The 72,089-nt window shown below is 31.8% G+C and overlaps 1 protein-coding gene across 1 annotated transcript; it reads left to right on the top strand.

Annotated features, from left to right (window-relative positions):
* Window positions 1–58,983: 58,983 nt before the first annotated feature.
* LOC130673823 (uncharacterized) lies at window positions 58,984–60,222 on the top strand. Its single transcript, XM_057479033.1, has one exon. The coding sequence runs from the start codon at window positions 58,984–58,986 to the stop codon at window positions 60,220–60,222; it is 1,239 nt and encodes a 412-aa protein (XP_057335016.1).
* Window positions 60,223–72,089: the final 11,867 nt, after the last annotated feature.

Raw genomic sequence — 72,089 nt, 5'->3', positions numbered from 1 at the left:
TTGCTTATTTATTGGCGTGGACAAGAAAAAGTGAAAAAACAAAAATTTAAAAGTGGAAGACTAGTAAAATTTTCTGCCGACGTTTTTTTCGACGCTTACAACAAAACGACGACGTTTTTTTCTTGCCCTCGATAATTCGATCTTTCATTTTTTTTGAATTAATTAAGTTCCCAATTTTGAAAATCCCGCGTATCTCAAAAGAAGATTACAAATTTATTGGCGAAAATAAGACAAAAAAGAAAACAAAAATTTTACATATGATAGGCTAGTACAATTTTCAGCCGAAGTTTTTTTCGACGCTTACAACAAAACGATGATGTTTTCTTCTTGCCCTCGATAATTCGATCTTTCATTTTTTTTTTGAATTAATGAAGTTCCCGATATTGAAAATCCCGCGTATTTCAAAAGAAGATTACAAATTTATTGGCAAGAATAAGACAAAGATAAAAAACTGAAATTTTACATATGATAGGCTAGTACAATTTTCAGCAGACGTTTTTTTCGATGCTTACAACAAAACGATGACGTTTTTTTTTGCCATCGATAATTTGATGTTCCAATTTTTTTGCATAAATGACGTTCGTCGTTCCGAAATCCCGGGTATTTTAAAGCTAGATTGCTCATCTATTGGCGTGGACAAGAAAAAGTGAAATAACAAAAATTCAAAAGTGGAAGACTAGTAAAATTTTCTGCCGACGTTTTTTTCGACGCTTACAACAAAACGACGCGTTTCTATTCGCCCTCGATTATTTGATCTTTCATATTTTTTGAATTAATTAAGTTCCCGATATTGAAAATCCCGCGTATCTCAAAAGAAGATTACAAATTTATTGGCAAGAATAAGACAAAGAAAAATACCAAAAATTTTACATATGATAGGCTAGTACAGTTTTTAGCCGACGTTTTTTTCGACGCTTACAACAAAACGACGACGTTTTTTTCTTGCCCTCGATAATTTGATCTTTTATTTTTTTTTTTTGAATCAATTAAGTTCCCGATATTGAAAATCCCGCGTATCTCAAAAGAAGATTACAAATTTATTGGCAAGAATAAGACAAAGATAAAAAACTAAAATTTTACATATGATAGGCTAGTACAATTTTCAGCCGACGTTTTTTTTGACGCTTACAACAAAACGACGACGTTTTTTTTTTGCCATCGATAATTCGATGTTCTAATTTTTCGATTTAATCAAGTCCCCGATATTAAAAATTCCGCGCATTTCAAAGCTAGATTGGACATTAATTGGCTAGGATAAGGCAAAGTAATAAAACTAAAATTTAACAGATAAAAGACTAGTAAAATTTTCAGCCGACGTTTTTTTCGACGCTTATAACAAAACGACGACGTTTTTTTTTCGCTCTAGATCAACAGCTCCGCACATTCAATATTAAATTGATATTTCTTTTCTTGACTTAAATTTCGAAGTCCACGCGCCATCTCTGATTTTATGGTTGAACTCTTATTTGTCGATAATATTGCTATTTGCTTTGTCAACGGTCATGGGTTCCCACCTATTACCCGCTCAGTATAACATACGTGCGAGTTATTTTACTTTATTGGTTTTTATACTTTTATTCACCGTTAATTCATTTATACATAAATTTTATATCTCCACTAATACTGAAAATAATTTCTATATTCAGTACATTTACATTTTTCATTATTTTTTGCTTATTTATCGATGTTTTAGATCACCGTCGTTTTAAATCAAAACGTCGACGTTTTCGTGAACAAAGCGACCGACGTTTTGGCCGTCGCTCGAGTCCACCAGGGATTAGACCACTGATTCATAAAAGTTGATGCAAAAGAGTCAATTATTTCACCATCTATCCACCCATTTTTATGAACAACAGTATGTAATTCTCGTGGTGATAACAAAAAGTCATGCACAATAAAAAAAAACGTTTTCATTAGCTGAATAACGTGCAACTTTAAGAGACGGCGAATTAGAATTAATATAGTAAATGGCTGAATTTATTAATCCGTTCGGTAAAATGTCTACTGCTAAATTATATTGTGAGTAACTTACTGTATTTATTTTATTACGTTTAATTTTTTATTTTGTTTTGAATCAATTGATTTTTTTTCATTAACTTTATTACTATTGCTATTATTAATGTTATTTAATCCGGAATTTTGTTTTGTATGATCGTCAATAATTTTTTTACAGATTTTTATAATATTCTGTCCTGAAACATACCTGCTACGAGTTTTTTTAGGTTTTACTGCATCGATATCTTTTTTTTTTCTTCCCCGAGGATCACGTTGTTTAGGATTAGCGACAGGTTCAACGACCGGTGGATATTTCAGGATTTCAACATCATTATCTGACCTTAATTTAAATAATTGCTCTTCTGCAAGTAAACATTTATTGTTATCATCTAAAGCTCGCATTGTATCACCTAGTGTGTTATTTTTTTTATTACGCAATATACGTTCCTTGTAAGACTTATTGTGTGCTTCTGAATAAGCATTTGAGACTCGCGAGATGTTCGGATCGACTAAATCTAATACACTGGTCACAGAAATTAAGGGATAGAAAAAAAATTCGAAATTTTTAGGTGATTTTCAACATGCTGTAACTCGGTGAAAAATGGTCGTATAAAAAGACTAAAAAAAGCAAATTGTAGCCTCAAGTTTCTAGTTTTCAGATCTGGACCTCAAAATTTTTTATCATGTACGGTTCCGGAGTAATCATAAGAAAACCAACGAAAAAAAAAATTTCAAAATTTTTGCTGGTCTTTCAATACCTCTATGGGCGACAATAAATTTTTTTGAATAATCCGACTGTCTGACATTTCTCGGAAATTTTATGCCCTTTAATTTGGTGGCATTAAAAAGTCTCTACGACGATTTGGCGCCGAGTTATCATTGATCAAAGCAAAAAAGTCCATTTTGGCTTTGGTAATCAATAACTCCGGATGTATTGGTCGTACAGAGAATAGAAGCAGGGTTTTGAAAACTGGAAAACATTCTTCATAAGGCAAAATTAGTGGCATTTGATAGAAAAATTTTTTTTAAAGTGATATTGTTTGGTAAAAAACAGGTCAAAATTCACAAATTTAAGGATATTTGGAAATCTTGCTATAACTTTGGATATAACGGATGAACAAAGGATATCTTCGACTTTTTTTCAACCTAAAAATGTCCTGAAAAAACCCTGAAAATTTCAAATCGCTGCGATTTTTCTTTCTTAGTGCCCCGAAGCTTTAAATTTATCGATTTTTTCAAAAATCACCATAATTGGTAGTTTCTCGGTTTTTGTTCATTTTTTCGATTTGAAAATGTTTTTTTTACCGATAATCTTCATTTCTTCGATCAAAAAGATCGATTATCGACAAAAATTAAAAAAAAAAATTTTGAAAAAAAAAAATTTTTGAAAAAAAAAAATTTTTGAAAAAAAAAATTTTGAAAAAAAAAAATTTTTTTTCAAAATTTTTTTTTTTAATTTTTGTCGATAATCGATCTTTTTGATCGAAGAAATGAAGATTATCGGTAAAAAAAACATTTTCAAATCGAAAAAATGAACAAAAACCGAGAAACTACCAATTATGGTGATTTTTGAAAAAATCGATAAATTTAAAGCTTCGGGGCACTAAGAAAGAAAAATCGCAGCGATTTGAAATTTTCAGGGTTTTTTCAGGACATTTTTAGGTTGAAAAAAAGTCGAAGATATCCTTTGTTCATCCGTTATATCCAAAGTTATAGCAAGATTTCCAAATATCCTTAAATTTGTGAATTTTGACCTGTTTTTTACCAAACAATATCACTTTAAAAAAAATTTTTCTATCAAATGCCACTAATTTTGCCTTATGAAGAATGTTTTCCAGTTTTCAAAACCCTGCTTCTATTCTCTGTACGACCAATACATCCGGAGTTATTGATTACCAAAGCCAAAATGGACTTTTTTGCTTTGATCAATGATAACTCGGCGCCAAATCGTCGTAGAGACTTTTTAATGCCACCAAATTAAAGGGCATAAAATTTCCGAGAAATGTCAGACAGTCGGATTATTCAAAAAAATTTATTGTCGCCCATAGAGGTATTGAAAGACCAGCAAAAATTTTGAAATTTTTTTTTTCGTTGGTTTTCTTATGATTACTCCGGAACCGTACATGATAAAAAATTTTGAGGTCCAGATCTGAAAACTAGAAACTTGAGGCTACAATTTGCTTTTTTTAGTCTTTTTATACGACCATTTTTCACCGAGTTACAGCATGTTGAAAATCACCTAAAAATTTCGAATTTTTTTTCTATCCCTTAATTTCTGTGACCAGTGTAATAAAGCACTCCATAAAGGAGCATATGCCATATAAAATTGCAATAAATAATCAATGAATTTTTTACTGTGAAATCTATTCGTAACTTCGTTAATATTAACTTCATTTTTGAAAAATTTGTCAAGTATTTCCTCTACAATAATCGTATAATGAGTAAAAAAGGGTGATTTTTGATAAATAGATTCGTATTTATTAATTTTATGGAAAGGTTCAAGATAAATGTTATCAATCTCTTCATTCTCAGAAATAAACCTATCAGCCTCTTTCACTAAACCAGTAAAATCACTATTCTTATCACTCAATACATTTCCCAGTTCAACTATAAAATTATCTGCTGTTTCTTTATCTTTTGTCAATATTATACTTGCAATTAATTTGAATTTACTGTCCATTTTATCCCTACTTCGACATAGTGTTAGCTTACCCATACATTCTAATAAAAACGTTTTGTTTTCATCTAAGCCCATATCCTTTATTTCTTTCGCCACTTTATGCATAATATACGCGCAGCAACTTAACATAAAAGTAATATTTTTTAAATTCTTTGTTTTGTCCATATAATAATCATATGTAATTTCTAAATATTTATTGATGTCCATATTATTATAAATATCTAAAATACTGTGCATAGTTGGCTAGTTCCAGTCACAAACTATAGCTTTAATGGGCCATGTAGCAAAGAAGTCTTTTATCGCTAGAGTGTGTAATCTGAAAAAATTAGAAATAGATTGTCGGTCGTAATCACTAGTTATCATTTGACACAGTGGTATTGTAGACTTTGTTGCTCTATATACTAATGCATAATAATATACTCTCTTACAATTTAAATCACCAGGAATTTTCACATGTGCGCCAGTCGAATCTATATGAACTAGAGCAGGGACCGCGGGGTTTATTACTTCTAATTGTTTTTCTGTAAATAATATAATTGATAGTGGTAGTTTAAATTCTCGAACAAATTTATCCTGAAAAATATCGCCATCAAGCTATTGCTGCATAACATCGCCAAGATCTAATGATTTTAATTTTTTACGATTAGCTACCTTTCCTTCAGAAACTATTTTTTCTACAGTTGACATTATTATTTCTTCATCAGTATAATTTTTTTCCTGATACTCTTCATAGCTATCACGACAGTTATCTAAATACAATTCTCTACTCGTACGATACTTGGAAAGTTTAAAAAATTGTTTTCGCTTTTGACCTCTGATTTGAGTAAATGGATTGTCACGGGGTTCATGCGAAAACTTAATGCTCTTATTGCTTGATACGTCAAGCTGTACGTAGTGACCATCCCTTTCAATGACCTCGAATTTATATTTTGCACCATGACTTGTCACTTTGCACTGTGCATACCCTACTTTATTTACACTATTTTCTCTGAATCCTGATGCAAAAGCCAGTGGACAAGAACAACCTAATTCAGTTCGCATGTATTCTTTTATGACAGCTCTTAACAAATCAACACTCATGTAATTATTTTCTGTTGCTATTTTACTTGTTAAAAACGACACCTCTCCAATATGCTGAGTATAAATAGTTTTATTTTTAATTATATCTGTATTTGTTTCAATATCAAATTTCTTAATAGAATTTTTTTTCTTATTTACCAATTCCTCGTAATCTGAATTATCATAAGTATCGTCTGAGCTACAACTCTCATCTGTTGATTGAGTAATTTTACTATCAGATAATTTATACTCAGCAGGCGGAAAAGAAATGTTATTACTCTGACAATTACCGTCATCATGACTAACAATACCAGTGATCTTATTACTAATACCAGAAGTCAATAAAATATTTTTTTCAAATGATCTCAAATTTTTTGTTGTAGTTGTGACTAAATTCTCACACTCTACAATCGAATTTTCATCGTTTAAATTATCATAATTCGTAATAAGAAGGCTTTCCGAACTACAGTCATCTGTATTCTGAGAAGTTTCTAAATTTTTAACACTATTCAAGTGAGCTAGTTGTTCAGTAATGCAGAATTTATCATCAGATAAAATATCATTGATTTCCGAAATTAAATTGTCAAAATTTTTTGGATTTTTATCAACTTGGCTATTAACTGAGGTACCATTGAATTCGCATAAACGATTTTTCCGAGCACAAGGCTTATAAACAACATTTAATTTTAAGTTGGTTAGATTTTAGGTCATTTTGCATTCATCTTTTTTTTTTAACAATCTAAAATGACCGCACTTATAGTCACCACTAAATAATAAATCGATGTAATCATTCTTATTTTCATTAATTTCTACAGGAAATAATGCAATAAAAGAAAAAACAGTATCGGTATCGAATTTTTTTAAAAACAACCGGACATGAATGTTAAAAATCAAAGTAAATAGTTTGATTTCAAATGGTGTCGCATACTCGATTGATCGTATAAGAGTTTTTTTGTATTGAAAATTAGTTAAAAAAGTGGAAGTATCGTAACCGAAATGAAGTAAATTTTTGACAGTATCCCAATTATCGAAACCATATTGGACAATGAGATATCTCAAGTGATTACTATCATTTTGATGATTGAATAGAGCTTGAGATAATGAACGAAAAAGACAATCCCCTTGACCTTCGTTTTGAGAAATTATAAACTCATCGATGGATACAGTAGACAAAATATTACCGCCTTTCATTGGAAGAAATGAAATCCCTCGCGGTCCTGCAACCACCGTGGAACCACCGTGGATCCACGGTGAAACCACCACATCGTGGACCCACCGTGGAACCACTGCGGATCCACCGTGGTTTCGTGACATTTCACCACAGTTGATCCACAGTGGATCCACGACAAAACCACGGTGGATCCACAGTGGATCCACAGTAGACCCATTGTGGATTCACAGTGGTTTTACCGTGGTTTGACGCGAGATCTTGACATGAATTTTTCAGTTGAAATAGTGATAAATGAAGACGTTTCTAAAAATCTAACTCAAGTAAAAAAATTTTTTCCGTAGTTTTACCGGATGAAAACGTAAAATGAATTTTTGTACGCGTGTAATTCAAATGGAAAAATAGAAATTCATTGAATCTCATTAAGAAGTGAGATATAAAGCTGTGCTTTGAAGGGAATTTTTTTTTGTCTAAAAGCAGTTTTTTCTTTGGACCACTCTAGTATGTATAAATAATAGTGATACTTTACATAATTTTTTTATCGACTTAATTAACCAAAAATATGATGCAGCAATCATAAGACTTTTTTTTTGTCCAACTTTCTGTAAATAATAATTAACGTTACCTCGTTGATTTTCAACAACCTCACGAATAAAATTATCTATAACATTGTTTTGGAGTGATAACTTTTACGTAATTTTATTGATCAATTCCTGAAAACTAACTAGTAATTTTATTCAAACACGATATCAAATGTTGCAAAGCGTGTAATAATTAGCTGATTTGCTCAAAAAATTCTGTGGACGAAGTCTTTCGAAATTCAAAAAATTTTTATCCCAATTTTCTTTTTAATTATGTATTTGTTAATTAACAAAATTTGTGAAAAAGAAAGTAAACAATAAAACCTCGATAATTCTTAAACCGGAAGTCACAAATTTTTTTCTTCTTTTGGACTTGTTCGTTGAAGGCTTTAGAACAGATCCTCGTTGGAAAAATTGAAGATTTTCTATTTTTCATTTTTTTACAATGAAAAATGCAGAAAAATAAAAAACATAAATAAAGCAGAAAAAAAATTTTTTTCTCATGATCCCCAGTGATTCGGTTTTTTATTACAAAAAGCCATACGAAAATAAATTCAAAAATTTTTTTACCATAATTGTTTAAAAAATTTTTAAAAACAAATGCGTTATTTATAAGATAGTTGAAAATTTTTTTTTGGAAATATAATTAATAATCAAAATAATGATTTTTAAGATAAAAATCATTTCTTAAAAAAATTTTTTTGTTGCTTAAAATCGCATTTGTTAGTTAACAATTTTTTTTTTGCAAGTCAATATGAATATTAAGAACCGTTTTTTTTTTAAATCATAATTTTCATTGCCCTTTATAAATGTAAAGAGTAATTTTTTTATTTCAATTTTTTATTTGTTTTTTAAATAAACAATTTGTTATAAACAAATGAAATTTCACTCTATATTTTTTTTAAATACTATAAAAATATACAAAAACGGTCATGTGACGTTTTTTAAGAAAAAAAAATTTTTTATATTTTTTGTATAATTTATAAAATTCTCATGCTTCGAACTTGCAGTTTTCTTCCGTGTTTCTCATTCTAATAATTATTATAACTTATAAACTTTCGAAGATACGACCATGACCGTTCGAGTCTTTATTGTTTATCATAAAACAAAAAATAAATTAAGCTATAATTTTAAACTCTTCATCAATTATTTATTTCGTTTTAAGTAAATGTTTATAAAAAAATTTTGAGAAAATTTTTTTTTTGCTTTTAAATTGGAACTTCGTTGAAACTATGAAAGATAAGATTAAAGTACTCAAAGTCAATTTTGTTCTCCATTAAGCAATAAACAATTTCAGTTTTGTTTCAATGCTTCAGCTCAATTTTTTTCTGAACAATGAGAGAAATTATTCGGAAAAAAGAGATATTCTTGTGTTTGAAGAGTTAGTATCTTAATAACTAAAAGTTATATTGACATTAAATTTATTTGTATGTTGTTATATAAATAATCATAGAAAAGTCAATAAATAATTGAGCTGAAACATTAAAAAAAATTTTCTCAAAATCTTTTTATAAACATTTACTTAAAACTAAATAAATAAATGATCAAGAGTTTAAAATTATAGCTTAATTTATTTATTGTTTCATGATAAACAATGAAGACTTGAAGGGTCATGGTCGTATCTTCGATAGTTTATAAGTTATAATAATTATTAGAATGAGAAACACGGAAGAAAACTGCAAGTTCGAAACATGAGAACTTTATAAATTATAGAAAAAATATAAAAAAATTTTTTTTCTTAAAAAATCACACATGACCGTTCTTGTATATTTTTATAGTATTTAAAAAAAATGTAATTTTTTTAAATTTTAAAATCATAAATAATCAACAGTTAAAAAAAAATAACATGAATATTTTTTTTACATTTTAATAAATATAAAAAACTCCAAATAACACTTTTCACAGCTGCACAAATTTTCTACAGGAAGTTTTAATACACGAAAAAAATTTCTCTGCGGCAATTAAATTGGTTTTGTTAAATTCTATTAAACTAAAATTGATTTGGGACAACTAAATTTTATTACGTTAACATGATCTATTTTCTCAATTTTTAATAAATGATTTAATAGACTCTATTTGGTTGACATTAATAATTCTCTCTCTAAGATAATAAAATCATTTGCTTAAGTTAAGAAAATATTTATTGAATAGACAAATAAATTATTTTACAGTGCCAACAACCCCAAATATTAAAGCAATATATTATTATATCAACTCTAATAAATATTACTTAGACACAAAAAAATATATCCATTTAGAAAAAAAAAAATATATATATGTATATATATTTGTTCGAGATTGATAAATATATATTTAATCCTAATGATTATTGATTTAAAAAGTTATGATGCTAGGCAGCAGCAGCGGAAGTAGTTCAGTGCTCACCACTAGATCGCGCCCACCTTTTGTAGTGTCCCTGGTAAGATACTTATTTCAGAAGTTATAAATTCTGATCTTGAAGCAATCATGGAATGCGTTACTCGCTGAATGTTAGCAGAGAGATAATAATCCATTTTTGATAGTAATACAGGGGTATCTTGTGTTACACTATGACATTAATGTTTTCTTGAACTATTTTTGTCAAAGTACAAAAAATAAATTTTGAGGTGAGACCAAAATATACATACGCGCTTTCGCGCTAAGGCATGTGAAAATCGGTCTTCGGTCACTTACTATCAACCCAGCAAAAATGAATCTAGCTTATAGTAAATTTAATTTTTTAAGACTTATAGCTTTACATCGTAATTCAATTGTAGTTTCACCCTCGAATTTTTCATTTTTTTATTTGATAGTTGGTAAAATCTATTTTTAGTTAGTGCTTATGTATTAAACGGTATAACTATACCATAAAAGTACGTTGAAAACGTACTGCAAACACGACAAAAAAAATCGGTCTGTCAGTTGACCCTGCGGGCCAGCCCCAAAACTTCCCGCTATTTTCGAGCTCGCTGAGCTCGAAAACATTATTGTGAATATATTTTCGAGCTCTTCGAGCTCGCAAATACTTTTGTATGCCATTGTTTTGTAAAAAACCATTTTTTAGCATTTCTTTCTTCCACGATATTTCGCGAACGAATTAACCGATTTTGATGGTTGAGGTGGCAATCGACGCGTTTTATCAAGTTCTAAAGCTGGTCGAATTTTGAAATTGATTTATTCAGCCGTTTTTGAGAAATTTCAAGAAAACCAAGGAAAAAATTTTTTTTGAATTCTTTCGTCAACGGTTTCTCTTGAACGAATAAACCGATTTTGATGGTTGAGGTGGCATTCGACGCGGCTTATAGAGTTTTAGAGCTGATTAGATTTTGGAATCAATCCATCGAGCAAATTGGAAGTTATCCAAATAAAACATTTTTAAAAAAATTTTATTTTTGAAATATCTCTGAACGCACCCTACCGATTAAGTTCAAATTTCTACGGCCTCAAGACATTAACAAGCCGCGTCGAATGACACCTCAACGATCAAAATCGGTTCATCCGTTCAAGAGTTATGAATATTTACATACATACGTACGTACGTACGTACGTACGTACGTACGCACACACATACATACACTCGGACATCATCGTGAAATTAGTCAGGATAGCTTCCTAGGACCTCGAAACGTCGACATCTGATGGAAATTCGATTTTCGTAAATCGGACCGAAACCAATAACTTCCCGAATTTTTGAAAATTTACAATTTTTTTAGCGGGAAGTTCAAAACCATAAAACCACTATGAATCCACCGTGGTTTCACCGTGGATCCACTGTGGTTTCACCGTGGATCCACCGTGGATTTATAGTGGTTTCACCGTGGAACCACGGTGGATAAATGTCACAAAACCACGGTGGATCCACGATGGATCCACGGTGAAACCACGGTGGATTTATTGTGGTTTCAAGACCGTGAGGGATAGGGTGTGAAGTGACGGAAGTGTTCAGTTTGAGGGCTAGAAGATTTACAACAGCATTTCTTAATGACCCGGTATCCCACTGTCTTCTTAAATAATCCTGGAAAACTTTGGTACACTTCTTTTTCAAATTTTGGGAGATCTAAATAAAGTAGAAATAGTTACCAGTAGTAAAATTAGAATAATGTTACTGACTAAGGATCAGTAGATTAGCTGACTACTTTTTCTTTACTCCTTTTTTTTTATTTAAAATAAAAAAGAAGATATAGGCCTGACTATGCTGATCTACTCTGACACCCAGAGCACTTGGTACTTTAAATAGGATCAGCAGATTGGCTGACTAATTTTTTTTACTCCTTTTTTTTTATTTAAAATAATAAAGAAGACATAGGCCTGACTATGCTGATCTATTTTGACACCCAAAGCACTTGGTACTTTAAATGAATCAGCAGATTGGCTGACTAATTTTTTTTTACTCCTTTTTTTTATTTAAAATAAAAAAGAAGACATTGGCCTGACTATGCTGATCTACTCTGACACCCAGAGCACTTGGTACTTTAAATAGCCCGGGAAAAAATGATCAGACCTGATCATGCCTGTTCATGTATAATTAGGCCTGAAATTAGACATGATCAGGCCTGATCATACCTGTCCATGCCTGGTCATGTCTGAAGCGTTAAATACGCTCATGCCTGATCATACCTGTCCATGCCTGGTCATGTCTGTTCATGTCTGAAGCGTTAAATACGCTCAGGCCTGATCATACCTGTCCATGCCTGTTCATGTCTGTTCATGTCTGAAGCGTTAAATACAGTCAGGTCTGATCATGCCTGTTCATACCTGTCCATGCCTGTTCATGTCTGGTCATGTCTGAAGCGTTAAATACGCTCAGGCCTGATCATACCTGTCCATGCCTGTTCATGCCTGGTCATATATGTTCATGTCTGGTCATGGCTGTTCATGTCTGCTCATAGATCTAAAATTTTGTTGACCAAGAATCTATCACGTATAAGATTTTTATTACTTGAAGTTCATACGAAACTTACTTTTCAACTAAATCTCTTAGGTCAGTGGATAGCGAGTTACACTTTCGGGCGCAAGGTCCACGGTTCAAATCCTGCACACGCCCGAGTTTTTTATTTTTTTTATTTTTGTAGCAATAATTATATACATGTATAATTGAATATAGTTATACATAATTATATATAATTACATAGGGCCATTTTTTATATATAATTTTTTTACCCGAATGGGCATGAACAGACATGAACATATCTGATCAGACCTGAACATGCCTGATCAGGCCTGGTCAGGCATGGTCATTTTTCATGTCTGATCAGGCCTGAAGACTCATGCCTGTTCATGTCTGATCAGGTCTGATCATTTTTTCCCGGGAGGATCAGCAGATTGGCTGACTAATTTTTTTTACTCCTTTTTTTTATTTAAAATAAAAACGAAGACATTGGCCTGACCATGCTGATCTACTCTGACACCCAGAACACTTGGTACTTTAAATAGGATCAGCAGATTGGCTGACTTATTTTTTTTTTTACGACGATTACCTTGGATGAGTTTGAAGATGAGCCAATTTGGCCAATAAGTTTAGAAGTTATGGTCAATTGAAATTTTGTAAAATTTTCAAAAAAAATTTGTTTGCCGCTTTAACTGGATGTAACTTCTAAACGGAAGAAGATAGCTTATTTTCGTTTGTTCTATGTGGAAGCTCGTTCGATTGCCTACAATTTTGACTATACAGCTCATTGATTTAACCATTTTTTCTAATAGATAAACGGTTCTGAACATTTACAAAATATTATAAAAGCTAATTTTATGCAGGTTTTCACAAATAAATTTCCTAAACAAGCCATGAATTCGTTTTTTTGAAAAAATTTTTCCCGGCCCCGTAGACCTAAAAAACGAAACCAAAAAATTTAGAAAAATTTAGTCTCGACCTTTTTCTTATGATTCCGCAAAAACCGTGGCTCAAAAAAATATTTTGCTGAAAGATCTTCAAACTAGAGATTTCAAGTTTCAATTTGCTTTTTTTTATTTTTTCGATACGATGATTTTTCACGAAAATACAGCCTTCCAAAAATCACTAAAAAATTTATAAAATTTTCTTGTTCCTTTAATTTTTTGGATAAGTGTAGTTCATTGTGTGGCAAGAGATTAAACAAAACGATGTCCGACGAAAGTAAAGTAGGCTGCCCGAGCCGTAGGCAAAAGCTGACAGTAACTGCAATCTGAAGTCGTGTTTCATCTAGTGTTACACACTATTTTTTTCATGATTACCTGCATTGAAAATTATTATCAGTGTCGGCAGCCAGTTAGAATCAAGTTATATTAAGACCAATGGTGTGATCAACCATTAGTTTACGCCTAACTTATGATTTGCAATTATAACAAGTACTAGTTTAAATTTTGCGACGGAGACGCGAATTATCCCAGTACTGTATGCGGTCACCCACGTGAAAAACAAAAACAAACAAAAATTACAATGCCGAAGTCCGGAAAAATAAAATATTGATAAATGTCACTTCAATTTAATTTCAAAAATTGTTAAATAAATAATAGCGTTATCAAAATTGTAAATAATGAATTATAAAGTGTGCCTGGACTAGCTCCTCAGGCTGGGTTAGTGCACGTAGGCGCCAGACCGTTTCTCAAAAACGGACAAAAATTTTTATCAGGGGGAAATTTGCGAGGGAAAATCCGAGCGAGTACAGCCAGTAACAAGGCGGATAAAATCGAAAGAAATAATAAAGGGAGAAATAATCAAGAAAAGAAAATAATAAATGCAGTGAAATATATATAAAATAATGAAATAAATTAAATATAGCAGGAGAAAAGACCCAGGAAAATAAATATAAAGTATTTCTCCGAGAATTGTTGGATCCAATTATTTATATATAAATTATTAAGAAATTTTAATACAATATTTCACTGATAATATAAATTATAATCTTTCATGAACCCCTGGGGGCCGAATCTATACAATGCAAAAAAAATCTAAATTTCAAATCCAATATTTAAATCAATAATACAAACATATTATAATATATTGTTAAACAAAATAAATAATCCACCAGGATTCATTAATATCCATAAAAATAATCACAACTTCGAACCTTGGGTTACCCCTTTACACTATATAGAGGGAGAAAGATACGGTGCACTCTCACTCTCATTCACCGAATTTCCAAAAGAAAATAAGCTAATTTAAATAAATAATTATTCTTCTTTCAACAATTATAAATAATCAAAAATATAATATAAATTGCTTAACCACTGGGGTATACAAAAAGAAAAATATAAATAATAATTCGGGGTTAATTAATTGAATAATAATAATAAAATATAATAAATTATAATGTAAATAATAAATTAATAATAATAATAATAATTCCCCTTAATAATTATTATTATTGGCCCAGGAATTTTTCCTGCGAACTATTACGTCGCCGGCTTAGGAATTTATTTTCTTAGCCGGTGTATAGCTATAGCTATAAGTATATAGATATAGGTAGCTATCGATATACGCAACTATCGATACATCTATACAGCGAACTACCACAGCCGCGCAATTTCCAATATTAAATCATAAATTACACAAAATAATTCAAATAAAATATGATTATTTTACCACCCTCAATTCTTTCATAAATTCAGATGTATCATTCAGGGGTATTAAACATAAAATCCGTCGACTTATTCGACTCGCGAAGTCCAACAATCCCCGGGGAGGTTACAGGTAACAATGCATTGAGAGAAATCAAAGTACTTACTAATTACTGCTTTCCTTCCGAAAAGGCCTCGTAACCACGCACACGGTGAATAAGACAATTTAATTATCTTTACTAGATTAATCACAAGTAATGTTAAATAAAACTTAATTGCGTTCAATTCAAAACGTATTAGCAACGTATTATTGACACAGCGTCTGCTCAGTTAGATTTCCCGTACCTTTCTGAGTACTTAATGGGCCGGCCACTTGTTGGCCACCCACGTGGCGCAACAATCGCCCTTAATTATAATTATCATTGTTACCTAGCCCCGGGCCTTTAAATTAATTAAATAAATTATAAAGACATTTTTACCCCACCTGAATGATACTAAATAAATTAAGTACATATATTTAGTATGCATTTATACCAAAATGATAATTATAAAATATATATATAATTAAATAATAATTATTTAACACCGTATATTATCCATCGATATTGCAGGGGAAAATATCGATTTTTCCCCTCCTCTATGGTCACTATTTTCATCTCCTCAATACCTGGATACTCAATTAAATCGAAATAAAATAAAAATAATAATTGGGGCATAATGTGACCACACATTATGTCCCCTGAATAACGCAAAATCATAAATATTCCCTTATAAATAATAAATAATAAGTATAATTATTTTTAAATTAAAAATTAAAATTTATGCACACACGTGCTCTCAGTCATACCGCGCGCATGCGCGAGCAAACGCTGTCTCACCGGCGTGGCAACGAAATGCCCGCGTAACCATTCAAATTTAAACTTAAATACTATTACTTATTTCTAATTAATTATTAATTAATTTGAATGGTTACGTGACACAATTTATAACTAAACAGAAACCATAAATACTATTTATTATGTACACAAATTTTTATAAAACTTGATTACAAAGTCAGAACTGTCATTAACGCAGATGACATCAATAGTTTGAAATCACTATTGAACAAAAATCAAGGATCAAAGTTCAAATTACACTGATTCCTAGACTTGAACCATTGATGCTGGTATCATGAAAAATAGTTTTATAATTTTTGTTTTTAGAGCTTTACTGCAGATACATACCTGAAAACATATCCTCACACCATAAAATTTATACATCCGGATATTCAAAATTCTACCAGCGTTGATTTCACTCTTATAACCAACCCTTATGAAAAGAAACGACTTAAAACGATTGGAAAAAAAATTTTAAATACTTTTTAATGCTTTTGAATACTATTAATATTTTTGAATCACCCTTTTTATGGGCATTTAACATTACAAATCGTTTCGTTTAATCAGGGAATGATGACTTTTTATAGAAAATAAGTGTTTTAGACGTACGATACTTGGAGTCAAAAACGGTGAAAGAAACACAAGCAGTGTACTATCTCACCTATTGTTGATAGCTTAGGATATATATATGTTAAAAACGTATCAACATCCTCAAAACAAATAAGAATTAACGTTTTTTAATCATAGAGAGTTTATAGTTTATTTAATTTTGTTCAAACAAAAAATATGCACATCGTGAAAATTACATATTTCGTGGGAAAAAATCTCAGCTTTCAGAAAAAAATATCAAATTAGATGTATCAAGCGCCGCACAGTCGTAAAAATCGTTTTTTCGTCTTTAATCGAATTTTAAAAGGTCTTCTGTAACATAAAATAAAAAATGGATATTCTTATCAGAAAGCTGAGAATTTTTCCTACGAAAAACTGTTATGTGCTCATTTTTTAAAAAAAAATTAATGAAAAAGTTGAAAACAAAAATTTTTAAATAATCCCAAAAATCATAACTTTGAAACAGCTGCATATAAAAGGCTCAAATTTTCAGAGAATTTTTTTTTTAATATATAGAACGACTCCACAAAGTTTGAACCAAATCGACGAGGGTCGCCTCGTAAAAATAATTTTATTTGGTGGAATGACATATATACATATATATATATATATATATATATATATATATATATTGTAACCGTGCAGCAGCGATTTTAAGACGTGAGAGTGAGGCTCTCTCGCTTCTTTTGTTCTCTCTCTCGCTCCCATATGATTTTCTCGTTTGCGAGTTCGGCTGAGTCTTGGCGGTAGTCTTAGCGCAGCAGATATGCGGAAATTGGTCACTGCGCATAATTGGGAGGGGTCAACACGAGGTGCTGACCCGAGACAATTAATTTTAAGACGACACTTGAGCTCCAGTGCGCTTTCTGAGCAGTCGCTTTTTCTTAAATTATTTTACTTCTTTCAATACGCTACTATATCCAGTGATTTTAAGTCTTGTGTTTCTGTGTGGTTAAATTAAACCAAGTGTTACAATGATTTGGATTGTCCACAATTCCCAGGAGGTAATTTGCTGCGAGAACCAGATTTCTACCAACTCCACGTGGATCATCCAGGGACCAGGAGGATGGAGCGTAGGCCGATTCCTGCAGTAAGTCCCGACATTTGCTCACCCATATATATCTATATTCTATAATATTTCCCGTATAAATTCTCTCTCTTCGACGCGGTAAATTTCCCGCCAATTTCTCATTTTCCACGATATATTCCCGCGCATATCGCCCGGTAATTCTCTAAAAGTTAATTGTAATAATAATCACACGCATATATAAACTAAGGGGAAATCTTGTATATAAAGGGTTGGTTAAATAAAATACATAATTTACATTAATTGAGTATTAATTTTAAACTATCACCAGAGTCCTGTAGATTTGTTTATTTTCAGCCGCGTGTCCGGCTCAGGACGAGCCGACTCACCCCCGAGAGTATCAAGTTCCCGAATTTCAGAACCAGCGAAAATCGACTTGAATCGCTAATTGAATTAATAAATCATTAAGCTCGGGAATTATAATTTAACAGTGGTTCGTGGCTGCTAGACACGGAGCAGTCAGGGCCCACCGTTATATTTGGCGCCCAACTCGTGTTCCTCGTCCTGAAAATTTTTAGACCTGGTGATAGTAGATAATTTATAATTATACCAATTTATAATTATAAGAAATTACAAATAAATTTTGAATTTTTCTTGCACCACCCTATTGCCGTTGAAGAGAGAAATTCTATACAACCAAAAATTGTGTTTTTATTGCATTGGTTGCCCAAAAATTTAAATATGTTATAAACTCAAATTTTAATAATAAAATAATAACTGGGAGAAATAAAATTTTAAGTATAACGCGTGCGAAAAAAAAAAAAAAAAAAAAAAAAAAAATTCGATAAATTCCAGTAGCGCCGGTTAGACAAAGCGATACTCGCCGGCTTAAGCATTGGTCGCACGCGTCATCAGTGAACAAACGATAAATACTGGTTGAGAAAATAAAATAAAATAAAATAAAATAAAGTAAAATAAAGTATTTCTTTTGTAAAATATTAGAGTAAATAAAATTTCTTTGGTGACAGTGTCAGTCAAAATAAAATCTTTACCAGAAATAAAATTTTGCTGGAAATAATTGTCAAAATAAAATCTTCACCAGAAATAAAATTTTGCTGGAAATAATTTTCAAAATAAAATCTTAAATAAATAAATCAGTACTTATCTAGTCTATACTGGTTTAGAATAAACCATTCTTTCGAGTAACCGGAAATTTGAATTTATTCGGTATATGAGTCACCATAACTAAATTACTCTAGTATAATAAATTAAAATTAGTAATTATCGGTCAAGAACAGTCGTTAAGATTTTTGTTTCGGAAGTTTATTCTAAAAGAATAATTAGATTTAGTAATAAATAAGTAAATAAAATAAAAACAATACTGTCATCGTAGTATTGATAATAATTATCCAAGTAATCGGATAAACGTTCTCCGGAAGTTAATTCCGGTAAAATAATAATTTTTCTTGAGAACAAATAAAACTAAAGCTGTCATTTAGGGATTAAATATTAGTCATCGGTTTAGATAAAATAAAAATTGTAATCCGGAAATAAAGATTATCCGTGTATATATTTGATAATTGTGCTCCGGCATTATTTGTTTAAATTTAAGTCTATTTGGGCTCGTAAGCTGATAATAGCCATCGAGTTAAACCAGTAATTGAGAATTAATTTGTTTTGAAAATGAGTAATACGCGACCATTGACTCGCAAAAATTCTAAACAACAAAGTAGGCAGGATAGCGGGGAGGTAATATTTGACGGGGTTGGTTCATCGAACCAGAGTAACCAATCCAGGGTAGTACACTCACCACCTTCGAGTACTACCGTTTCGTCCGTGAACTCGACAATGTCGGTTCCCCCTCCCTCGGTACCCAATATACCAAGCCTGGTGGTCACTGCAGGTACGCCACTACAGAACAGACCACCAGTTAGGCGTAGTTTAGGAAATAATTTAGCGACGGTACCAAGTACCACGTCAATGGTCACCACGATGACCACAACCATCGTTACAACCACACCGAGTACGGTAACAACTACACCGGTTACAACAATAAATACACCGATAACAACTACTACCGCATCGGGGCTATTCAGAACAAATAATTTGCCGGCAATTAATTCGAATCCGCAATTAAACCAAAGAATAAACCATATTACTCCGCAAGCGTCTGTGGACGGGGTAATTATAGAAAACACCCCACCGGTACAACTTCCATCGATTCAGCCTAATGCGGGATCCGTTTCTTACCCTGGCATCGTTCCAGTTTCCGCACAAGCTGAACAAGGGGTTTCTCAAACCGCGATAACTCAACTTATGAGTTGCATTCAAAACTTGACCCTTACTTTAAACTCGCAGCGGGAGCATACTTTACAAGTGCCTGTACAACCTAACACACAAACTGTTCGCACTGTAACTCACAGTTTTGGCGACGGGGAGTGTGGTACAGGACACTTGACACAAGATACTAGGGCTATGACGTCTTCTGCCCTCCCGGTGTACGAACAACCTGGTACCAGTGGAACCATAAATGTTCACAGAAACTTAGCAGGAATAAATAATAATATAAATAATAATTCAAATATTGATCTGAACGCGAATTCAAATAATTACCCGATTGGAAACAACAATTTAAACAATAATATTAATGTCGATAATAATTTTAACAACAATAATTACCCGATCGGATCACAAATTAATAATGCAAACGATAATAATTATTGCGGACTAAGAAATAATAATTATCGCCCGATGAATAATTACGGGAATAATGGCGATGATAATTTCGATATATTGGGGGAAAATCTAGGAACCGGTGGCTATCATGACAGATATTTGAATCATAATGGCAGTGAGAGATACCAAGGGTTTTTCGAGCAACCCAGAGCGAATAATTTAACATTACCAGATGTCGCGGCGGTCTCGTTACGTAAATGGCGGGATATAAGAGAAATCGTGAGATCTTGGCCTGTACGATACCCGCAAGGCGATTTATCCGCCAATAGTTTTCTGGCTTCATTTGAAGCCATGGCGTTTCACGAGGGTTGGTTAATAACGGATTTAATAAAAATTCTCGGCTATATTTTTGTCGGTAAAGTTAATAAATGGTATGATACGTATAGTAGGCATTGGACAGATTATGACCATTTTAAGCGGGAATTTTTACGAGCATTTGGCTCACATAAAACATACGCAACTCTTAATGGAAATTGGTCAGTTAAGACCAGAAGCCGGTGAATCTTCAACCGACTTTGTATTCCGAGTACAACAAAAATACGGTGAAATGCGTAACCCTCCTCCCGAATCAGAACAGGTGACGTGTATACGTAACCATCTACCTAGAAGCTTATCAACGTTGGTATTTTCTAGGCTAGTAAATAATTATGATGACCTGTTATCGGTATTACATGAAGCTGCCGTATTATTAGAGGAGAACAAACGCACGTTAGAGTCATCTGAAAAGTCGAACTCCAAAACAAAAGAAAAATCGCGTTTCTCAGCAGTACATACGTCACCGCGTAACTCTATTTTGGTTGATATGATGAACGGAAAACAACCACTCATTATTGAAGAAATTCGTGAGAGTGAGGACGGTCAATTTATCGTTTGTGCGTCAGCAGCAACGGTACAACCTCCTCAACAAAATTTTCCATCCTATCGTCCTCAAAATAATAGAGCGCGAAATTCGAATAACGCGAGTAATAACGGTAGTTTTAATATCACACCGCGCTCGTATAGTGAAGCTACTGCTGGTCGAAATTTAGACCAAGATTTCTGTCACAATTGTGGACAAAATGGTCACACATTTGAGCAGTGTAATAACATTAGAGTTGATGTCTGCAATTTTTGTCTTAGAGCAGGTCATATTAAACAAAACTGCTTTCAAGCAAACGGTGGTCCACCCAACAATGGGTTTAACCAAAATTTTAATTCCCGTCGGTCGAATGGTCCTGCCCAAACAAATTATAATAATAGAAATAATTATAATAATAATCCAAATGTAAATAGAAATAATTATAATAATAATTCAAATGTAAATAGAAATAATTATAATAATAATTCGTATGTAAATAGAAATAATTTTAATCAAAATCGTGGGCAATCTAATTTTAATAACGCTGCCAGATCAAACCCGAATTTTATCCCGGGTAATTTTAGAGTAAATGAAAACTGTAATGAAAGCGGTAATCAGTTTCATGAGAATAATCGGGCAATTTCTCATTCTCAAGGCGATAATAATGTAAATAATAATCGTAATAATAATCACTCTAATTGCGTCGAAGTTCAGTCGACCAGTGCTGGCGATGCCAGTTACCCTCAGTCGTCAAAAAACTAATTTCGCCCTCCTATTCCCCGAGGAGAAAGGGCGCGAAATCCAGAAGATCTAGGGAACAAATAATATGGGGAAATTGGAGTCCTAGTAGTCATAATTCACACGCGAACTGGTTAAACAAACCAACTAAATTTAAGAAAACTGCAATTAATAATAATCAAAATCCCGAATCAGACGGCGGCTTGGTGCGTACTGTCGACCCGATTGAATATCTTAATGTTGGAAATTTAATAAACTTAAATCCGGAGTCAGACGGCGGCTTGGTGCGTACTGTCGACCCGATTGAAGAAAATAAATTACAAGATTTAATAAATTTAAATTTAGAACCAGACGGCGGCTCGGTGCGTACTGTCGGTTCGTTTGAGGAAATTATTAATGAAAATTTAATTGAGAAAGATTTAATTATAAGACCTGACAGCATAGAGAGTACTGTCGGTCAAGTTGTTCTAACCAGTGGTGAACAAATCGGTGATATTATTTTAGAAAACCAAAATTTAAACTGTATTGGCTCCGATATATTTAATAGTAATAAATTTGAGACTGAGGTCGATTTAATCGACCTACGCGACCGAGTTACGGTCGAAAATAATTCTAATCAACAAGTAGATGATTTAATTAGCTTCGAGAATGAAGATGATATTAGTAGTGGTGATAGAGTAGAGGATAGGTGTGTCGAGAAAGACACTTTCTCGGAATTTTGCAAAATATACGATAACGTAAACGGGTTATCGGTTTTTAATAATTTTTCCGTTTTAAATAAAGATTGCCCCATCTTAAATAATTTATTTGTTTTAAATACTGACGAAATTAACCGATGGGAAGGCTTGAGGGAAGAAGCACAGCCCACGGTTAATTTACCAGATTCTAATAATTTAATCGAAGATATTTATGAAAATTTTAATCGGGATAATTCTTATGAAGTTCCTCTAAATCTTTTGGAAAATTTTGAAGTTAGTGATTTCATTGAGTCAATTGGTTCTGATGAATCTGAGGAACCAGGTTCCGTTAATGTTCCTGGGGTGCCATATTTATGTGGATTGGAGCCACTCGAAAATAATGAGGAGACCGAAGAGACGTGGGAGGAAGAATTGGATCCAGGTTTTGAACCTGAAGATCCCGCGTTAACTGACTCTCCACCATCTGGTCCTTCATCCCCACGCGCGTCGTATTTACCAGAAATATTTAAAGATAAAATATTACCCTCACGTGTCGCCAATCGTATTGCATCTCGGACCAAATTTTATTCCGGTACTGGTCCAGCGCCACCTAAAATTACAGCACGAATACCTGTGTCTATTTGGATATTCGGGGTGCAAGTAAACGGTATAATTGATACGGGAAGTGAAAGGTCCTATATCAATCGGCGAGTTTATGACCAAATACGTGAGCTAAGCTCTGGTCAATTACAATCAGACGATACGAACCGTCGGGGAGTTCTTCTCGCGAACCACACCGAATGCAAAACTATCGGTGGGGCTCCTTTCATTATTCAAATCAGTACAATAGCCGGAGAGCAATATCTGAGTGTCCTCGAGGACCTGAGCTATTCAGTAGTCCTGGGTATGGATTTCGCTCTCCAATTTGGCTTATTAAGGGGTTATATCCACTTGCGAGGCAGAAAAAACGCGTTTTTTTGTGAATTTTTTTCCAAGAGGCATTTTATTTTATACATTAATGGAAAAAATGTACTTAAACAGAATTTAATGTACTTTAACAATCAGCGGTTTATTTAAAAAAATATTGGATCCCCTAGCTCCTGTAGATGATCTGCGGAGAGACCTCCAAAAAAAGGTGCTTGGCGGTGAGCAAGATATCTCTGGTCCAAATTATCTGAAAACCAAAAACCAAAAATATTTAGTTTTGTATCAAATAAATACAGGTAATGATCGATCATTACCTGAAAAATATATCTGAGTAAGTCGTGTAAAAATTTCAAACCGATCGGTTTAGCGGTTTCGGAGAAATTTTGCTCACCGACTCTGAAAACACGGTTTTGAGATAAACGCGTTTAAAGTTTCGGGAACGATTTACACTAAATTAAAATTTTTTTTTTTCAACTTACATCGTGTCATCTATTCCAGAATCATAAGAGGAACCCTCTGCTTCGTCGTTTGCCTCCAAAATGTTTAATTGTTGTTGTCTACGAGCCATTCTCCCCTCGCGCGTCGACCCTTGCGCTATTGCGTCCGAAATTGAGATGCGCTCTGCGTCGTCTTTACTCGCGTAGGAATGAGCATTGGGTCCAAGTGATAATCCCATAGCACTCAAATAACATTTACTTGAATTAATTGAACTTTACACACTGAGAAATACACAAACTGAGCACAAACACAACTTGTCTACGTGGAAATCACTTTTAACTGATGAATTCACATATTTTTATCTTAAAATTCCTCAACATAGGTTTCAAGTATAAACTAGACCTTTTGTATTATTATTTTAGGGTCCCAAACACAATATAAGTCGAGAACAAAAGTATAGCGGCTACGAGAAATAGCTGCTACTCCGGCTCGCGCTCTGCCTACTTTCGAACGCTCGGAGACGTCCTTACTAATACGCTCATATCTCCGAAACTAATTGTCGGATCGATTTGAAATTTTCAGAGAATATTCTTGAATATATGTACATTCAAAAAATGACAAAAAAAAATTCGATTTTTTGAAAATCACAAGTGGATATAACCCCTTAATCGATTGTGCAAATAAAACTTGGAAATTTAAAGGCACTGATGAAAGTCATCCTTTTCAATTAATTAATTGTAATGATAATAAAACCCGTTGTCAATCACTAACTTCTGATCAACAAAAAGATTTTGATGAATTTTTAAAATCGGAAATGTCCAAATTCGCGGAGTTACCGAACCAAGGTCTAACTGACCTCGTGCAGCATACGATTACTTTACAGCCGGGAATAAAACCCATATAAATCCGTCCATATCGGCGTAGTCCTGTTATATCGGCGGAATTAAATAAACAAATAGACGAGCTGCTCGAGAAGGGTTATATAAGGCCCAGTAACAGTTTCTGGTCGTGTTCTCCGGTCATGGTGACCAAAGCCTCTGGTGATTGGCGTTTTTGCGTCGATTATCGACCAATCAACAAATATACTATTTTACCCGCTCACCCTCTTCCAAATATGCTACGTATTCTAAGTGCTTTACATGACGCAAAATATATAACTACGATGGACCTCAAGGAGGCGTTCCATCAAGTTTTAATGGCACCGGAGTCCATTCCCTACACTGCCTTCTCCGTAGAGGGTAGGGGGAAATTTGAATGGGTTCGTATGCCTTATGGGCTCGCGGGTGCACCATCAACTTTTCAAAAAGCGATGGATAAGCTCCGTGAACGTTTTGTAGATAGAGTACACAAAAGAAATTTACCGAGGTCTTGGATAGATAAAGTTTTCGCGTATCTGGATGACTGGGTAACAATAAGCGAGACCTATAGCGAACATAAAGCTATCTTGACCCTTGTCTTTGAAATATTTCGCGAGGCTGGATTATTAATAAATCCAAGAAAATGTAAATTCGCGAGGTCTGAGGTGAGATTTCTTGGTTTTATAGTAGATAGAGAGGGTCTACGACCTGACCCTGAAAAAATAGCGCCTATCGCGAATTTCCCGCGTCCAACGACTCGAAAACAGGTACGCAGTTTTTGCGGATTAGTTAACTGGTACCACAGGCATTTACAAAACGTCGCGAAGGTCCAAGGACCTCTAAATAAATTATGTTGCGTGAATACTGAGTGGAAGTGGGGAGATGAGGAAGAAAAGGCTTTCCGAGATCTTAAACAAGCTCTTGTTAACGCGAAACCGTTGGCTGTACCTCAGCCAAATCTTCCGTATTATTTATACATCGATGCGAGTGATACGGGTCTAGGCGCGTTCTTGGTTCAAAAAGAACCAGATACCGGGAAAGAGTTTCTTATAATATGTTTAAGTAGACCGTTGCGAGGTGCCGAAACACGCTATACTACAACCGAGAAAGAGTGTTTGGCGGTTGTATGGGCCGTAAGAAAATTAAGATGTTATTTGGAAGGGTTTCCGTTTGTTGTGGTTACTGACCACGCATCGCTAAAATGGCTCCATACCTTAAAAAACCCGAACGGTAGGCTTGCTCGTTGGGCAATGGAACTTTTGGCCCACCAGATCACGATTGAACACCGTCGTGGGACCGAGAACGAAGGCCCGGATGCCTTATCGCGCTTATACGAGGACCAGGAGCCCGTGGAGTGGTCCGAAGTCCTCGATGAAATTAAAAATAAAGGTGTAGATTTTGTACATATTCAAGTTCGCTCGTAGTACGACGTAAAGAAAGCAAATGTTAGAAAATACCCGGAAAATTTTGTTGATTGGCGAATAAATAATGATGATAAACTAGAATATTATAAACCCGATTATCTAAAAGAATGTAGAGATGATCAAGACGCGTGGAAATTGGTTTTAACTGAAAACGAGATTCCCGATATTTTGAAAGCAAACCATGATGTGCCAGACGCGGGACATTTGGGTCGCGATAAAATGTACCATCGGATACGTACACGTTATTATTGGCCTGGTATGTATCGCGATGTAGGCGAGTATGTAGATAATTGTGAGACGTGTAAAAAGGTCAAATATAAACAGACCTCGTCTCAAGCGCCGATGCGCACGCGACAACCAATTGAACCCTGGGCCATTGTTGCAGCTGATGTGACCGGCCCATTTCCGCGATCTAAAACCGGCTATCAATATGTGTTAATAGTACAAGACCTATATACGCGATTTATTGAGGTCTTTAGACTTCGTAAACAGACTGGATTAAATGTAAAGAAAAGTTTTCGTCGCGTTTTTTCACGCTGGGGATACCCTCTATTTTTAATCACCGATAATGGGAAAGAATTTATTAATCATGAAATTAAAGATTATTTAAAAGAAACGGGAATAAAATCTGTACCTACAGCGATCGCGCACCCGCAAAGTAACCCGGTTGAGAGAATTAACCGTACTCTGAAACCAATGATACGGGCATTTATTTCGAAAGATCAGACGTCGTGGGATGAGCACTTAGGTGAATTTCAGCTCGCCTATAATAGTAGTTACCATGCTTCATTACATATGTCGCCATATTATTTGGTTCATGGTAAAGAACCACGGCTGTCGGGTAAAATAACCGAACTAGAAATAGATGACTTAGATTCAGATGATAATTCATGGCGCGATCGAGTAAATCGTCTTGATCAGTTACGACACAAAATTGAAGCTATCATGAAAGTAGAAAGTGAGAAACAAGCCGTATATCATGATAAGGGACTTACAGAGCCACCTAAATTACAAGTGGGTGATCCGGTATACTACCCAAACAGAAAATTAAGTAAGAAAATTGATAAATATTCGTCTAGTTTGGCTAACAAATTCTTGGGGCCAGCCATCGTCAATAAAATCATCAGCCCTTCAGTTGTCGAGTTAAAATCAAATGCTGGGAAAATTTTGGGCAATCATTATGTACCTGATTTAAAATTGCCCAGGTGCAGTCAGAGGCTGATGAAAACTGTTTAATTTGTTTCAGAGAGAAGAACGAGAGCGAAGAGTTCGTGAGCGGATGGCTCGCGAACCTGGGAGGTTTCGGGATGAAACCCACTGTCGCACGGTAATGCGACGAGAACGGAATAATGCTTTTCAACAGGAGGCTGTCAGACGAGGAGTGGCATTACCTCGACCACACCGCCCACGTGTTGCCCCGGCATTACCTCCACCAGCACCTGTTCCGGCGGCATCCGTACGACCCGCGGGGTCGCAGCCAATGCATACTGTGGTCGCTTGCGCGGTACGACCAGGACCTTCCGAACGTTGGGGCAGGCGCTGTAACCTCGGTAAAATGATAGAGCAGACTGGCCGTCCATGTGTTGCGAGATATTACAAGCCACACTATGTTCCACCATCACGCCCTTTGTCCTCTCCCGAGGTACAGAAGGCGGTTAAGAAAACCCGTTGGGATCTAATGGGGGACCCGGAGTTGACACCTGCTGAAGCTAGGCAGGTTGCCCGCTACGTTCCGGTCGTCCCAACTCGGGAAGCTCAGCCAGAGCTTGCCCAAGAGATTGAGTTTATTGTCCCAGTTGAGGAGATGGGTCCCAAGGAACCCGAGGATGAAAAGGATCCCCTGGCCGAAGATACCGAAGAGCGGGCGGAAGAGCCTGATGAGATGTCGGACAATTCCGACCTACTCGTCATTTGCGAGGACATCGAAGTCGATGGTGAAGAAAACCCCGCATCCGAGGAGTAGTTGCCAAATTTGGGCACAACATCACTTTCATAAACTCTCTTTTGTATTTTGAGCCAATAAAGTTTATGTTTCAATTTCCATCTCTTGTCACCTAACATTATTTAGTCTTTTCAGCTTCCGAGCCCCAATCTCAATTCTGGCGACGGGAAGTGTAACCGTGCAGCAGCGATTTTAAGACGTGAGAGTGAGGCTCTCTCGCTTCTTTTGTTCTCTCTCTCGCTCCCATATGATTTTCTCGTTTGCGAGTTCGGCTGAGTCTTGGCGGTAGTCTTAGCGCAGCAGATATGCGGAAATTGGTCACTGCGCATAATTGGGAGGGGTCAACACGAGGTGCTGACCCGAGACAATTAATTTTAAGACGACACTTGAGCTCCAGTGCGCTTTCTGAGCAGTCGCTTTTTCTTAAATTATTTTACTTCTTTCAATACGCTACTATATCCAGTGATTTTAAGTCTTGTGTTTCTGTGTGGTTAAATTAAACCAAGTGTTACAATGATTTGGATTGTCCACAATTCCCAGGAGGTAATTTGCTGCGAGAACCAGATTTCTACCAACTCCACGTGGATCATCCAGGGACCAGGAGGATGGAGCGTAGGCCGATTCCTGCAGTAAGTCCCGACATTTGCTCACCCATATATATCTATATTCTATAATATTTCCCGTATAAATTCTCTCTCTTCGACGCGGTAAATTTCCCGCCAATTTCTCATTTTCCACGATATATTCCCGCGCATATCGCCCGGTAATTCTCTAAAAGTTAATTGTAATAATAATCACACGCATATATAAACTAAGGGGAAATCTTGTATATAAAGGGTTGGTTAAATAAAATACATAATTTACATTAATTGAGTATTAATTTTAAACTATCACCAGAGTCCTGTAGATTTAAGTTTATTTTCAGCCGCGTGTCCGGCTCAGGACGAGCCGACTCACCCCCGAGAGTATCAAGTTCCCGAATTTCAGAACCAGCGAAAATCGACTTGAATCGCTAATTGAATTAATAAATCATTAAGCTCGGGAATTATAATTTAACAGTGGTTCGTGGCTGCTAGACACGGAGCAGTCAGGGCCCACCGTTATAATATATATATATATATATATATATTAGGGTGATCCAAAAAATAACAACTTTTTTTTTTTCTTCCAAACAGGTTCAAAAGTTTCATTTAGATAAAAAAAGACGCCTGTAAGAATTAGAGCTCTTAATATTAACATTAAGAGGTTACTCATCGCACTTTTCTATTTTCCATAAGAATAACATGGGAAAAATTTTTTTTACGTCTTCTGATTTTTATAAGTAACTAACGATGCGTCATAGGAATAATTGGCAGGCATGCTTTTGTAGGGAATTGAATGCCCTACAAAAAAAGATTCTTATCATTTTTTGAGGAATCTATTTGTTCAAAAGTTATTTGAGGTTGAAGTCGAATTCATATTAAATTTTGAGATTTTCTACTTTTCCGGCGAAACTATCAGACTTATTACAAAATATCATCAGACCTTTTTTGTAGACAATTTTATTCCCTAAAAGTTATTTTCAATAAAGTTTTTTCGAATTCCGCATTGTTTTCTAGTTATTTTTATATTAATGTTATGCTCATAAAAAAATAGTCTTCTGATCCATTTTAAGAGCTTGACATTAAAATTAAAAGAACTAGAAAACAATGCGGAATTCAAGAAAACATTATTGAAAATAACTTTTAGGGAATAAAATTGTCTACAAAAAAGGTCTGATGATATTTCGTAATAAGTCTGATAGTTTCGCCGGAAAAGTAGAAAATCTCAAAATTTAATATGAATTCGACTTCAACCTCTAATAACTTTTGAACAAATAGATTCCTCAAAAAATGATAAGAATCTTTTTTTGTAGAGCATTCAATTCCCTACAAAAACATGCCTGCCAATTATTCCTATGACGTATCGTTAGCTACTTATAAAAATCAGAAGACGTAAAAAAAATTTTTCCCATGTTATTCTTATGGAAAATAGAAAAGTGCGATGAGGAACCTCTCAATGTTAATATTAAGAGCTCTAATTTTTACAGGCGTCTTTTTTTATCTAAATGAAACTTTTGAACCTGTTTGGAAGAAAAAAAAAAATTTGTTATTTTTTGGATCACCCTAATATATATATATATATATATATATATATATATGTGGTTTCCCCATTTTGGTAACTTTTTTTCAAACGGTTTCAACATTTCGGTAACTTTTATACATTTTGGTAACGTTACCAAAATACAATTTGCCGAATTCAACATTTCAGTAACGTTACCAAAATGTATTTTTTGATGGATCCAGCATTTTAGTAACGTTACCGAAATGCAATCAGCTAGATTCACCATTTCAGTAACGTTACCGAAAGGTATTTTTTCGTTGGATTAAACATTTTGGTAACGTTACCAAAATTTTTTCAATACAATTGAATAATTCAGTAACGCTACCTAAAGTTTTTTTATAGCATGCGTAACAACAGTAACACTTTGTGTTAATGCCTCAAATAATTCAGTCTCAAATGATGATATAATATTACACTTTTTTTGATAATAGTTTGACGAAATTGGGTTAATATTTCACTTCATTTAAATAATAGATAAATATAAATAATTACAATTTTGATCGTCAAAATCGCAGTTTTAGTTTTAACATGAGCATACAAAAATTAAATAGCTGATGCCAGTCTTAACATTTTGAAAATTCGAATCTAGTTGGTACAATAACTGTCCTTTTCCGTGAAAAGTTCGAAGAAGTCTTGTCGATCATTCAATTTGTTATCATAATAGTCTCATAGCGTTTTTTAAAATATTCTACCAAAATACAATCTTCCGAATTCAACATTTCGGTAACGTTACCAAAATGTAATCAGCTGAATTCAGCATTTCAGTAACATTACCAAAAAATCTTTTTTTGTCGGATTCAACATTTTGGTATCGTTGACAGTACCATTTTGATACAATCGAGCAATTGAATAAATTCCAATTCGGGCTTTAATTCCTTGACAAACAAATCGAAGAGTTAACGATGGATTATATAGAATAATTCTAGTCAAAGAAAAGAATGTAATGTCACACTTATTTAGATAATAGTTTAAGGAAATTTAGTAAATATTTCATTTTATTTAAATAACAAATGAATACTGATAATTTAAATTTTCATCCTTAAAATTGCAGTTTCAGTTTTAACATGTGCATACGGAAATTAAATAGCTAATGCTCGTCTTAAAATTTTAAAAATTCGAATCTGGTTAGTGGAATAACTGTCCTTTCCCGTGAAAAGTTTGAAGAATTCTTATCGATCATTCAATTTGTCAATATAATAGTCTATCAGCATTTTTCAAAACATATACCAAAATACAATCTACCGAATTCAACATTTCGGTAACGGTACCAAAATACAATCTGGCAAATTCAACATTTCAGTAACGTTACCAAAATGTAATCAGCTGAATTCAGCATTTCAGTAACGTTACCAAAAAGTCTTTTTTTGTCGGATTCAACATTTTGGTTTCGTTGACAGTACCATTTTGATACAATCGAGCAATTGAATAAATTCAAATTCGGGCTTTAATTCCTTGACAAACAAATCAAAGAGCTAACGATGGATTATATAGAATAATTTTAGTCAAAGAAAAGAATGTAATGTCACACTTATTTAGATAATAGTTTAAGAAAATTCAGTTAATATTTCATTTGATTTGAATAAAAAATGTATACTGATAATTTAAATTTTGATCCTAAAAATTGCAGTTTCAGTTTTAACATGTGCATACGGAAATTAAAGAGCTAATGCTCGTCTTAAAATTTTGAGAATTTGAATCTAGTTGGTGTAATAACTGTCCTTTCCCGTGAAAAGTTTGAAGAATTCTTGTCGATCATTCTATTTGTCAATATAATAGTCTAATAGCATTTTTTAAAACATATACCAAAATACAATCTACCGAATTCAACATTTCGGTAACGGTACCAAAATACAATCTGGTAAATTCAACATTTCAGTAACGTTACCAAAATGTAATCAGCTGAATTCAGCATTTCAGTAACGTTGGACAGTATCGTTGGCAGTACCATTTTGATACAATCAAACATTCGAATGAATACGAATTTGTGCTTTAATTTCTTGACAAACAAATCAAAGAGCTGACTATGGATTCAATAGAAAATTTTTAGTCTTAAAAAAGAATGTGATGTTACAGTTATTAAGATAATAGTTTAAGGAAATTTAGTTAATATTTCATTTCATTCAAATAACAAAGGAATACTGATAATTTAAATTTTGATTCTTAAGATTGCAGTTTTAGTTCTAACATGAAGACACAAAAATTAAATAGCTGATGTCAGCTAAAGTTTTAAAAATTCGAATCTAGTTGGTAAAATAACTGTCCTTTCACGTGACAAGTTTGAAGAAGTTTATTTGATAATTTAATTTGTTAACATGATAGTCTAATAGCATTTTCCAAAAGATTATACCAACCCGGGAAAAAATGATCAGACCTGGACAGGCATGAGTCTTCAGGCCTGATCAGACATGAAAAATGATCGGGTCTGACCAGACCTGGCCAGGCATGTTCATGTCTGTTCATGTTCATCCGGGTAAAAAAATTATATATATAAAAAATGGCCCTATATAATTATATATAATTACACCGGCACACAAAAAAAAATAAGTTCTCTGTACTTTTGACGGGACCGATTTATTCCCATGTATTTTGACCCGCTGAATCTGAATCCGAGGTCCATTTAACCCGTACACCCTCAGATTTTTAGAAAACTTTACAAAACCTCAAAAATACACAAAAATCGACCGTTTTTTAAATTTATAAATTTTTTTAACCCTAACTAAGCATGATTTTTATGTATTTCGGTCCTCCACATACTAACCTGAAGTTTATTTAAAACATTAGCCATTTAAAGTCTGAGTAAATTCCAAAAAACCCCAAAAAATTGCAAAAAAGCAAAAAAATTCTTAGTATTGTGATGAAAAAAATTTTATAGGGCTAAATAAATAATTATTTTCATGTATGTTTATCTGTCACATATAATTCTCGAACATCCATGGCTCAGATATCTCTAAAATTTTAAATAAATGACAAAAATTCCCAAAAAATCGAAAAAAATAAAATTTGGTATAACAAAAATCAATTTTTAAATCGAAATAAATAAAAGAAATCATATTGTTCGATCTGTGATATATATATAAAAAATATTTTGGCCTAAAACATAAAAAAATTTTAATATGCTTCAAAAAATTTTTTTCATCACAATACTAAGAATCTTTTTGCTTTTTTGCAATTTTTTGGGGTTTTTTGGAATTTACTCAGACTTTAAATGGCTAATGTTTTAAATAAACTTCAGGTTAGTATGTGGAGGACCGAAATACATAAAAATCATGCTTAGTTAGGGTTAAAAAAATTTATAAATTAAAAAAACGGTCGATTTTGTGTATTTTTGAGGTTTTTTAAAGTTTTCTAAAAATCTGAGGGTGTACGGGTTAAACGGACCTCGGATTCGGATTCAGCGGGTCAAAATAAATGGGAATAAATCGGTCCCGTCAAAAGTACAGAGAACTTATTTTTTTTGTGTGCCGGTGTTATGTATAACTATTAGGGTGTTTCATATTTAGGCGATATTTTTTTTCTGTCCTACCTGAAAAACTAACAATTTATAGAGCAAAATGAATATTCCTGCTTGAAAAAAAATTCCAAGTCAATTAGGGGCTTAACGCATCGAAAAATTCGATTTCCCATTTGAATAACATGGGAAATAAAATTTTTTTTGGTTCGAAATTTTATACTTCGGCAATGGCTCATTATACGATTTAGCCCAGCATACATTTTTGTAGGGGATTAAACGCTCTAAAAAAAAAGTCTCTTATCATTTTTTGATAAATCGATCTGTTCAAAAGTTATTGGAGCTCGAAGTCAACATAGAGTAAATTTCGAGATCTTTTTACTTTTCCGTCGAAACTATCGAACTTATCGTAAAACTTCATGGAATCTTTTTTGTAGTCAATTTTATTCCCCACGAATCATCTCTGATTAATTTTTTTTAAATTCTGCATTGTTTTCTAGTTATATCTATTTTAATGCCAAGCTTCTAAAAAAATAGTGTTCTGATCGATTTTAAGAGCTTGGCAATAAAATAGAAATAACTAGAAAACAATGCAGAATTTAGAAAAATTTAATTCGAAATAATTTGTGGGGAATAAAATTGTCTACAAAAAAGGTCTTATGGCGTTTTACGATAAGTTCGATAGTTTTGACGGAAAAGTAAATAGATCTCCAAATTTACTCTATTTTGACTTCGAGCTCCAATAACTTTTAAACAGATGGATTTATCAAAAAATAGTAAGAGACTTTTTTTTGTAGAGCGTTTGATTCCCTACAAAAATGTATGCTGGGCTTAATCGTACAATGAGCCATTGCCGAGGTATAAAATTCCAAACCAAAAAAAATTTTTTTTCCCATGTTATTTAAATGAGAAATCGAATTTTTCGATACGTTAAGCCCCTAATTGACTTCTTTTTCAAGCAGGAATATTTATTTTGCTCTATAAATTGTTAGTTTTTCAGGTAGGACAGAAAAAAAATATCGCCTAAATATGAAACACCCTAATAACTATATACAATTATATATAATTATTTTTATAAATAGTAAAAAAAAATCGGGCGTGTGCAGGGTTTAAACCGTAGACCTTGCACTTGAAAGTTTAACTCGCTACCCACTGACCTAAGAGATTTAGTTGAAAGGTAAGTTTCGTATGAACTTTAAGTAATAAAAATCTTATACGTGATAGATTCTTGGTCAACAAAATTTGATATCTATGAACAGACATGAACAGACATGACCAGGCATGGACAGGTATGATCAGGCCTGAGCGTATTTAACGCTTCAGATATGAACAGGCATGAACAGACATGAACAGTCACGAACAGGCCTGAGTGTATTTAACGCTTCAGACATGAACTGACATGAACGGGTATGATCAGGTTTGATCATATCTAATTTCAGGCCTGATCATACATGAACAGGCATGATCAGGTCTAATTTCAGGCCTGATCATACACAAACAGGCATGGTCAGGTCTGATCATTTTTTCCCGGGAAAATACAATCTACCGAGTTCAACATTTCAGTAACCTCACCAAAATACAATCTGGCAAATTCAACATTTCAGTAACGTTACCGAAATGTCATCAGCTGAATTCAGCATTTCAGTAACGTTACCAAAAGGTCTTTTTTTGTCGAATTCAACATTTCGGTATCGTTGGGAGTATCGTTCCGATACAATCGAACAATCGAATAAATTCAAATTTGAGTTTAAATTCCTTAACGAAAAAATCAAAGAGTTGACGATGGATTAAATATCAAAATTTTAGTCAAAAATAAGAATGTAATGTCACTCTTATTTAGATAATAGTTTGAAGAAAGCTTGTAAATAATCCACTTCATTTAAATAATAAATGAATATTAATAATAAAAATTCTGATCCTCAAAATCGCATTTTTTGTTTGAACGTCATCACACGAAAATTGAATAGCTGATGCTAGGCTGAAAATTTGAATTTAGTTAGTAATATAACTGTGTTATTTTGTAGAAAATTAAAGAAAGTCTATTGAATAATTCATTTGGCCGACAAAATAGTCCAATGCATTTTCCAAAATATTATACTGAAATACAATCTACTAAATTCAACATTTCAGTCACATTACGGAAAGGTATATTTTTTTGGATTCAACATTTCGGTATCGTTTGCAAAACATTTTTCATACAATGGAAGGTTCGAACAAATTCAAACTTGGGCTCAAACGCTTTGAAAAACAAATCAAAGAGATGATCATGTATTTAGAATATAAAAATTTTAGTTATAAATAAGGCGAAATCTATTGCTTGTTAAGACTGCTTATGAATAAAGACAAATAAATTTCTTTCGCTCGGATCTCCCTTATGTTTACATTTATTTATATTTATCAATATGTAACAATATTCATATATACTTTTAATGGAAATGAATTACTCCGTATAAATAATTATATGATCATACACTTCTTTCGATAATAGTATGAACAAATCTAGTAGATAATTTAATTTGCTGAATAACGGAAGAGTTATATTAATTCAAATTTCGACTCTCTAAGTAAAAATTTTAGTTTCAACATAAATGCATGCAAATTAAACAGCCGATGACATTTCGATAAATTAAATTTAAATAATCAAATAATTGTCTGCTTTCTCATTAAATAGCTTTAACAATTCTAATAGATAACATAGTTATTCATCAAATTATTTAATTTACTTATTTCTATTGATTATCTTATTGTTCTTTATTCAAAGATTATTATCGTCCCGTAGAATCACGAGGCACTAAATTTCAAAATTTTGATTTAACGGAGTACGATTTGACATTTCAAAACGGAAGTTCAATTAATAACTTCCTATTATTGAAAAATTTTGCAATTTTGTTAGATCGATGTCAAAGATGTGATTATTATTATTATTTATATTTTTATGAAAATTATGCACGTTTATTAATAATAGCCAAAAAAATTTATTTTGAATAGTATTTTAGTTATAATTAAGAATAATTTCTTGTTATTCATTTGTAGATGTCAATTTAAAATGCCTGCCAGTTAATTCAGCACTTTTGCATAGAAATTACCGTAAACTTTCATTATAGTTAGCGTTTCAAAAGAAAGTAACTAACCAGATAGCCAGGAAAACTTAATGAAATGTTAGTTTAACATTTCTCAATTGATGAACTTGGCAGCAAGTTTTTGCAAGCTTCAGATTTATAAATTTTTAACAACAATGGACGTGCTTGGCTGAACTAAATCGTTACCTGCCTACCCAGATAACCAAGGTTGCTTAGCAAACTTCTGATCTTCCCTAATAGCCACTTTAGCTCGAAATCAAAAGTAAGTTTATGTTAAAATTACCTGAAATCTGCTGCCCGACTTTGCCGATAATTTGACAGCAAAAGTTGAAAAGAAAAATTTGCAGTTAATTTTTCTTCAATTTAGGGGTAACTTTTACGATAAAAAAAAGTCGGTAATGTTTTTTCTTACCATTCCAGAATGTAACCAAATTTATACATAAAAACGTCTACAATTTGACGGTAAAAAAATACTTTACAATTTTTCAAGTCAAATTAACAATAAATCGACACAAAATTGGCCTGAAAATTGACGACAACTTTTTTCTAGTCAACCTCTGTAGTAAATTTGTATTCTAATTCGGGTGGTAAATTTACGTCGAATTGAATAGCAAGTTGCATACAAATTGTCGTAAAAATCAGAAAAGTCTGAAGTAGACGGAAATTTTACGAAAAATTCAAGGAAACTTTTGTAAAATAAACTTTTGCTAAAGCAAACTGTACGATTAGGGTTTATTTTGCTGTCCAATTTCGGGTAAGTTAAATTTCAAGTTGCTTCCAAAATTTTTCTCCAATTTGACGGCAAATATAGGTCAACTTCAGACTTATTAGATACTGACTACAATATGAGTGCAATATGCTGTGCAAATTGATAAAAAGTTGGCTGCAAAATTTGCTATTTTTTGTTTGTTAACTAATGTTATGAACAAATGAATTTTTCCCAATCTAATCTGGACTTTGAAAAAATCCATTTGTTTATAACTTTAATTAACAAAAAAAAAAAAAACGTCTGAACGATACGATATAAATCCGTTTCGAAAAAAATGCTGTCGATTGGTACTATCGACATTTTAACGACTTTTTTTTCTTTCATTTTTAAATGTAAAAAACTTAGAAAAATTCCGGCCTATCAAGCATCTGACGCAATTTGGCGGAGAGAGCTCGCGCATAGGCAGCTGCTCGTGCGAGAGAGAGAGGTTCAAGTGCCGGCTCGATTTTTTATCATATCTCGCGAAATATTTGAGATACAAAAAAAACGAATGATACCTTTTTTGTGTATTTTTTTATTTTGAACATTTTGTTTCAAATAAACTGCCCCAACAAACCAGTGGTTCGGGAGTTATTTCGATTTAAACAATTAAATTGTTATTAATAATTGTTTGCAGCACTTTTGAACGAAATGGAGCCGATTTTTGTAATCCTTGGCCCAAAATACGTAAGATACAGTCAGATTTAGCCGGTGTCAACAAAATATACGGGCTTACCTCTTCAGCCAAAGGACTAGAAATACCGTTCGTTACCAAAATGCATAGTTCGGTTAATTTGTATGTATATAGTTACCAAAATGTTGAAACGATCATAAATTAGATATATATCAATAACAGTGAAGTTACATCAAAAATCCTGAAAAGCCATCAAAGGACATGCAATCAGAAACATTTTAAGCTATTAAAAAAAATGCGTTACCAAAATGTTGAAACTACATATATATATATATATATATATATATATATATATATATATATATATATATATATATATATATATATATATATATATATATATATATATATATATATATATATATATATATATATATATATATATATATATTAGAGTGTCTCAAAAAATCGACTTTTTTTTTTTCTTGAAGAACATTGAAAAATCGACAGAGTATCTCTAGGCAAAGACCCTGTTAAAATATGAGACCTTAATATTAATATTTAAAGGTGGCGATTCACGATTTTCTATTTTCCATTTAAATAACATGGGAAAAAAAAATTTTAATTTCGGAATTTTATACCTCGGCGATGGGTTATTGAACAGATAAGTTCAGGATATATTTTTGTAGGAAATTGAACGCTCTACAAAAAAAGTCTCTTATCATTTTTTGATAAATCCATCTGTTCAAAAGTTATTGGAGCTCGAAGTCAAGTTAGAGTAAATTTCGAGATCTTTTTACTTTTCCTGTTTCCTATAGTAAAATTACTATAAAAATGCCGAACTTTTACCAAAAAAATGCCGTAAAAAAACTATAAAAATGCCGAACTTTTACCGAAAAAATGCTATATAAATACCGCAATAATGCGATAATTTTATAATAATGAAATCGTATTTTTTTGGTAATTACACCGTAGATATCCTGCGATTTTGCCAGATTTATCCTGATATAATGAAAAATTGTAAAAAATTTGGTTTTATTTTATATTTGCTTCTGCGGTTAAAATCATCGAAAATGTGCAAAGTGAAAAATTTTATATTTTATTCTATTAGTTCACACATTTCTTATTGAAACAAAAGAATGTAAGTGAAAATAAGAATCCGGGAAAATTGAGGTTTTCAATTTTCTTAAGTTTGTTTGTATAGATATAAATACAATTAGTATCAACTTTCGAATAAGCGATTTGGCATAATGGTTAACAGATCGGGCTTTAAATCATTAGGACTCGTGATCGAGCGCATGAGTTGGCGGGTTTTTTTTTTTTTTTTTTTTTCATGACAGTTATTGTACATATAACTTTATAATGTTATATATAATTATATATAATTAAATGAAATTTTATATAATTATATATAATTTTTGTTCCAGGTAGAACGGTTTAATGCTGCAAAAATGCCGAAAATATGCTGTATAATTACGGTTTTAATGCTGTTAAAATACCGTATTTTTTTCAGTTTTATTACCGTAAATATCCTGAATTTTTTTTGTAAATTTTTGGTAGTAATGCGGCAAAAAAACTGGCCAAAATAACTTGAATAATACCATATTCATGCAGTATTTATACCGTATAATTCCGGTATTATTTCGGTATTTCCAAAACCGCGAGAGATGTAAAATTCATTATTAATTGCCTATATATTATTAATTGGCTATAAAATGCCACTCAGTTTCATTAATTATTGTGAAGGGTATTAATGAATTTGTTATATTTGGTAAATATTTAATAATACAATTTCTTTTATGTGTATTTCGATCAACACTAACAACAATTATAATCACTTTTAGTGCATTGCTTATAGCATAAATTGAACCTTCATTTCCCCATTCATGTGTGCGTGCTATCATTCGTAAAAAATCATCCAATTTTGGATAATTTATGTCTAAATTATTCTTATTTTTAACTGAAAAATAACCACGAGAAACTAAGAATTCATATTTCTTTGTATTACAAAAAACAAAGTATATAATGAAAAGTTTAATTTCATTATACCTTTCCTGATTGTAAAATATTAATTCAGCAAATGTTCGGAATAAGCAATTGCCATCAGAGGCGACATTAGTTAAAGAAAATATAGTATTTAAAATGTGATTTATTTGAGCATTCTCAACTGATAAGCCATTTGTTTTCAAGACATACTTAGTATAATTGTGGAGATTGAAATGATTTTTCAATGGTCCTGTCATATTTTCATTAACTATTGTATAAATTTCAGAAGAAAATTGAGCAATTACATCTTTATTTTGATTTAAAATCATTTTAATTTCTCGTAAAGATAAGGTTTCAGAAATTTTGAGAAGAATGTGTTGAATTAATGGTATTCTTTCTTTTAGAGCACTAACTAAATTATCACAGACTTGAAACTTATTATTTGAAACTTTTTGGTTCCCAGAAGTTTTTTGTCTTTTCTTATTTTTTGTGTTGTTGTGACTTAGATTTAGTATTTCCTGTAAGTAGCTAACTTCGACATTTTCGTTTTGAAAATCAACAAAATTATTAGATTCAATTTTCATCGTAGCCATGGACGGTGTACTATTTTGCCTTGTATTTTTTCTTACCAGTGCTGTGTAATGTTTCGAATCTGGATCTAGATAAATATAAAATTTGTCCTGGTTCTCAGCTGAAGCAATTCTTATACTTGAAAGTTCGCTTCTTGTTATAATATTAATTGGACGTTGCAGCATCGCTGACATTAATATTACATTTCCTGTTTCTGCATGTTGTTGAATGTTTAAAATATTTTCAAACGATATTGTTTGAAATAGTTCACCTGGAATGTTTTTCATAAATTTTTCGTTCAAAATAAAATAAATAGCTTCTAAAGCTCGTAAACATGGCATCAATTCATCTCCACTGCTAATTAATGTTGATATAGCATAATAAAAAGAATTTCGACTTTTTTTAATATTCAGCGAGATAAACTGTTTCTGTAATGAAATTGGAATTTCAAATTTACAATTATTTCTTTTGTTGCTATTAAATTTGAAAATTTTTCCTTTAATAAATTCATGCAATTTATTTATCAAGTCAAAATCATTTTTTTCAAGAACTTTTGCATTAATTAATTCATGTTTTAGCCATTTTCCTTCATTGATTGCTTCGAGCAATGTAAGGTCATTTACAATCTGATTTTTATCATTTTTAATATAATTCAAGTCCGATTTATTGAGGATGCATGTAAGTTGCTTATGATATCCAAAAATAGTTTCAGTAATTCCACAATTAAATTGAAAATTAGAAAAAACTATATCGATTGCTGTAGTGGAATTCGTTGTGCTTTGATTATTTTTTAATACAGATTGTAAATTTTTTGATCTTAGCATTTTAAAGAAAGAATGTGAAGGCTCTTTACTAAAATCTATGTTAAAATCCCCTAAAAAAATAATTTTTTTACTTTTTTCTTCAGCAATTTGTATCATTTCTTCAATTTTTGTTTGTATTAATGAATATTTTGTTGATGGAGGCTTGTAACCAGTACATATTGCAACGTCATTGTACAAACCTGTTACAAGTGAACACGCTTGTAATTTTTCCTCATCATTAAAATTATATTGAATGTTGAAATTTTACCTATTCTGCAATATATCACTAATCCGTAAGCATGTCTTTTATGATTTTGTGCTACATTTACGCGATGTACAATTGTATAATCGTTTATTGAAATATCGTCGTCATTTTTTATCCATGCCTCTGCTGCTATAAAAATACACGGTCTGTATAATCTTATAAAATTATTTAAATCAAGCCAATGTGATTTTTCCTTTAGACTTTGTATATTTTGATAAACAATTGTATCTGTTTCCTTGTTATCTATAAATTGACATGATAGAGATAATTTGGAATTTCGAAGGCGTTTTATTTCAATTTGTACTGTATAATATGGATTTTGTAATAAAGAAATTTTCAGGTCACCTCTTATGAACAACCCATTTAATTTTGTGCATCGACTAAAAGCTACATATAGTTCATTTTTCTTCATTCCTTTGGCTAAATTTATAACCACAATATTATAAGTTCCACCTTGGCTTTTATAAATCGTAATTGCTTCTGCTGGTACTACCGGGAATTTCTCTCGAATTACTGTAACTACTTTTTTTGTAGGCCGAATATTTCTTATTACTTTATCTATGGCAGTCCAATTTTCATATCCGTGCTAGTGAATTTCATTTCTTCTTTTTTTACCGACTTGATCATCTGAAAAATCCATCCAAAGTCGAATAATATCTCCTTTGTTATTTAAATCATACCCTTTTAATATTCCTACTGCACCATTGACAAGGCCATCTTCGACGTCTATATTTAAATTAACATATACTTGATACCAATGCTAATCGATAATTCAGATGGTAATCCTTGTGAATTTTTTGTTTCCAAATTTTTACACAATGTGAGTAATTTTGGTTTCATTGTTTTTAATGCTTTTCCTGATAGGTTATCGTTTGCAACAATCGTTTTTTTAAATGAATCTTTATTAATTATTTTAGTGTTGTAACAATCAACTTCTAAATTTGTACGGAATAAATGGATTGCATTTTTCGGTATTTCATCGTCACTATTGACTATCCAAGATTCAAAAAGGCTTATATCGTCTTTCGATAATGTACCATTGGCTAAATTATTAAGTGCTTCCGCAAACTTCACGTCATTTTTTTGTCGCATTATCTCTGTCAATTCATAACTAGTAAATAAACTCCATAACGGATTACCGATAATGTCTCCATAAAGATCCATTGCATGAGATTGAAAAATGTACCTATCTTCTACTGGGGATAATTGATTGAAATTACCAAATACAACCACTGATATACCACCAAAAGATTTTGAAGTTTGAAAAATTTGTTTAAGTCGACTATAGTAGATAGACAGGGGGAGTTCTGGATACAACGGGGCAAGATGGGCATGATCTGTTGTACCGACGGACGGTAAGTTATCGATTGGCGGATGGTAAGTTATCGACTGTTGGTTATCGACTGTCGATAATTTATCGACTGTCGACAATATATCGACTGTTGGTGTGGTTATCTGCGGCCTTTTGACGTCATTTGATCTTATCTCGGGCCCTTTTGACATCATTTTGATGCTAATTGTTATCACTTCAGCTTATCTGGGACCTATTTTACCGCCTGAGCTTATCTGGGACCAATTTGAGCTCATTCCCGCCATTTTGAGCTCGCTTTGAGCTCATCTCCGCCATTTTGAGCTCGCGTTAGACGTGAGATCCCCTCCCCTCTTTTTTATTTTTTAACTGCGTAGTAGAATATTTATTTTTAGATGATGACTCATCCAGTTCCGAGAAAAAACTTTCTATTTTTAACTGCGTAGTAGATGACGTCATCTAACAGGTTGGAACTTGTTTTTGAGCTAGAGTGGGGGGAAATGAGCTGAGCGCTGAGCTCGAGAGCTCGCAGCAGCAGTCAGTCTACATTAAAAGTCCTTAGTGGTTGGTCAGTGACAAAAAAATTTTTTTCAACCGACGGCATACAAAAAATCATAAGTTCGTTTTTTATAATTTATCTGAAATTGAAGAAAACATCATGTGTATTAATATCAAGTAAGTACTAATAATTAAAACTGAATAAATCGTTCTAATTAAATGAATTATTGTTTTAATAATTAATTTTTCATTGTTTAATTTAAGAATGGATCTATCAGAAATCAACAAAATTAACTGCTTGGTACATATCCTGCCAGTTTAAAAACTTCAAGACCTGGAAGTTGGCAAATCTTACAAAATTACTGAGATGAAGATCATTAAAACTCAGTATGGACCTAAAATTATCGCTCATGTTGAGGATCAGTTCACCATCTACTTCCCTACCAGGACAAACAACGAGCTGATTGGTGATACGGAGAAGTTAAAAAATCTCAACGACATGGCTATCGAAGAGTGCCTATATATTCTATACCACGGCTCAAAATATAACAAATTTGAATTTGTATCACAGCCATCTTAAATGTATTTATTTTTATTCAATAAATTCAAAAATTTAAATATCTTTTTTTTAATTATTTCATGTACCCCATACACAAATTATAGATTTAAATACAATTAGAATAATTATACCTAAAAATTATTTTTTTAAGTTATATAATGTAATGATAAAAAAAAAATAAATAAACAAATAAATAATTAATTATAGTTAGATAAAAAAAGATAGAAAAAATAATAGTAATCATAAAAACATGCGGGAAATTCAAATGTCAGTTTGCGCGATGGACGCTCACCCTATCGTCGCCTGCCAGTACTACCAGTAAAGTCGCCACAGTAGTATAGTAATATATGAGCTGGAAATTCAAACGGTAGTTCGCGCAAGTGCAGCTATGTAAGCGAAAGCAGCAGCGACGCTCGGAGAAAAGGGAGGTGGAAGAGCAAGAGCAGTAGCGCGCTTGGAGAAAAAGGCGGCGGTGGTGGAGCGAGCAAGCAGCATTAGCGCGTCTGGAGAAAAGGGGCGGTGGTGGAGCGAGCAGCATGCACAGCAAATAATAAACTAAAATGATTCGCTTAATAACTATATACGTTTAATACACTCTTTAAGAATATATATTCAGAACAATAACAATTACCTCTTGTTAAGAAAACCTTTAACAAGAAGAATTTTTTAATTAAAAACAAAAATAAATAGTATTATTATTAATTCGTAGAATTAAAAAAAATAAATACTAATATAAATTTGTAGAATTAAAAAAAAATGCTGACTAAATACTTACATTAAAAAAGAATATAGCGTATTTACTTTTTATATTCAAAAGCTGATCTATTTTACATATTTTTATGTTTGATACTTTCTTTAAAGTGGGAGGTGGGAATAAACAATTTTTTATCAATAATTGATATCTATTAAAGTTTTGTTCATGTTTTCTTTTTTACTATATATATTATTATAATTAATACTTTTATGGTTAAGTATATTATTATTATTGTTTTTAAAAAATGGATATTATAATAATTTAATAATAATTTAATCAAGATGTAGATAAAAAAAAAAATCTTAAATAACTAACTAAAATAACAACCCTGGCGGTTTTGAATCACCCTGGATCCATCGTGATTCCACCCTGTTTCCACTCCCAGGCTGATTTAAAACCGCCAGGGAAGGTAAGATCCAAACAGTTTCGTAAATTTCAAATTGCTCAAAAAAAAAAAAGGAATGAAAAATAAAATGACTATGAAGTAAGAAGTTCTAAAAGCCTTAATTTTTATAAATCTTCATCATCATTATTTTCAAAATGATTGTTTTTCTGAACTTTTTCTTTTTCCATAATGACAATTTTGTTTTTTAAATTATCTATTGTTTGTTGATGATGAAGATTCATCATTTCTGCTTGGGTTCGACTTCTTTTTATTTCATCGAATCTCGCCAGTTTTTCTGTTGCTTCAGCTACATGTTTTTGTAATTCTTCAATTTGATTTTGAAGGTGGAATTTTTCTCGATTTAACTCGGCAATTTTAGAATTTGGATCTTGGCATGATGGGATAGCCTCATCCTCATCCTCTTCGAAAAGTGATTCAAATTCAATCCCCTCATCTTCATTAGGATCAGCAACTCCATGTCTCATCCGGTTCAACAATTGAAATTGTCTATTACGGATCGCTTGAAGTCTTGCTGCCTCTTCTTGATCCCTTCGATAATGAAGATCGTTATCATTCAGATCATCTAGTATCACAGTGTCTGCATCACCAATGTCAACATCATCATTCCCATTAGCGTTATTTTCTTCATCATCATCATCATCTACAATCTCCATCACGACATCACGTGTTGCCCAGTTCCCAACGTTCAAGAAATTATCGCTGTAACGATATCTCCCTTCTGATGGTATTTGATCACCAGGCAGTGCAAACCACCAACAGAAGCGATGGTGAAAAATTCTCAAAATAGTTGTTACCCCAGCGACGGTAATTATTGGCCCGAAATTATAATTTTGGTCTTCAAGCGTATATGGCTCTAGCTGATCCCAAATCATGTCGATCAGCTCTTCATGAGTGTAATTTTCCTCCCATACACGTGGAATTATATAACAATATGTTATAATATTACCCATCTAAAAAAAAAAAAAAAACGTATATGAAAGTCTTAATAATAATAAAATAAAGTTCAATGAGAAAAAAAAAAGAATAAATAATATAACATCCTTACTTTTTTTTGTTGTCAATATTTGGTGTCAATGTTGAAGTATAAAATATCCTGCAACGAAAATATATTAATCATAATTAATTGATTATGACACTTATAAACTCTGCAACCCCACCATAATATTTATTTAAATAATAAATTATTACAAAAGAAAGTTGTATCATGTACAGATACAGTGAACATAAAAAAAAAAAAAATACTTTTAAACAATTGTTATTATATAATTAAATCATCAGTAATTTATTGATTTTAATAATTAGCATCACTCAATCTTATTATAATTAAAACGATCGAATAATAATTTAAACAATTGTTTTCGTTTATGTTCACCACACCCATAGCTATGAGTCTAGACGCCACAATTCTTTTATAATATTTTATTTATATTAAATGATATATTTATAATTACGCGCACACATAAACTTATTTTATTGTTAATTTATATTTATAAATAAATGTAAATATATATATATATATATATATTTAAATATTTAATTATTTATAAAAGAAAAACTTACAAAATGAACGATGTGTACAATATCATCGACGCTTGTCTAGACTTATTCTGGATTTAAGTTTCTTGAGAGATTTTTATCTTCTCAAGTAAACAATTTTTTTGTTATGGTAAAAATCAACCAATCAAAACACTTGTTATATAAAAGATGGAACCTGATTGGTTCGCTTTTGAATGGCGCGCTTGTAAACTTCAGCACGTGCACTTCGGTTAAAAAATGTTAATAAATATTTATTAATATAAATTATCTTAAGATATTATTTTAGATACATCTCTTGATGATTTTAAATATTATTCTTAATCAATCACTTTATTTATATCACATAAAATTGATTTAGAAAAATAATATGTGGGAAATAACTGCCATCTCGCGGGATAAACTAGATGACACAGATCGATACATCCATACTGTTGTCAATTCCGTATACAGTGAATGCATAATGACGGTCAAATAGCCGCCACCTAATGGGATAAACCAGCTACTGAGATTGATGTTAATTCTATACATCTCTATGTTTTCAAATCATAATGAAGAAAAATTAATTAATAATAAACAAATGATATACTTACCTGATCACTATATATTTTTCAAATAACTGGAACTGTTGCACACTTTTGAATAAAATCTTTTTTTGATTAAATTAAAATAATTTTTAACTTATAAAAATCACTTATTAAAATTTGAAATTAATTAACTATTTAATTCCTTAAAATATTATACGTAATTATTTTCCAAGTAACTTTACACTATTTTATAATAATTTAATTTAAATAAGTTAAGTTTGAAAGAAAAAATGTCAGAAATAAAAATTATTCAAGTTGAAAAAACAAAGTCAGAAATTAAAATTTTTTTAAAATTTTATTCAATTATTTAACAACCAATTTTTCATCAATTTTACATTTTGTAAAGCACATAGATATTCACCATTTAATTTACAATGATAATTACAGAAATTACAATCGAAAAATTTATTATTTTTGAGGGCGGGACATTTGAAATCTTCCAGATCGATGACAACTTTATCATGTCCGACTAGATCTTGTACCCATAAAGTTTTTTCACCACCTTTGACATAAATGTACTTGTAATTATTTGTCACATGATCAAAAACTTCATGTAGCTTAGAATATGGTGTCTTTCCAGCATTCCAGGTGATCCCATGATGATTGTGTATGATCCAGGTGTTTTGACGCTGACATTGATGTGGTAGCGATTCCCGATTATATGGTGGTTGAAATAGTGTACATGATAACTCTTCATGCCCTTCGATCTCATGTTGAATCGTAATTGTAGCAAGTTCTTTCACGATAAATTGATTATCGGGTCCTTTGAATCCTTGCACATCTAGTATCATTACCATTTTTATAGCTTGTATCTCAGCAACAGTCAGAGAGCAACTGAAGAATTAATACAGCTCAGCTATTTTTTATTTTATTATTCTCCCCACCACACTATTTTTAATTAATAATCTTCAATTTCATTGGCTGAAAAATATTCTTTGTTTAAGATAATTGCGTAGTAGAATGTTTATTTCTAACTGCGTAGTAGAATATTTATTTTTAGAACATGACTCATCCAGTTCCGAGAAAAAAACTTTCCATTGTTATTTTTATTTTTAACTGCGTAGTAGAATATTTATTTTTAGAAAATGACTCATTCAGTTCCAAGAAAAAAACTTTCCATTGTTATTTTTATTTTTAACTGCGTAGTAGAATATTTATTTTTAGAACATGACTCATCCAGTTCCAAGAAAAAAACTTTCCATTCTTATTTTTATTTTTAACTGCGTAGTAGAATATTTATTTTTAGAACATGACTCACTCAATTCTATTTTTAGATCATAACGACATCTAGTTCAATTTTTAACTGCGTAGTAGATGACGTCAAACTTTCCATCGCGCCATCTAGATCTTAGGTTATGTTGATGCGATCTAGGGAATTTTTGTTCTTTTCTAGGGAATTTTTTCCAGTTTCTAGGGGATTTTTTCCAGTTTCTGGTGATTTTATTTTATAAGGTTGGTACTTTTGAGAAATATGAAATTTTTTACTGCGCAGTTGATGAGTCGCGCCCCACCTATAAATGCACCGCGCGAAAGCATACTTCATTAAAAAGAAGTACAAGTCTCGCAGTGAAGTACATAACTCCGTGTATTCACTCTGTTGATTGTGTGTGAAATTTTTTGTGATATAAAGTTATTCTGATTTTTAATAATCAATATTTCAAGTGATATTTTTTTTTTTTTTTACCAAACTTTTACCATAAAACTTTTGTGCTTAAAAGATTTTTGTGGTAAAAAATTTGTTGATAAGTGATAAAAAAACTCTGTGCTAGAGAAAATTATTATTTTTATAATAATTATTTATAAACAATTGTGAATAAAAATTTTGATTCTTTCTGTGTTAAAGAACTGTTTAGACTTAAAACAGTTATTTTGTGCATTCAAAAACTTTAAACAGAAAAAACTTTCATTAAAATTTCTGATTGTTGGTGATTTATTTTATATCAAAAATATATTTTTAATCGTGTCCACAATTTATTTCTGTGTTAAAGAACTGTTTAGACTTTAAACAGTTATTTTGTGCATTCAAAAACTTTAAACAGAAAATATTTAATCGAGTAAATTAGTGATTGAATAAAAAACAATTCTTTAAAAAATGGCACAAAATGATTTTATTGTGGCGCTTCAGCGTCCAGTAGATTCAATAATTAAATCATTCAATGATTTACACGATCAGCCATTAGCTGAAGAACATTGTCAGAAGTGTTATCAAGTGTGCAGTGATACAATTAATTACTTCAATGAGATCTTGCTAGATCCTAAAATAAATGTTCAAGTCAGGAGAAGTGTACAAGCAAATATTGTACTTTTATACTGGTATGCTGACCAATTTGCACAATTGAGTGGTGAAGTAACTGGTGGTGATTTGCGTGCAAACCGACGTCTCATCAAGTGGCAAGATCTTGAAAATGCATTCTCAAATAACATCAGATCAGGATGTGTGGTGAATCAAGCCCATACAGATCTTCATACTTTTCTTGATGATGCTCAAGATCTTATAATTGAAAAAGTTGACAATATGCTCAGAGATCTTGCTGGGCTTAAAGTAAATGTTGAATTGATTTGCAAATTTAGAAATGTAAAAGCCGAAAATGTCATTGAAGAAACAAAGACATTCAACACCAAGAGCCGAGAAATTTTACATGCAACATCTCTTGCTACTTGGTATAAAGATCATGTCAATGATAAATTATTGAAGAAAGTTGAGGAATTCAATCAAAAAGACTCTGGGTGGAGTTTAATTGAAATCCACAGTTTGATCATTACGATGTCAAGATATGCGCCTCTTCAAGCTGGAGATTCAACGTTTGTGGAGCTACCCAAGGACATACAATCGAAAAAAGCAGTATTAAATATTCAGAATTTTGATGAACACTGTTTTCTATGGAGTGTTGTAGCAGCATTATATCCTGCTAATAGTAATCCTGTGAAAAAAACATCATATCCTCACTTCAGCTCTATATTAAAATATGAAGGTATAAAATTTCCAATCACTTTAAATGATATACCAAAATTTGAAAAATTGAATAATTTATCAATTAATGTCTACGGTATCGAGTCAGAATTTTGTAATAAAAAATCCGAAAAAAGTACAATAATTCCATTATACTTAAGTAAACTCATAGCGTCTGATGAAAAAGTTATTCATCTCTTAATGGTACAGCAGAATATTAAATTAAATAAATCAGATTTTGATATTAAAAATTTTCAACCTAAATTTCACTTTGCTTTAATCAAAGATCTTTCACGTCTAGTTAAATCTCAAGTTTCCAAGTCAAACAGCAAATTATTTTTTTGTGATCGATGCTTGAATCATTTTAAATATGTTTATTCGTATGAAAATCACAAAGCTGACTGTTTTAAAATAAATAAAGTCCATATGACATTTCCAAAGGAAAAAGATCAAATTTTAAAATTCAAAAACTATCAATACAAAGACACGGTACCGTTTGTTGTGTATGCAGACTTGGAATGTACACTAGAAAAAACCCCAGGAGATGATGAAACTCAAAAGCATGTTCCACACAGTGTAGCATTCTATCAACATTGCAGTTATGATAATAAATTATCTAAATTTGAATTAAATCGTTCAAAATTTTGTATTGGGTGGTTTATTTTAAAGTTGGAAAAATTAGCAATTGAATACGAAAGATATTTAAAAAATCCTATACCGATGAAACCACTCACCAAACAGCAGCAAGAGACACATGATCAGGCAACTGTTTGTCATATTTGTGAAAAAACGATCACTACAAATACCGACAAGTGTTATGATCATTGTCATTTCACTGGTAATTATCGCGGCCCAGCACATATATCTTGTAATGTCAATTATCCGAAGTCTCATGTTATTCCCATAGTCTTTCACAATTTATCAGGCTATGATTCACATTTTTTAATTAAAAGTTTAGCTACATTAATTAAAGGTGATGTAACTCTGCTACCAATTAATAAAGAAAAATATATATCTTTTACAAAATCGATTGAAAATACTTCAGTGACATTACGTTTCATAGACTCATTCAGATTTATGGCATCTAGCCTTGAAAAATTAGCTTCAAATCTTGGTGATGATGAAAAGCTTATAACGAAACTTCACTATCCCGATCCAGATGAATTTAAATTAGTTACGCGTAAAGGTATATTTCCATATGAATATATATCCAGTGTTGATAAGCTTAATGACAAACAATTGCCTGATCAAGTATCATTTTTTTCAAAATTAATGAATGAAAGTGTCTCTGATGAGGATTATTTCTTTGCTCAGCTAGTCTGGAACAAATTTAACATCAACACACTAGGAGAGTACTCAGATTTATATCTTAAAACTGATGTACTTCTTTTAGCAGACGTCTTTGAAAATTTTAGACAAAGCTGCTTCAAAACTTACAGCTTAGATCCATTACACTATTATACAGCTCCTGGTCTGTCTAATGATGCTATGTTAAAATACACTGGTGTGGAACTTCAGCTTTTAACTGATCCTGAAATGGTACTTTTTATTGAAAAAGGCATCAGGGGTGGGGTATCTCAGTGTACAAACCGATATGCTGCTGCTAATAATCGGTACATGGGTGAGGACTTTGATCCAAGCAAAGCTGAATCATATTTAATGTATTATGATGTAAATAATTTATACGGTGCAGCTATGAGTATGTCACTACCGACAGGTTCATTTGAGTGGGTGGAAAATGTAGATGATGATGTAAATAAATTTTTAAATGATAATGATGATAGTGTAGGATACATTTTAGAAGTAGATTTAAGTTATCCAGAGGAGTTACATGAACTTCACAAGGACTTGCCCTTGTGTCCTGAGCACTTTGTTCCGCCAGGATCCAAACACTCAAAATTATCAACAACTTTGCATGATAAAAAAAATTATATAATACATTATAAAAATTTAAAACAATGTCTAGAATTAGGATTAAAATTAACAAAAGTCCACAGAGTACTGCAATTCAAACAATCAACTTGGCTCAAAACTTATATTGATAAAAATACTGATTGTAGAAAATTAGCAAAGAATGAGTTTGAAAAAAATTTTTACAAACTGATGAACAACGCTGTATTTGGTAAGACTATGGAAAATGTAAGAAAGCATAAAGATGTACAATTAAAAACTGAATGGGAGGGTAGATATGGCGTCAAAGAATTGATATGTAAGCCAAATTTCCATAGTCTTACCATGTTTGATAAAGATATGGTAATTATTGAGATGAAGAAAGTAAAAGTCTGTTTTAATAAACCTATCTATGTGGGCTTTTGTATTTTAGATTTGTCTAAAACATTTATTTATGACTTTCATTATAATTATGTAAAAAAGAACTTTAAAAATGATGAGTCTAAATTGATGTATACTGACACCGACAGTCTCATCTATCATTTTACTGTGCCAGATGTCTATAAAATCATCAAACGTGACATCTCCAAGTTCGACACTTCTGACTACCCCGCGGATAATATTTATGATATACCATTAGTCAATAAGAAAGTCCTGGGTCTGATGAAGGATGAGAATAATGGTGGAATCATGACTGAATTCACTGGACTCAGAGCTAAATTATATGCATTCAAGACATATAAAAATGAAAAGGCCAAAAAGCGAGCAAAGGGTGTAAAAGGTCCAACTTTGCGAACAATCACGTTTGATGATTTTATGCAATGTTTAAATAATCATGTAAATTTAACAAAAAAACAATATTTAATTAAGAGCGCAAAACATAATGTAAAAACGATTGTACAAAATAAAATAGCATTAAGTTGGGCTGATGATAAGCGTCAGCTCATTGACGGCAGCCATGACACCCTACCATGGGGCTATAGAAGAATTGTAGATGATGATGATGATGAGACAATAATTAAAAAAAGAAAACTTATGTAAATAGTTGTAAATAAAAAGAAAACTTATGTAAATAGTTGTAAATAAGAAAAAACTTATGTAAATAGTTGTAAATAAAAAAAAAAGATAACTTATGTAAATTATTTCTAAGTTTTTGTAAAATTAGTTTTAAGGTTTATAAATAAAAAAATGTGTGTATACAATTAAAAATTTTGTTTTTATTTATTAGAATATAAGATTACATAATAAGTTTTTTACAGGTCTGATTTATCAATCCAGGTATTGTGAGAGCTGTCGAAGCCGAGCCACTTTACATATAATTTATTTCCACGTTTTTTTATAATTTTTTCTATTAGATAGACATCTGGATGCTTGACTTTGCTGAGTTCTTCAACATAAAATCCACCTTCAATTGGCTTATCCTGATAGTCTACAAGTTTGTACGTTGTTGGATTTGTATTCTGCACTGTTTTGATTGTAAAAATTTCAGTGGTCCAGTTGGGTGTGTAGCCTTTTTCAAATACATGTTTGTACTTGCTGATTCGAACTTTGTCTCCAACTTTGAATTTATTTTTTCGCGCTTGCCGCTGAGCTTGAAGAGGTTTGTATATTTTTTCAAATATCTGCTTCTCATTTTTAGCAGTTACATCAATAGGTTCCAGTTGAATAGTACGATGTTTTCTAGTATTATATTTGTGTATCAAATCTTCCAATATATCAATCCATTTATAGGTACCACGAGCAGTGAATTGACGCCACATGTTATTCTTGAGTGTTCGATTAAAACGTTCACATATTGATGCCTTCAAGTTGCTGAATGTTGAGTACATGTTGATGTTTTTACGTTCCATCAGTTCTTGAAATTCTTTATTGTAAAATTCTTTGCCTTGGTCAACATGCAGATTTTCTGGTACACGTCCTTGTTGAAATATAGATTTCATTGCACTAGTGACATCACTGCCACTTTTACTTTTAATCGGTACAGCCCAAGCATACTTTGAAAAAATATCTATGACAGTTAGCAGGTATTTGTTTCCTTTATTAACTGTTGCATAAGGAATCATTTCAACTAGATCAGCTTGCCAAGTTTCATCAAGTGCTCGTATGTCAACATGACGACGTTGGTAATTTCTGCGTGCTGGTCTGTGCAACTCATATGCTATTACTGATTTTTTGTCCTCCATTGTCAACAAAAATTTTAGCTTCCAGTTCTTTTATTCTCTGTGTATTTCTACTGATTAAGTCTTTTTGTGACTTCATACGTTTTATTTTAACTTTTAATTCTTGATTTTCTTTTCTAAAAAGCGTTACAGCAGAGTCCAGTGTAACCACTTGAGAGTGCAAGTGTGAAATGATCTCTGACTGATCATTCCTCATACTATCATACAGTAGCGACAGCTCTTTGTGTACAAGATCACGTGTAAATTTTACAGTTGCTGCATCACTGTCTTCAGCTGGTTTGCCAACATGACACAGTCTCTTGCTCTCAACATCATACTGTCCATCAACAGTTATTTGAAATCCTCGTCCAGGTGGTCCTGGTGGTCCACTGATTGCAGCACCAGTTGGTAGCGAACGTCCAAAAATATCGATACTCATTTTTGCTCTTTTCACTTCAACAGTCAGCAAGTAAATGATATAAATTTGATGCAGTGGCTGCTAATAAATAATTCCTGCTTCTCGTAGCTCTTCGATAATTGATATGATTTCATTGGTGTGACTTGGATTCCCAGCTGCTTGAGATGCCATGAGTAAACGAAGACGGTCAACTAGTTCATTTGGATCATCCCAGTAGACATAATCCATACGAGCTTTTTTCTTTTTCGCAATCATAAAATCAGGTAATCCTTTACCTCTTGATAAATTTGCATTTTTAGCAAGAAAATCAGCAATATAATTATTATACTTGATTGTCGAGTCTTCATAAAAACTACTATCTGGCTTATAATTTTTTCTATGAGCATTTGTCATCTTTATAATTTCAAGATATTTATTTTTATCATTCTGTGTGACTTTCGAATCATCAGGTGATTTTTTAAATAATAATTCCAATAAACCAGGAGTCACTGAGTAATTTTTATTTTTTATATTAATCATAGTATCATCAAAAGTTATTTCAGAATCACCAATGTAAAAATCATTGTAACATCGACGGACACCATATCTCATATCAATATCTTTACTTTTTTTATACACTTTAGATAAATAAGATTTTATTTCACTGCTAGCTGACTTAGCAGGGGTACTTGATGCAGCAGGGGATATTTGTGTTTCTTCCAGAGTCCCGCTTCTATCTTCAGAGATGATACTGTTATATTTACTTGCATCATCAAGTTCTGTATTATTATTATTCACAGTTGAATTATTTTCTTCTTCAACTTCAGACTTGACTTCTTGTTTGATTTTAGATGATTCGACTAGACTCTGCAGAGGTGTAACAATAGGCTTGAACATTTCACCCATTGCCTTCTCAGCTGTGTCTTTACCCAACTTGAGCATTCTGTGCTTCCGTCGGATAGCATCACTAGCCTGAGATATCTGATGTAAGACATCTCGTTGCTTTGAAAGTTCTTCAGTCTTCATGTTGATGCGTCAGAGTTCACTTAATCTCTGATTGCTGTTCGTCAAGTACAAGTTAATTTATACTAATAAAACAGTCAAATCCTTTTCTATATCTTCCACTATTTAGCTCACTGTCTTTGTCAATCACTACAAACCCATATTTACCACCATCATTCCAACATGCTGAACACAAGTCTTTGAATAAATTGTATGACATGTCAGTATTTACATGATCATCATACACATGTCTCAAGTTCATCTCATCTTGACGAAAGAGAACTATAAAATTTGCATTGTCACGTATCAAATGTTTAGGGATCCGTGTGTAAGTCTGACAGAGATAAAAACTGTCAACATCTTTGTGTCGACCCATGCAAAAATATGCTCTGATATGATCTTGTTTTTCACAAGCAACATCATCAAATATCATCAATGAGTTTGGTTTTGCATCTTCAGGTTTCAGTACTTCTTCGTGCTCGTTGAATGTAAAAAATTCAATACCTTCTATTGGTTTAAGTAGTGATTCTAAAAATTTATATTTCGGTTGATTTAGAGATTTTGAGTAGAGATAAATATTATCAAATCTCAAGCCGTTGGGGTGTATGATGAGTGACAGCAGAGCATTTGTTTTTCCACAATTTGATGGACCACAAAATATAGCGCGTACACTGTTTGGCAATAAAGCGCCGTGTCTTTTAACTTTTTTCACTCCTGTACCTTGAACAATTTGATCAAAATTTATTACTGGCAACTTGGCCTCTTGACTTTTAAACTCCATGTTGACAGTTTCCGGTCACAACAACAACTCACTCAGTGAACTATAAGTACCAGGTTTTATAGGATTTTCAGTCAGTCATGATGCTGCTACTATGGAGAGCAGATGTGTGAATACTAGTGGTAAAGGTTTTGTAAACAGTATAATTAATAAGCTGCCATTTGAACTACATATACCTGGATACCAGTACTGTGGACCAGGCACAAAGCTAGCCAAGAGATTAGCTCGTGGTGATCCTGGAATTAATCCACTGGACGCTGCGTGTAAAGAACACGATATTGCATACTCGTATAATCGTGAAAATTTGGAAGCACGTCACGAAGCTGATCAAATACTTGCTGAGAAGGCGTGGCAACGTTATCAAGCAAAAGACGCTGGTATTGGTGAAAAAGCTGCTGCGTGGAGTGTAAATAAAATCATGAAGATGAAAAGAAGATTCGGTATGGGGCTGAAGAAGAGAACAGCTAGCAAGAGAAAGCCCAGTAAGAGGAAGACCAGCAAGAGAAAGACTAGTGTAAAAAAGCAAGTAGCACTAAGACAAGTTGTTATAGCTGCCAAAAAGTCCATGACTTCTGGTGGTGATCCAATCAAAACAGCATTGAAGGGTGCTCGTCAGGCAGTTAAAAAATCTGGTGGGAAAAAAAATATTAGGTTGCCTCGAATTTTACCAGTTCCATCTAAAGTTGGTGGTATACTACCATTTTTAATACCACTTTTTGCTGGCTTGAGTGCCACAGGAGCTTTAGCTGGAGGCGCTGCTGGTATAGCAAAAGCTGTAAATGATGCAAGTGCTGCTAAAAATCGATTGAATGAGAGCAAACGTCATAATTTGCAAATGGAACAAATATCCATGGGTAAAGGCTTATACTTGAAGCCTTATAGGCGTGGTATGGGCTTATACTTGAGACCATATCCAGTAGGCAGAGGATGCAAGTCAAAAAACAAGTAGAGCTACCACATCGAGCACTCACAAACATCGACTTACTAAAGTACGCTAAAGCTCTAAAAATTCCAAACTTTCGTAGTGTTTTTATGAGAAACGATTTACATGAAACTGGACCGAGAAAAAATGAATCAGCTATTATTAATCTTGATGATAAACATGGACCTGGTACTCACTGGGTTGCATACAAGAAAAATAATGATAGAGTTACTTATTTTGACAGTTTTGGTAATTTACAACCACCACAAGATCTTATGGAATATCTCGATGTTGGTAGCGTGAAATATAATCACAAAAGATATCAGGATTTTAATACAATTATATGCGGACATCTATGTCTCAAATTTCTTACTGGACAACTATAAATTGATGTGACTTTGTATACAACACATCAGTCATGGCTGAGTCATTCACATTAACACTGACAGGATCTTCATCCGAGTTGGAGGCTAACTACTTCCCTCCAATTGAATTATCATCAGCTAAAAATTATGTTCTGGGACTTGTAGAGTTATTAACATTTAATTCAATACCCAATATTGATGTGGGTGCTAATAAATTCTATGTCTCTTATCCTGTGGATAATATTGATATCGAAAAAATTGATACAAATAATGTTGATAATAATCTTGATGAGAAAAAAATAGTCAAGAAAAAAAGAGCTAAGAGAAATGCTGCAATAATTACAAAGTTTGATGACAATATCTCAGTGACGGAAAAGAATATAGAAGCTGAAAAATATGAAACTATTGAAGAGAGAGTCTTGACGATACCAACAGGAAGTTACGAGATAAATGACATTGAAAAATATATTCAAAAGAAATTACGAAGACTCAGCATCAACATCAAAGCCAATAATAATGAATTGAGAAGTGAGATAAAATGTGATCAATTTATAAATTTTACACCTCAAGATTCTATTGGTCGGCTATTGGGATTTACAAATCGGAAGCTGATGCCACATAAAACTCACTCATCAGATTTACCGGTGAAGATATTAAAACTCAATGCTCTGAGAGTTGAGTGTAACATCACGTCTGGTGCTTACATAAATGAACACAAAGTTCACACTATTCATGAATTTTTCCCAAGTGTACCACCAGGATATAAGATTGTTGAATTACCATCACACGTCATTTATCTACCGATCGCCGTACAAGCAATACAAAATCTCAGACTGAGAATTGTAGATCAAGACGGAAAACTGGCTAATTTCAGAGGTGAAATGATAACCATAAGACTGCATATAAAGTCTATAAAATAATGGGTATCGTGTATGAAACAAAAAGTGGTGCTGGGTATAAAACGACAGCAACATGGTCAAGCAACATCAGTCACCGAGTACCTCACAAGGTGTTAACACATCAGAACGCTCAGTTTCTTCAGAGCCTAGGACTAAAATTACGTGGAAAATTAAGAAAATAAAAATTTATTTTTGCTGTTTAACGTGTACACGACCATGGCAGCGGAAATCTTAAATATTCAACGACAAATCATTTTTGATGAGTCGATTGCACACTATGAAGCACATGCTCATATCCCGTATGCTTCATCAACATTCAACAACAGCGATGAAATAAGAATTACCGTTCAACATCAAGATTTATGTCTACTTCCAAGTAAAAGTACACTGCATATGTATGGAAAATTTACAAAATCTGATGGTACAGCTGTAAGTGCAACTACTCACATGGTAAACATGACAGTATGTCATATGTTTGAAGAAATACGCTACGAGCTCAATGGTGTTGAGATTGATCGTAATAAAAATGTCGGCATCACAAGTCTCATGAAAGGATATACATCACTGAGTCCAGCTCAACAAAATACACTCGAGAACTCAGGCTGGATTATGGATGAAGCTGTAAACAAATTACACAATGACAATGGCTACTTTGATGTATCTATACCACTGAGTCTCCTGCTTGGATTTGCTGAAGATTACCATAAAGTTGTCATCAACGCAAAGCATGAATTGATTTTAATAAGATCAAATTCCGATTTGAATGCATACATTGTGGCTACACCTGCTGCAGGAGCTCATGCTGAAGCTGTTAAAATTACACTGCAAAAAATCGAGTGGATTGTACCATATGTGACTATGGCTGATAAACAAAAAATTGAAGCTCTGAATTATATTACAAGTGATCCAGCTATCTCAATCAGTTTCCGAGCTTGGGAGCTGTACGAGTATCCACTATTACCTAATACTTCGAAGCACATTTGGGCAGTCAAAACATCTACGCAGCTTGAGAAACCACGTTTTGTAATCCTCGGATTTCAAACAGCAAGAAAAAATGACGCAACTAAAAATGCCAGCGGATTTGATCACTGCAACATCAGAGATATAAAATTATTTTTAAACTCTCAGAGTTATCCTTATGGGAATTTAAACCTCAACATTGCAAACAATCAATATGCTCTGTTGTATGATATGTATATAAATTTCCAAATTTCATACTACAACAAAGAACCTGAGCCACTGCTGACAAAGAAAAAATTTTTGGAACAAGCACCACTGTATGTTATCGATTGCTCGAAACAATACGAATCGATAAAATCTGGACCAGTGGACATTCGTCTGGAATTTGAATCTACAAATCAATTTCCTGGGCAGACATCAGCTTATTGTCTCATTATACATGATCGCATAGTCGAGTATAATCCTATAAGCAGCATCGTACGAAAACTAATATGAAGACTGTTAAATTTAATCCAACGCCAACCATACATTACATGTATGTATGGAGATTTGCACACGAGCAAGCAAGAAGAGGCGAATGGGAACAAGCAGCAAGAGATCGAGAACGATTTAAACAAAGAATTAATAAATTAAATATAATTATTGAACCTGTATTAATTAATAAACTTACATTTATAAATGAATAAACTTTTTTATATTGATATATATTGTTTTTTATTACTTATAACCTAAAAATACATTTAAGTCTTACATAACCTTTTTTTATTTCACATAATCTCAAATACATACGAAACTATAGTATTTTTTCTTAACCTAAAAATATACATTTTTCAGTCTTACATAACCTTGAATATTTTTTTTTTGACATAACCTCCAATACATAATAAACTATAGATATTTTTCTTAACCTAAAAAAAATACATTTTTTAGTCTTACATAACCTCAAATACATAATAAACTATAGATATTTTTCTTAATCTAAAAATATACATTTTTTAGTCTTACATAAACTATAGTCTTTTAATCTTAACCTAAAAAGTACAATTGCGACAATCTTTTCTGAATGGATATGCAAGGCTATCAGGGATATCGTCATAGAAAAGAGAATGATCCCGACACCTTTGATAGCCAATCAATTTTTCATTATTTTGTAATCGTTCCGGTAGTTTGTGCCAAGCGAAATCGATTTGTTGGGTTGCATTTTCAATGATAAATGCAACATCAAGACATGCGATATCTTCATTATCCATACACAGTAAGTTCCCCAACTGATTGAATATCTGAACCGACTTTTCATAAGTTGGTTGGTTTCCATAACAAGTCCAAAACCACTTCTTGAAAAATTGAACATTTTGATATGCACATGAAGAATAAAACTTTTTCTTATGATAAACATGGTATGGGCAGCGATGTTTTGGAAAATCATAAGCATCAAATAGAGAAAAATGTCTCAGTTTTTCCATATCAATTATAGGTACAACAGAGTCAATTAGATCATCAAGCCATTTTTTCTTTCGTTCACCTTGAACGTAAAAGTAACGTGCATTTTTTACCAAAATATCTAGATTTTCTTTCAATGATTCATATGGTTGCACACCAGATGTCCATGAAATTGAATGTTGAAGTCCACAATGATCAACACTTTTTTGCATTACTGCAACATCGATCTGATCTAAAGGTGGTTCGAATAACCAATGTTCACATTGCACACGTTTATATGGATTGACTTTAACAGAAATATCACTAGCACAAAGTTCTTTTATCACAAATCTACCATCAGGCATCTCAAAACCCACAAAATCAATTATTAGTTCCATTATTGCGGTTTGTTAGCTTTGAAAAATGACTTAGTTAATATGAGTGTGATTTCATGACACGCTTCTTCGTAATTTTTGCGATCATTAAAGTTTAATAATAATTCTTTCCAATGAGAAAGTTGTAAGTTGATTTCTTTCCTTCGAATAGCCAATTCTTTGTTTCTTTCCTCATTCGCTTTCATAAAATAATAGGAATCTGGGATAGCGTCGTTGTTGTTGTCACCGTAGTCATCAAAAATATCACTTTCGCTGCTTATATCCTCAAACTCGATTTGGGCATCGTGGGTACACTCATCAGTGCATACATGAAGTCTGTAACAGTTAACGATTGAATATTTATAGTTAAGTTATTAAAAAAAAAAATAATTTTTGAAATAATAATTCTTACTTACTTTGAACCATGAGGACCCATTTTTATGATTTCCTAAGTATACGTAATTGTAGTTTTTCCGTTTTTTCACTGATTTCAAGCAGATTCTTCGCTAACTTTCTTTTTTCAGCACAGCCTGGACACGATACTTCTCGCGCACTTTCAATAATTTCAATATTTTTGTCAAATGCAATTACATCATTGATGAATTTACCAATATCCTCAGGAGGTATGTCACCAAATAACGATTCAATAATATCGTCAAGATTATCGGTGTACGGTCGGTTATGTAAGAGAAAAATTCTTTCACTTTCACTGAATTTATTATCCATTTGCACAAGCTGTTAACTAGAACGTTTCTCGATGTAGACTGACTGCTGCTGCGAGCTCTCGAGCTCAGCGCTCAGCTCATTTCCCCCCACTCTAGCTCAAAAACAAGTTCAAACCTGTTAGATGACGTCATCTACTACGCAGTTAAAAATAGAAAGTTTTTTCTCGGAACTGGATGAGTCATCATCTAAAAATAAATATTCTACTACGCAGTTAAAAAATAAAAAAGAGGGGAGGGGATCTCACGTCTAACGCGAGCTCAAAATGGCGGAGATGAGCTCAAAGCGAGCTCAAAATGGCGGGAATGAGCTCAAAATGGTCCCAGATAAGCTCAGGCGGTAAAATAGGTCCCAGATAAGCTGAAGTGATAACAATTAGCGTCAAAATGATGTCAAAAAAGGCCCCAGATAAGATCAAATGACGTCAAAAGGCCGCAGATAACCACACCAACAGTCGATATATTGTCGACAGTCGATAAATTATCGACAGTCGATAACCAACAGTCGATAACTTACCATCCGCCAATCGATAACTTACCGTCCGTCGGTACAACAGATCATGCCCATCTTGCCCCGTTGTATCCAGAACTCCCCCTGTCTATCTACTGACTATCAACTTGTTGTATCATCCTTGAACCAACCATACTAATTTCATCAATGATAATAAGATTTAGATCTTTTAATTTTGCATACAAAGTATTCCGTGTACTATGGCTTAAAGGAATAAGTTCGGTAGAACATTTATTTGATGGCAATATAAAACTCGCATGTAAAGTTGTTCCTTTTATTCCAAACGCTGCTTTTCCAGTTGGAGCACATAGAAGGATTTTAGTTGATTCTAAATTGTTGGACTCAAAATTAAAAAAACGAAGAATAGTTTGATATATTGCTTCAATTAATCGAAATTTTCCTACACCTGCTCCACCTATCACACAATGATAAAATGGCAAAGATTTAGTTTTGAAACGATGTAATAAATGTAGTAAAAAATTTCTTTGTTTTTCATTAAGGTAGTACTACCAGTTTTAGAATTGACGGTAAGAATTTAATGAAACTTGGCATATTGGTACTTTGTAATATCATAATTAAGCAGTTAAATTTTTGGAGGCCTACAGAGCACTGAAAAAAAGATATTAATATTTATAAATTTTTGCGTTTAACATTGATCCTTATGGGAAATCACAGACTTTATTTTATTTCATAAAACTGGACGTTGAGATTTCTATAATTTTGGTATCAATAGAAAGAGAAAAATTGATTGAATATTATGTGCAAATAAAACCATAAACTCAGAACCTGTGATAAGAACAATTAATAAATGATTGAGAAAAAAGTACTAGTCGACTTAAATGTGGCAACGCCGCAGAAAAGGTTAGGACGCGCGCGAAATTCAAACATGCACTAATGCAACTGATAATTAGTGTAAAAATAAACAAATGTATGCGCAATAGATTTCCGCGCATAAACTCATATGTTGAGTGAAACAGAATGTATTTCTATCTCTAGTTTTTATGCGGCGTTGCCAAATGAAAATACTACTCTAGCCAAATTACACATAGCACTAATTTGACATCTGTGGTAACGATAGTACTACCTTAAGGGAACAAACTACATTGATATAATTTTCTTCGTCAATTAGGTGTGGAATTGATACATAGTATACATCTTTATTTTCATTAGAATTTGCTATTTAATTTGAATCATCGTTCATATCAATAGCTATATCTCCTTCTTTAGTAGTATCATTAAATACTTCTAAATTTTTAGGCTTACATTCATTGATATCATTTTCGTTATCTGATTCATTAATTTGAGTTTGTGCTTCTTTCAATAAATTTTCTATGTTTTCATTGTATACATATTCCGATCTATTTTCTATAATTAAGTTTTTATTTTCTAAAAATAACTTAGCAGCTGAAACAATCATTATATGTTCATCTCGCCATGGCATAAATATCATAACATTTTCTCTAATAAAGTCTTCATCATCAATTTTTTCATTATAGTTAATAAATCTGATTATTTTAGATTTTTTCCTTTTTTGGATGTAACCTGAGTTATCGTTAAGTTTTAAAGGATGACTATTTTCTACGAAATCATCATTATCACTTTCTCCATTACTATCGATTTTATTTGTTTTATTATAATTTTTAGTAGAATAATTATACCAAGCTACAAATGATGCAAGACAAATATTCTCTAATTCATGTGGACGATGCATATAATGGTCTAATATATCTTTAATGTAAAAATCCTTAGAATAGGAACACAATTCTTGAAGATCTTTCTTAGATTTAACTATTTTAATTCTATTTTCTGGGTGATTCGTGTTAATAAATACACACTGCCTTGAACACTTTGACAAAGGTAATGCTAAAATGTAATAAACTGCTTCTTGAGAACCAAATTCACTAGCTTTTAAAAATTCATTTGCAATTAATCTTAACTGTTCTTTTATTGTATAATTTCCCTTTTTGACTTCATTTACAACATTATACATTGATCGTGAAAGACCAGAAATCGATTTGTTTAAATAATTTAATACATAGCTTGCACATGAGTACATATCTAATATAAATTGTACATCCATATTTGCGGAATGTAGTTTCAATATTTCTTGATTGTAAGAATTAATCATACATTCTTCTGGATTTCTACGCAACATAACTGTTGGACGATTTAATCCACTACGGATGATCTCTATATACGAATTATTAGTTAATTTAATTATCTTCAGCATTTCTTCTATTGTAACAGTAACTTCTTTTTTAACGTTATCTTCTAAAAATTTCTGAATATCATCACGAACTTTTTTTAATTGATTTTTCTGTTCTTTTTCTACGTTAGATAACGGTTGTAAAATAGATGTTTTAACACGTGATAAATTTATCGATTAAATTTATAACATCTGAATTATTTTCATTTTCATCATCATACTTAGGTGCATTCTCAAGCCATAATAAACAATGAACATGAGGAGAACCTCTTTGTTGGAACTCAATTCGATAATAAAAACCAACAATATTATATTTTCTGAAAATACTATTTTTTTCTTTCATTACTTTAAATACTTCTCTTATCCTATAATCAAAATATCTCGCTACTGTTACTGGGTCACTATTAATTAACCTAGCTTTTTCCTTGTACTCTAGTTTTTCTGCTTCTTCTAAAGTAATTTCTTGATCATCAACTACTTTTTTAAAAATTTTATTAACTCAGGCCATTTAGTTTCTGCTGCTGACAATGTAAAAAAAATGGTTGGTTGACCTCTTTGCCTGAGTAATGCAAAAACATTTTTTTTTATCTTCCCAAAATGATGGTGATCCACGATCATGAGATAGAAATTTGAATCCATTATCATTTAATTCCATTGATTTGATTTTATTTTCATCGAGCATATCTTCTACTGTTAAATCAGATTTCATTTTATTTTTTCGTAAACAAAAATTCATACTTGAAGCAATTTTTGACGTTCTAAGTTTTAATGCGGAAAAAAATAATTTAGTAATAGTAGCACATCTTCGATCTGATTTCATTATTTCAGATTTAATCCAATTTTAATATGTTATTTTTTCAGGTTTTTCGATCAATTTGCCTCCATAAATTTTAATAAAACTTAACGCTTCAGTAAATTCGTCAAATAGTGAAACTGGTATTTGTCCATCACCGGGAGCAAAAACAATAGCTTGGGTCATTAAAAGAGTTGATTCGTCTTCTATATTTATAGGTTCTTCATCTTCAGAACTACTATCATCAGATAAATTATTATAATTATCATCAATATCATTAACGAGAATGTCATTATCATTTTTGCTGTCATCAATACTCCTGTAATTATAATTTCCATTCTCATTGAATATTGAAAAATTGTTCATATTTTTATCTCTATGAAAATCTAATTTTATCTTACAAAATTTATAAACTTCAGAGTTTTTTAATACCATTGCTGCTTTTTTGATTACTTGAGGTCGAACGTTTTCAAACATAACATTAGATTTAAAGCATTTTTTTCTTCGAAAACATATAGGAATAATCATCGCTTCAGACTGCATTCTTGGCAGAATATTAACGGAGGTTTCAACGTCTGTTGGTACATTAACAGCTCGACCTTTAACTAAGTATTGACCATCATTAATAACGGCTCTGATCGTCATAAAAGGAATTCATGGACATATGAATCTTTCTTCAAGATCAGTTAATTTTAAGATTTCATTAGGTATTCATGGAAATTTTAATTCGTCATGATACATGGACAAATTCGGGATTTTGTTATTTTTTATTGCTTTCTCGCAATTTGCGCATAAAAATCCGATAGTGGAGTCATCTATCATTTTACAAATCAAATGTATTTTTGATAAATCGTAATGTTTCAAATCACTTTTTTTAAAAAATTTAACTGATGATCTAAACCACAAACGACAACAAGAAGAACACACATATATTGGACCTTCTAACTTTAATAAATTGAATCTATCAAATAGTGTTTGACGTCGTAAATTTTCATATTTTTCATTTTTCAAGAATTTACATTTAGAAACTCGATTTATATGGATTTTTCTCAATTGTTGGTTTTTTAATCGGTTTTTTTGATAAGTCTTCAAACTGTCATTATGTATTTCTCTTTTTCTTTTATCCATCAATCTTTTAGATTGACAATCCTTATTAATTTGGTTATGACTTTTTCTTTTAATGCCACAACTTAATCGTTTTCTTTGTAATACTTTAGATCTTTTTTGGTGTAATTTCAATCGTTCTTCATTTTTCAATCTTTTAATTTTAGCGACTTTCAATCTTTTTCGATGTAATTTTGATTGTTCTTTATCTTGTAATCTGTTAACTTGAGAGATTTTCAATCTTTCACGGTGTAATCTTAATTTTTCTTTATTTTGTAATCTGTTGGTTTGAGAAATTTTTAATCTTTCATGGTGTAATTTTAATTTTTCTTTATCATGTAGTCTATTGGTTTGAGAGATTTTCAATCTTTCATGATGTAATTTTAATTGTTCTTTATCAAGTAATCTGTTTTTTTGAGAGATTTTCAATCTTTCGCGATGTGATTTCAATTTTTCTTTAACTTGTAGTCGTTTATTTTGATATATTTTTTATTTATTATTATGAATTGTCCTTAAATTATGATCCTGTAATCTATTTTTTTTATTTATTCTTAATCTTTCTAAATGATTTACATAATAATTATTATCTGTGAGATTAATTTTTTGATAATTTTTATTTTTTTGTTTGTATTCCAATGAATTGTAATAATTTTTCATTCTTTCTTTATGCATTGTTAAATATAATACGACATTATTTTCTTCTGTTTGACAATTTTCAATATTATCTATATTATTACATTCGTTTCTTTTCTTCAGTTCATATTCCTTTTTTTTTTTTTTTTGTAGGTTGATCATTACTTGTGCGTTTCAATTTTGGCATTTCGAATTTTTTATTTTTAAATCGGAGATAACTTAAACGGGATATTGACTTTAATATAATATGTGATCAGTTTTGAGATCTGGCCTTAATATGATGATAGGTTGACAGCATCAGATTAAAGACCAGAATCTCGACTGATCACGTTAAAGAAAAAAAGAGCTAAATAACTTAAAATTTCTTTTTTTTTTAATTTGAAACACGATCACTTACGGAGTATAAAAAAACATTAAAATAGATTAATATAATCGTTATTGTTATAAGAAAATGGGTATTACCTCTATTTCTGAATACTTACAACATTTGAAATATTAGATTACTTACTTCCAACATAAATCGATAAAATATAAAGTGAAATTTGATAATGGATATTATTTCTAACCTATTATTAACTTAATTTTACTTCCCATATATTTCTTATATGATATAATTTTAGTGAATTTTATTAATAATAATTTTAAGGAGTTTTTAAATTTTTCTGAAAGAAAAAAAAATCAATAATACAAAGTCAAGTTCTGAAAACATTTATAACATGAAAGATATGTTTATTAAAATAATAAAAATCACACGTGATCAGAAATTCAATATTATTTTACGATTAATAATAGTATTCATGATGATTTTAAACTTTGATTAATACTTTGAATCTTTTTTAATCGTAAAATAATATTTACTAATTTCGGAATATGAAATTAAAAGGTAAAAATCTTAAGTTTAACAAGAATTAAAGAACATTAATGAGTACTAAAAATGAAATCATTTATAATATTCATTAATCGTATTTTTTATTCGAGTTATACAAACATAAAAAAATTTCTTACCGGATAACGTGACTTATCATATGATCAGTTATTTTTTAGGTCTTATTATATTATCAGTTTATTATTTAAGTCAATTAATTGAATGATAAATTCATTAAGTTTAAATGATAGATCAGAAAATCTTGAAGATACATCTGTTAATAAACTTCTTTTTTTTATAACAATAAAGTAAGAAAATATATACCATTTAGAGTATATTTGAATAGAATAGAAAACATACATTATGGCTAGTTTTTCAATCTGGGTTTTTTTTAAATTCGTGTAAATTATATTTGCTGTAAACCTATATTATTTTTATAAATACCAATATAGATTAGATATACCAACATATCTGGTATGTAAAATATTCGGAAAATATCAAATGAAAGAAATAAACTAAGGGCCAGTTTTTCAAACCGAGTTTATTTTTATCCAGGTTTTAATTAATATGGTCAGTATATCTATATATTAATAATATTAATAAGATATACCAGTAATGATAATTAAACCAGGATTAAAAATAAACCCGGTTCGAAAAACTGGTCCTAAAAAATAAATTATAATTATTAGGATTATATATGTATTGTAAGTATTGATTTTTAATCCGGGTTTGAATTATTATTTTTGAGTAATATTCGCCAGATAGCCAGGTTTGCTGGGAAACATTTGCTAATCAAAAGTTTTTCTTCAACTCGACGACAAGTTGTTGCTTATAAGCATATGGAACCCAGATAGCCAATTTGACAGCATATTGTTGACAATTTAAAAATTCAACTTAACTGAAATTTGCAGATGGAACTAGACTGCAAATTGTTAGCAAAAGTTGAACAGTAAATTTAGCGGTAAAATTTTTGTTGTCGATTTGCACAGTTTCTGTTTATATTCTTACTCACAGGAAAAAATGAAATTGACGTGAGAGTGAGTAGAGCGTCCGATGTAATTTATAACCAGAGTCTACTGTACAATAATATTTTCTTTACTTTTTTAAGTATAGCATCAATCGTTTATTCGGTATCGAGAATGAAAATATTAATAACTATATCATTCTCATAATAATCATTATGATGTTTATTTTTTTTTTTTTTTATAAAATAAAATAAAAGTTGTCACGAATTGTCAATTATAATTCAAAAATTTTCATTGAAATTATTTCCTATCCATACATTATTTAATAATTGGTATTCAAGAATTAAATAATAAAATGGTCAAAATAAATTTATCTGACAGTAGACAGCTGAGAATGTTTTCGAACGGAGATGAATCTAAGTAAGCTGTATATAGTTTATACATCTTTTTTTATTATTTTATATGAAATAAAAAAAATTGTTTTGTATGAAGTAAAAAAATTTGTTATAAATCATAATTCTGTTACTTTTTATTTTTATTTTTTTATTTTTTGTAAAATTATATCATTAGCTAATAATCAAGTAACATTTTATTACTACTTTTTGTAGCTTTATAGGTTTTATTACAAGAATATCAGGATTAGAGTGGATAGAAAATGAAGAAAGATTTATTTTTTTAATATCAGAAGGAGTCATTGTAAGATACGTTATTTGTTTCAGTAGCGTTTTTAAACATCCCTAGCAGACCTGATTTACCGTAAATTTACGGTAATTTTACCGTAAATCTACCGTAGAATACCGTAAAATTCGAGTACATTTACCGTAAATTACGGTAAAACCACCGTAAATTACGGTAAACCCACCGTAAATTATGGTAAATCGGCAATTTACGGTGGATTACCGTAATTTACGGTGGGTTTACCGTAATTTGGGTCCGTTAGGGATATTATTCCCCATCTGCATTTGCATCAATTACTTATCATAGAAAGAGCTATAGCAAGATTTGGAGTTTTAGATACGTTCACGAATGACCCTCTGATAAATGATTTTCGTTTCGAAATTAATGAAGCTTCATATATAAAGCTAATCCCAATTACGTTAGGGATTAATGATTTTGTTTTATTGCTTAACATTAAAATCGAGATAGACTCTGGAGATGATGATTAATTATTTAAGGTATGCATTTATTTAAATAACCTATGTAAAAAAAAAAAAAATTGATTTAATCGAAATATACCGAAAGTAAAACTGTTAAAGAGTTACTGAAAAGATAAAATGAAAAATTATCAATAAAATGAATTAATAAATTTAAAGATATTGAATAATTTGAAAATAAAAGAAAAATATTGATTGAATGGTTTTGTTAGTTGATCATAAAAAATATGACAATTTCGCTTTTTAATCATTTTTATGTCTAGGAAATAATGCATGGTAATCTTGGAGTAACGTAAGAAATGAGATTAATGAGGGAATGTTAAGAAACGATACGATAGGAAAAAATCCATAAAGCACATCAAAAAAATTTATAAAAAATCAACAAATAAAATGATTATAAATTTTATAATAAATAGTTTATTGTTATAATAATCAGCACTATGATTGTTATTTTATTATTATTATTCATTTATTATAATGATGATGTTTTTATTATTGTTGGAATGAATAAATAATGAAAAATTTAAATAACTACAAATCATCATCTCTGATTGAAAATTCTGATTGAAACCAAAAAATTTTGAATGAATTCGAATAACTTTGACTGAGATTCACCCTGATAGCCAGATTGGCGAGAAACTGGCGTGAAACTTACAGCCGCAACTGGATGCCAAGTTGCCCGCAAAAGGTGTTACTTCCAAAGTTGATGGAAAGTTGCCTTCAATTTTGCTCCATACTGGCGTCAATTTTCTCAGAATGTGGGCGGTAACTTGTAGCCAAAAGTTAAAAATGCTAAAGTTGTTGACAACTTGTCGTCAAGTTGGTCGCAAACTTATGAATATCAATTTTTAGACGAGAAACCCTGGCTATCAGGGCAGTTTTTGATTAGGGATTCTTCTATCTCAAAATAATTTTTTTCAATAATATGAACTAATACTTAAAATTTAGGGTGGGCCGCACCTAACGAAATCCTGAATTTAATTTGCATTCTCATTTAGGTACTAAATTTACTTCAAATTCAATAGCAAGTTGCATTCAAATTGTCGTAAAAAATGGTAAAATTCAAGAAAACTTTTGTAAGTACATATTTGCTAAGGCAAACTGCTATTAGCGTAATTAATTCACAGGTGGAGGCACCTTAGACTACTGAGGACCCGAATAGCCACATTAGCTTGAAATTGAAGGCAAGTTGATGTTGAAATTACCTGAAATCTGCTGCCCGAATTTGCCGACAATTTTTGCAGCAAAAATTTAAAATCAAAATTTGCAGCTGATTTTTATCCAATTTAAAGGTAAATTTTTACGAAAAAAAAAGTCGATAATGTTCTTTGGTACCATTTTAGAAGGTAAGCAAATTTATACACAAATACCCCCATAGCCAAAGCTGGCCGCAACTTGTCGGCAACCTACTGTCGCAACCTGTCGCCAAGTTGGCCGCAATAGTTGGCATTTCCATAAGTTGACGGCAACTTTCCGAACAACTTGTTGGTCGCAACTCAAGTACACCAACTTTCTGATTAGAAACTCTGGCTATCGGGGCATGTCTACAATTTGTAGGTAAAAAAATACGTAACAATTTTTCAAGTCAAATTAACAATAAATTGACATGGAATTTG

The sequence above is a fragment of the Microplitis mediator genome, chromosome 8 (assembly GCF_029852145.1).
Source record: "Microplitis mediator isolate UGA2020A chromosome 8, iyMicMedi2.1, whole genome shotgun sequence".
NCBI classification, from domain to species: Eukaryota; Metazoa; Arthropoda; class Insecta; order Hymenoptera; family Braconidae; genus Microplitis; species Microplitis mediator.
This window is presented reverse-complemented; position numbering and strand designations above follow the sequence as displayed.

Coding starts and splice junctions, on each gene's coding strand:
- LOC130673823 (XM_057479033.1), top strand. CDS start 58,984: ATGGCAGCGGAAATCTTAAATATTCAACGACAAATCATTTTTGATGAG.